The sequence below is a fragment of the Lates calcarifer genome, linkage group LG17 (genome assembly GCF_001640805.2).
Source record: "Lates calcarifer isolate ASB-BC8 linkage group LG17, TLL_Latcal_v3, whole genome shotgun sequence".
In the NCBI taxonomy this organism is placed as follows: domain Eukaryota; kingdom Metazoa; phylum Chordata; class Actinopteri; family Centropomidae; genus Lates; species Lates calcarifer.
Window position 1 is genome coordinate 15,372,718 of NC_066849.1, and position 60,410 is coordinate 15,433,127.

General features: G+C 41.1%; 4 protein-coding genes across 5 annotated transcripts; 3 read left to right on the forward strand and 1 right to left on the reverse strand.

Moving 5' to 3' along the window:
- Positions 1-4,548: 4,548 nt before the first annotated feature.
- Positions 4,549-6,646, reverse strand: fam43a (family with sequence similarity 43 member A). Its single transcript, XM_018673124.2, has 2 exons — positions 6,539-6,646; positions 4,549-6,425 (listed from the first exon to the last, which is right to left on the reverse strand). Coding segments are annotated over exons 1-2 (1,071 nt in total). The 5' UTR covers positions 6,540-6,646; the 3' UTR covers positions 4,549-5,355.
- A 1,100-nt stretch (positions 6,647-7,746) lies between these two features.
- On the forward strand, positions 7,747-12,671 carry lsg1 (large 60S subunit nuclear export GTPase 1). Its single transcript, XM_018673123.2, has 14 exons — positions 7,747-8,104; positions 8,495-8,621; positions 8,860-8,980; positions 9,069-9,155; positions 9,281-9,367; positions 9,476-9,536; positions 9,780-9,956; positions 10,048-10,413; positions 10,517-10,618; positions 10,721-10,864; positions 11,149-11,272; positions 11,416-11,495; positions 11,753-11,926; positions 12,055-12,671. Exons 1-14 carry the CDS (start codon positions 8,006-8,008, stop codon positions 12,232-12,234), a joined length of 1,929 nt encoding a protein of 642 aa, XP_018528639.1. The 5' UTR covers positions 7,747-8,005; the 3' UTR covers positions 12,235-12,671.
- Positions 12,672-13,330: 659 nt separating this feature from the next.
- Positions 13,331-19,455, forward strand: tmem44 (transmembrane protein 44). Of its 2 annotated transcripts, none has more exons than XM_018672986.2 (10): positions 13,331-13,682; positions 13,763-13,889; positions 13,973-14,063; positions 14,305-14,462; positions 14,536-14,625; positions 14,741-14,911; positions 15,232-15,393; positions 15,689-15,757; positions 15,850-15,990; positions 19,082-19,455. In XM_018672986.2, the coding sequence occupies exons 1-10, from the start codon at positions 13,498-13,500 to the stop codon at positions 19,286-19,288; spliced, it is 1,401 nt and encodes a 466-aa protein (XP_018528502.1). In that variant the 5' UTR covers positions 13,331-13,497; the 3' UTR covers positions 19,289-19,455. The 2 variants fall into 2 exon arrangements, with proteins under 2 accessions (XP_018528502.1, XP_018528503.1); XM_018672987.2 differs by having other exon boundaries at positions 13,334-13,682; positions 14,539-14,625.
- Positions 19,456-21,532: 2,077 nt separating this feature from the next.
- On the forward strand, positions 21,533-57,537 carry atp13a3 (ATPase 13A3). Its single transcript, XM_051076977.1, is given in 35 exon segments — positions 21,533-21,761; positions 29,909-29,989; positions 34,201-34,287; positions 34,388-34,561; positions 36,267-36,500; positions 36,982-37,052; positions 37,330-37,413; positions 37,878-37,947; positions 38,921-39,055; positions 39,920-39,992; positions 40,823-40,954; positions 41,095-41,277; positions 41,596-41,753; positions 42,884-43,057; positions 43,059-43,073; positions 43,395-43,456; positions 43,643-43,793; positions 44,060-44,179; positions 44,549-44,566; positions 44,754-44,907; positions 45,175-45,295; positions 46,109-46,233; positions 47,133-47,293; positions 47,490-47,618; positions 47,767-47,846; positions 47,963-48,005; positions 48,119-48,228; positions 48,372-48,468; positions 48,568-48,640; positions 48,756-48,933; positions 49,114-49,292; positions 49,398-49,486; positions 49,691-49,771; positions 50,600-50,692; positions 52,019-57,537. Coding segments are annotated over 33 exon segments (3,813 nt in total). The 5' UTR covers positions 21,533-21,761; positions 29,909-29,989; positions 34,201-34,236; the 3' UTR covers positions 52,214-57,537.
- Positions 57,538-60,410: the final 2,873 nt, after the last annotated feature.

Here is a 60,410-nt window from a genome sequence, read left to right on the forward strand (position 1 = left end):
CACATCAAAGTTTACATTTTTCTCATGGAATATCTCAGCATCTATGGAATAGGTTTGCACAAATTGTTTGTACAGACATTCATGGTTCTTGGAGGACATACCCTAATGATTTTGGTGGTCCTCTGACTTTACCTCTGACGCCACCAGGTTGGCATATATGGTTTTGAGTGAGACAGATGGGCACAATGAAATTTAGTACCCACACAGGTGATCCCCTCAGGAATAATTGTTAGACCTTAGGTCATCCTTTGACTTTCCACTTTTCATCTGAGTCAAATTATTTCCCAGGACCCTCAGCTGTACTTTGTGCTTAGTGTTAAACTAAGTTGGTTAAGAAAATCCACACTACCTGCTAAACACGCATGTTAGCATTTAGCTCAAAGTGCCAGTATAGCATGGCTGCAGACTCTCAGTCTTGTTTTCCCCGTGGATTTATTTTTTCATCCAGAGGTTAATTTTACATTAGATAACCCATCCTGCCAGCCACCAGTGCATAAATCACTGGCATGTATCTAAATGTTTTACAGACACAGTTACTTTTGACGGATACATATTCTCAATAATTAATTAAATCATGACAGTCTTTTCCCATTGAGGTATCTGTTCTCCGCTTCCATCAGAGCAGCACCTTAGAGGACGCAGCACATGAAATGTTTTGTGAAACAGGCGAGCGTGAAAATTACTTGTACCTACACACAGAGTGCGCTTGCGTGTTTATACACACACACACACACACAACTCCTGGAGGACAGCTGTCAGACTCTCACTAATGAGAGTTGAGGCTGGCACCGTAATGGATTTCTTTCTCTCTCTCTGTGCCTGTCTCAGCCTCTCTCTCACACACAGCCATCATTCAGGTAATGTCATAGGTGGACTCTGACACTGTCTGCAAAGCACAGGGTCCAAACACATCATCTTCTTCTAATAAGGCCAACTAAGTTCACCATCCCTTTGCCTAGAAGGTCTGCTACAGCTCTAATCCTGTGTTGTGTGTAGAATGACCTTCAGCAATGGTTTCTGTAATTGAAGAGTGTGTTAATTACACACCTCCACCCTTCAAATAGCAGCGTTGCATCCATCTCCTCCTCACCTGCCCCCAGTTCTGAGGTACAGTCTACATACAGTATCTATTATGATCTGTGGGCATGTTGCAACATGTTACTCTGTGCTACTATTCTTAGAGAGTCGTTTATATGTTTCCACAGTCAAGAGAGCGTCACTGTCCCTGTGTGCTCTGGTTCAACCTCTCTGACATGTCCCGTGCAACTGGTGTAATCAGATCCAGGCGCACTAGCAAACGGTTCTGGTGCTTTCCCTGCTCTCCTCATGCATTATACACAAACAGATTTTGTAGCTCAGGATGAAGCTGTGCAGCTGCCTGGCACTGGCGACGATCTGGTACAGCGACTGCCCGCGGCGCCGTTCCACTAGTGGATAATTAGGAAACTCTGCTCTTCTGCTTCTGTGTCAGGCCGGTCTGGCCGTGACCACCGGGTTCAATTGTTGTTTATTTGAGCATTTTTAAGTCTACTTCAATCAGAGCAATTTGGTGAAGGGTTTTTATGTGTTTACAGGATGTCACTGCAGAGAGCAATGAGTGGCAAGTAACCAGGGAAAACCCTGTGATATACTTTCATGTATTTACTGCATATATACATACTATGTTACATTCTAAATCTACTCCACCACATTTCAGAGGAAAATATACTTCTTTTTTTTTTACTGAAACTGCACTTATTTGACAGCTATAGTCACTAGTTTATATGTAACAGATAAAGATATTTTATAATCTTTCTAAAAGTACAGCATATAAAGTGGTTTAAATTGCCTCCACGTTGATACATCAGCATTAATAAACCAATAATATAATAGTAGATACAATGATATAAGAGGTTTCCTTAAAATAAAAAAAGGTACTTTTACTACTGATACTTCAAGTGTCTTATACTGGTGGTGCTACGCTCACTTGAGGAAAGAATCTGAATACATTTTCGACCATATAAAATACATATAAAAGCACATTGTTGCTGTTACAGACCAGCTAACAACTATTTTGACGCATTTCGAATAATCGTTTTTGATCCATTTCAAAACAAAAACTACCAAACATTTCTGAGCTCCAGCTTCTCAGTATTAAAGATTTTCTGTTTTTCTTTGTCTTACGTGACAGTTAACTGAATATCTGTGATGGAGTTGCACTGTTGGTTGTACAAGAACAAGCAATGTGAAGACATCACTTTGGGTTCTAGGAAACAGCGTTGGGCATTTTTCACTATCTCCCAGTACTTTATTGACCTATATCAGGAGAATAACCAGGAGATTACTAAATAAGAAAACTCTTGTTTATTGCAGCCGCCTTAAACAGTGGCTTTGTTGTTTTTAGTATCTTTTATACAAATCAATCCAGTTGGTTTTTAAGTTTAAATATTTAAAAGTCCAACAGCAGCACACTTGGCCTCTGTGACTGACATGCAATTTTCTTCTTCCTGTTTCCCTGTGACCGACATATGCCTGACAGTAGGTTAAGCAAACATCTGAGTATTTGTTCAGGGGAAAAACTGAATGTGGCATGTGAATATTGAAAAGTCTCTTTTTTTTCATTTTTTCTTATCAGTCAGGAACTCTGTTCTCTCCCTTGGCAGCTTGAAACGTGTTCTACAGCCGCTTGTCGACAGCAAACACTTTCAAACCTTTAATTGTGTGAGTGGGCTGTCTGTGCATATGGCTGATATCCAGGCAACCCCGGGAGATTGAGAGACCTGGATTGCTTTTGCAGAGGTGGGACATGAGAGAGCCTGTATGAGAATGTAATGTAGGTCAGGGAGAAATATCCTCCGACTGTAAACGCGCAGGCAGCCGCACGAAGCAGGAACGGCAGATAAATGGCCTGTTGATCTGTCTTTATGTTTATGTGGTTGGACCACGGGCTGTCCGCTAATTACATTAAGCTGGGCACACGCTGATGATGTCATTCCGACCTCGAGGTACAAGCATGACTTCTGTGAGGCTGTGGCTGGTTTAGACTGGGGCATCAGACCACATGAGGAAGAAAATCTAAGTGAGTGGTGTGGTGCTATTTCAGCTCACATGCACAATTAACATATGACAACCACAGACAGTCTTGACTTGGAGTGTGTGTGTGTGCGTGTGTGTCTCCTGAAAGCACATTGCATCATAATGAATCGCTGTGAAGCTTTTCATAGGTCTCGCCAACCGCTGGCTGAAATATATTAACCTTCTGTCTCTGGATCTCATTCTAAATCCACGGCAGGAGTGGTTTTGTTTTTAGTGAATACCTCAGCATGGCCAGCGGGATTGTGCCAGCTGGTGAAACACAGTCTGTCCACATAACAATCCCCACATCCACCTCCTCTGGGCAGCAGTGAGCCTGTTTTCTCCCCCTCTTCATGCCTTATTCAGTCCTGTTAGTGTGCAGCATCAGTGCTGCTGGTGTCACTGAGAATCTTCTGGATGCTGTGTGTCGTGGACCCTGGCCCTCCCTGTGCCTTACGCACATCAGTGCATCAATATCTATGTGCTTGAGTAGATGCTGTTATATTTGTTACAGCCAAATGACTTGCAAGAACTGTGCAGTGTGTGCGTAGGCATGTTGCCGCGTGTGAAAAGGAAGTGACAGGTCTTCCAGTTTGAGATGAGCAGAGGGAGTGGTATCACTGCTTTGACAAGTCACATCCCTCGCTGACCACAGGTCGCATGTACTGACTCGGCATTAGAACTGAATGCGTCTCTTTCCCACAGTGGCTGTTGGCGTCAGATATTAAGCATGATGTAGTGACATTTAATATGAGGAACTAATCTAATCTTTTATTGGTGGCACTTCCATTTAGTAGTTGATTTTTTGGCGAACCTAGACACACACACACACACGTCACCAGGAAGTAGGTCAAATGCGAATGGAATTTACCTACTCTATCAAATGTATGCTTCTATGTGTGTAATAGGATACATACAGCATCACAGGATACAGATTTACAGTAAATGTCTTGACTCTTAATGTGTTCCCTGAAGCTTCTAACCAAAGTAGGATGGACGTAATAGCAAATAAAAAACAGAGTGTTGTTGAGCTCTGGTGTGTCTGCTGCCTTGTCATTAAAGGACCCATGTAATGTTCCAACAGCTTGCACTTGTGGTGACGTCTTTCTGTGTGGCCTGGCTTCCCTGAGGCCAGTCAGAATGAATGAGCCTTCAGTACCTTAACTGAATAACTTTTACAGCCTGTTCCCTGAAAGCAATTTAGCCAGAAATAAATACAAGAGTACAGATCCAGCCAAGACTATTATATAAAAAGCATATCACAAACAACAGCATAGATACACTGATGATAACACTGACAATACCGTTAGATCTACACAGATGAGAAATGTGGTGTCTTTGTGTTTTCAGCCTGTATGTGACTTTTAGCCAGCGGTGAAACTCTGACCTCGATTTGAGACTTTCAAGGTAAATCCCCGCTCATATTAAAGAGCACTGAAGGAAAACATGGCTTTCTTGTTTCCCAACACAAATCTGCACATAAACTTCAACCACTTTGTGTCATTTTCTTTTATTTTTATTGATAATTCTATGAGGTTCACATAACAAACCACATTTTTTATTCTTTAAAAAATAACATATTTATACTTAAAACATCTTACTTTACATCATAATACATAAAGGTGTTTTTTTCTTTTGCACAGCAAAGATATGACATTTATGTTTCAGACAACATACCAACTGACATATTATATACATGTAGTCAACATAATACTTGAATGAATTCCACAACAGTGCAAAAATAAAATAAATGAACAGGCTGTTACAAAAAGCGGCCCTGACAGGGAAATTAAGTTTAGACCCATTGAACCACTTTTAAACGTGCTTTAAAAACGGAATGGTTTTTTGTTTGTTTTCTTTTTGGATCATGATGATGTTGATTTTTCAACAGAAAAATGCCATTTTCACAAGGGAGAGAGAGAAAAAAAACGCTAGGCAAACAAGCTTGAGGCTGCAACAAATCCTCTTAAATAAAAGAGATGGAATTAGTGCCGTGCGTCCTGAGACTCACTGGGATTTTGTCGCTTCGACCAGTCATCTTTCAAACAGGCATGCACTTGTTTTTCCATGTATTTTTCTGTCTTCGCACAATCTTAAAATATCATTCAGTAGCCTAATTGTGTGTGATTGTCCCAGATCCTCAGAGGATCTTCTCTAGGTCCCTCTCAATTAGTCGTGGAGGCACAGATAAGACAAACACTCTCCAACACAAGGTTGACGACAAATTAAATGTTTTTTGTGGAGACATCTTGGCTCAACAAAACAAGGCGTCAGAGGAGCACAGAAAATGCCTAAAACGATTCAGGCAATTTCCTGCACCTTTACCTCCTCAAACCCATTAGTGAGCGGAGGGGGCTCCTGGTTGCTCTCTATGGAGGACTCGCTCCCTGTGCTCTCTCCAGAGAGGAGTCTGGTGACTCTGAGGTCAGCTTTCAGTGTCTGCACATCGTTCCCTATGCTCATCTCTCCCAAGTCATTAATAATCTGAGTCAACTCCTGTTTACCGTTGGCAACGCAATCATCGTCCGTGTCCAGAATGTCCTCACACTCAAAGTGCATCGCTTTTTCCTCCTCCTCCTCCCCGACGGAGTCCTCTGTGATGGAGCCCAGCTTGGGCGCGCTCCGGCTGCGCTCCACCGGGGGTTTGTAGTAACACTGTCCGTTCAGCAGCTTCCTGAGGGGGACCAGCGGGATCGTCTGTTCCCCTATGAGCTGCTGCTGCTGGTGCCTGGCATCGTCCCTCCTTTTTAGTCTTTTGAACTCTGCCAGGGCCGTGGCCGAAGTCTGGTACAGGAGCAGCGCCATGGCCTTTGCCTTCTCCGGCTTGGACACCAGCACTGCGTGGCAGCGCAGCATCACGGCCTTGTGCTTCATCTCGTGCCTGTAAATCCAAGCGAAAATCTTGGGTAGCCTCGGGTCCGCGACGCAGTAGGTTATCCGGTGCAGCAAATACAAGTGTCCTGGCCTTCTGGCCTTGTCGTCCACATGCACCATCCGGATGCCCTGCGCGCTGATGGTCAGCCTCATCTTGGTGCCGTTCTTGCCCATCTCGCTCTTGCCCCAGATCTTGCTCACCGCCACGTCCGTGCAGCCGTCCCCTTTGGACTGGATGGTGGTGGCGTTCCCCAGGTAGAGCACCGTGTACGTGGGGTCCTCGCTGCTGATCTTCACCTTTTTCCTCTTTGACTTGAACATGCTGCCCACCCTGTTGAGCGCGCTCTCGGGGCAGGACTTGGCGAAGGAGGTGAGCGCAGAGTAGTTTAGACTCACCGCATAGCCCTTCTGCTTGGACTGCTTGTCTTCCTCAATCAGGTCGAACTTATTCTTCTTCCAAGGCAGCATTTTATTGCTGTTTCCAGTCAACAGCAGCACTGAGAGAGAAAGAAAAAAAAACTTTGTATTACTTCTAAATCCTACAAGTGTTTAACACCTGTCAGGTCATTTATGAGCTACTCTACGAGAACTGAACGCAAAGACACCATACTTCATCTGTCCATCCTCTAAAGTGCTCTTGTCCATGGTGGTGTCTCCTGTCTTAAGTCACTGTAAAGCAGAGTACAGTCTGCTACTCTGTGTCGAGCCTCACGGCTTATATACAGGGAGAAACCATTTCAGCTCGACTGTAGGGGGAGGACTGAACCAAATAGCAATAGATAGATAAATAGTTTTATGTCGACTCCGTTCATTGATACAAAACTCTCAACTTTGTTTTTTTTTTGTTTGTTTGTTTGTTTGTTTTGTTTCCAAATACTATAATATTATAATATAGTTGAGAATAAGGATTTTGAAAAAGCTACCACAAGCACCAAGAGCGACTGTTTAGGTGTAGTTACATGCAACAATTACACTTAATAACATCAGTCACATGAGGCTTTTGGTAATGTTATTACATTTCATGTTGCTATAAAGAAAAAAAATGCAAAATAATTTTAAAAATACCGAAAACCAAAATTCATTCAGGGATATTAAAGTAATACTAGCTATATAAAATAAAACATGAAGTCTGTAATGTCATTATAAAATATTAACTGAACACATAGAAAGTTCGAATATATTTTTAGAACAAGTGATACACTGATGTTTTTTCAGCTTTCAATTTGTGGACATAGGGTTTCGCACTTTTTCAAAGTAGAATATGAGAAACACATTTTCCCTCTGACACATTTACTAAATATTTAATTTGAACCTGGGCATCAGTGCTCTCCTCCTCGTATGAAATCAACCATCTCTCATATCACACACGCAAAACTAACTAAGAAAAATATGGTATGATATGAAGTGTTATGAATTCACTACACGTATATTACAGAGAGGATGGTTTTTTTTAATACCAGGCCTGTGTTATTTCTTCAAAGTGGTTTGTGTAGACGTAAATGGGAGTCACAGTAATTCTGCTGCTTTATGCTGCCACCTTTTGGTTTACATTAGAAGTGCGTACATCAATTTTGTGCGTGTTTGTGTGGTGACGGGAGATGATTTTACTTATTACTTCACCCACTTACTTACAACACGAAGCCTTTAAAATGATGCACCATATTAATTAGGGTTGTCTTTATATTTATTTGTCAGTAAAAGTGACTTCTGTTAGGCACTAGGAACCATAATTGCCAATGTCCCATTATCTTCAGGGCATATTTAACAGCTGGACAAACAAGTGGACTGTACCATAGCTACGTTACTATAGGCGCTTACACAAAGCAGTTGTATGACGAGCTTCTTACGGAAATCACTCGGGTACGATTTGTGAAATAGTAACTGTTTGAAAGAAAGAAATATATTTCAAGAGGTTGAAGTAGATTCGTCACTCGATTGGTTTGACCCATTTCCGGTTCTTACGACAACAACGTAGTGCACATGGGGAGCAGTAGTTAGAGTTTGATACCCGCGTTTCCCCCGTTAACATTTAATAAACTGCTGTTTTGTGAGAGAATTTGACATTTTAGGAGTCAGTATGGGAAAGAAGAAGACAGGCGGCGGAGGCGGACTGGGCAGAGCGCTGATAAAAGAGAGACTCCAGGCAAGCCGAGGAAACAAGAGGGGCGACTCCTGGGTATGACTGCATCACCTAACTTTAATTAATCACGTTTGAATCAAGGAATAGATGTTAGTTATCTCGCTGTTCGTAATATATTATTAAGTGCCAAACAGTTGTGAACCTGCTTGAACTTCTTCACTACACTTTGTCGTCGGCAGAGCTGTCAATAAGTATGGTTCGCTGCTTGCACCAAACTCCCTTAAGGAAATGTCATTTTATAGCTGCTTTGTAAATATGAAAAGTGAAGCTAATAAGTGAGTACCTGCTCTTAATAAACAGGTTCCTAGGGTAAATTCGGCAGTTATCTGGTTGGATCCCATGGTTGTAGCAAGTCCTAATGACAGTTAATGTGTCTATTGTATGTGACTTTTCTGCACGGTAACTCCTTATTTGTCACATTTGCAGCTCCACACTAGTGAACTGAATGATGGCTATGACTGGGGAAGGCTGAACCTGCAGTCAGTGACAGAACAGAGTTCCATGGATGACTTTTTGGCCACTGCTGAATTGGCAGGAACAGAGTTTGTTGCGGGTAAGTCTTAAGTTGTGCCCAAAGACTGTAAAAAATTTTCACTTTACAAGCATTGCAAGGTGTACGCATCCGCCCAGTACGTGGTGCTCTGTGACACAGCTGAATGTAAACATGTCAAACTAGGTGCAGACCTCATCATAAATGTCTGTCAAATTTACACTGGCTGCTGCATTCACACAGTGTTTTCTACTGCACCTTTACCCTTTGATTCTACTACTTCCTTGGTTTGTTTTCTTAGAGAAACTCAACATAAAGTTTGTGCCAGCGGAAGCCAGAGCAGGCCTGTTAACCGCTGAGGAGAAGACCAGGCTGAAGAAGCTGCATGAAGATAACAAGCATTTCCTCAGAATTCCTCGACGGTAAGCCCAAGAGATCTAGGTAATTTAACTTCAAAACTGAAGTACATTTTGTCTTCATAAATGTTGTGACATCTCTCACTGTTTTAAGCCCCCACTGGGATGAAAGCACCAGTCCAGATGCACTTCAGCAGGCAGAGAAAGACAGCTTCTTGGAGTGGAGACGAGAGCTTGCACAGTGGGTATAATTCTTATATTCTTAAAATTGTTATCCAGCAGTTGCTGTTACGTGTTCATGGAATAGAAAGTTTTCACACAGAACATTTTCAGATATCTGATGTATGTTGTATGTCGTTTCCAAAGGCTGGAAGAAGAACAGAAGCTCATTCTCACCCCATTTGAGAGGAATCTTGAGTTCTGGAGACAGCTGTGGAGAGTGATTGAGAGGAGGTAGAGACAAAAGCACTGTACAGCTGCTGGTTTAACCCTGTTCTTAATGAGGAATATGTTCTCTTTATGTGATGCTCATGGCAAAACTGCTGTCATGTTTTCTTTCAGTGATGTGGTCGTTCAAATTGTTGATGCCAGAAATCCTTTGTTGTTCAGATGTCCCGACCTGGTGAGAACATTTAATTTTAACAGTGTCTGAGCTAATTTTACTCTCAGTCCTTTTGATGAATTCTCATTTCTTTTATGCCGTTAATTTTTCATAAAAGATGGTGTTATTTTTTGTTAGTTGCCATAATTAAATGTACATGTCAATATAATCCCTAAACTCCTGCCTATAACCAGCAGAAATACTGTATCTGGGCAATTTCACTTTCCATTTGGTTGTATAACTTGTTTCTTGTTGTGTTTGCAGGAGGTATACGTAAAGGAGGTGTCGGAAAATAAGGTCAACATGCTGTTAGTGAACAAGGCAGACCTGCTAACCAGGGAGCAGAGGCGACTCTGGGCCAGACATTTTGAGAAAGAGGGGCTGAGGGCAGTTTTCTGGTCTGCCCTGGCTGAGAGCAACAGGCTAGATGCAGAGGAAAAGGTGAGGGGATGAGCTGTTGAACGTGTAATATATTTACACTGCACTTTGTTGAGAGCAGATAATGACTCAAACATCTCCTCTCTTACCACAGGGCATGGAAGTGGAGGATCCAGAGTGTGGAGAGAGTGACCCAGAAGAGGATGGAAAGCCAGAAAATGAAGACTTGAGCCAAAAAGGGGCAGATGGAGAGGTGGAGGTGGAGGCAAGGGAGGAGGACGAAGAGGGAGAGGAGAGTGGTACAGAGGACGAGCAACAGGAAGAGATAACTGTAGATGAGGAAGAGTGGCACACCTGCTCAGAAGATGAGGATGTAGAAGAGGAGAGGACTGCAGGTTCATCCCGTGAATCCTCCCTCCACAACTCCAGCCGTCTGCTGCATAAAGACGAGCTGCTGGACATGTTTAGGGCTGTTCACAATGGGCCCACGTGTAAAGAAGGACAACTGACCGTGGGACTGGTGGGTAAAAGTTCTTACTCCAAATGGAGAAAAAACTCTCAAATAACCATGTTTACCAAAAATTCTATAACTGGTCCTTTTTCATCATGTATGAATCAAACAGGTCGGGTATCCTAACGTGGGGAAGAGTTCCACCATCAACACTATTCTAAGGAACAAGAAGGTGTCTGTTTCTGCCACTCCTGGACACACTAAGCACTTTCAGGTACAGGACTACTCTTAAATCCTTTCTATATGAATTCATATCTTGCGTAACATCCAACAGAAAGCCTAAGGTGTAACTGTTTTTTTTAAACATGTATTGCAGACCCTGTATGTGGAGCCAGGCCTGTGCCTCTGTGACTGCCCAGGTCTGGTCATGCCCTCTTTTGTCTCCACTAAAGCTGAGATGATCTGCTCTGGGATCCTGCCCATCGATCAGATGAGAGACCACGTACCTGCAGTCTCTTTTATATCCTTTATCTGCTTTTGGCACAGCACCTGCAGAATCCAACCAGATGGTTTATGGGGAATGTGGTCCTTAAACAACATGTAGATTGTTGTCTTGTATAGTAGGTAGTGACAGCAATCTTAAACTAACGCTAATCACAGCCAACTCACTGTCAAACTGTTTGAGTGAATGCAGAGTAATTCAGAGTAGTTCAGAGTAATGAATTCAGATTACCAAAATTCATTTTACAGTGGCATGAATTCCTTGGATGCTGGTCGTGGTTAAGTCTTTAACAGATTTGCCACGTATGTCAGACAATCCCTCGGCATGTGTTAGAAGGCACCTATGGCATCAACATCATCCGACCACGAGAAGATGAAGACCCTGACAGGCCCCCCACCTCTGAGGAGCTGCTAATGGCTTATGGATGTGAGACTACCAGACAGATTAATTAACAATAAACCAAAAAAATCTGCTCATATACATATAACAGAGATCCATCTGTGTAAAGCATTGTGTGCTTAGATAATGGTTCTATGAAGTTCCTTATCCTGTGTTCGTCTCTTTTCCAGACATGAGAGGTTTTATGACGTCACACGGCCAGCCTGATCAGCCCAGGTCAGCCCGGTACATCCTGAAGGATTATGTCAACGTAAGTTCCAGACCAGGATCTGGTTCAAAAAGTTTCAGTTGCAAATAGATTTTATTGTTGTTGAAGCTGGTGGACAGTGGGGACCTTTGTCCACACAGCTGCATGTTAGAGTAGCTGTTGTAAGAAATATTTTTTGTTTCAGATAATTGCCGACTGAGAATATTATGGCTATACCATCCATATATTAAAATATGTGCATCCTGAGTAGAACAGTGCCTCTCGAACACATCTTGCCTGACAATGTGGACTCCTTACAGGGCAAGCTTCTGTACTGCCATCCTCCTCCACATATTAATGCTGAAGACTTCCAGCCACAGCACAACAAGTTCCAGAGAAAAGACCCAGACAACTGTGACCTCTCCACAGCAAGAAACAATCAACAGAAAGTCAAGAGAATTGAAAATGTGGTTGACAAGAACTTCTTCCATCAGGTACAGTCCTCTTACGAGTAGGGAAAGTTCATTAAAAGCAATTATTCACTGTTGTAAAGTTGAACTTATGTATACGCATTCACTGTGAAAGTGTTGTTTGAGCATTGATGGGATCTCTCTGTCTTTAGGAGAATGTGCGGGCGCTCTCCAAGGGGGTTCAGTCTGTCATGGGCTACAAACCAGGCAGTGGACCTGTTGGCCCGGGTAAAGCTGAGTCAGAGATGGTGGCAGGCAAACCCTGGAAAAAACACGGGAACAGGAACAAGAAGGAGAAAGTACGCCGACTTAACAGACACCTGGATGCCTGACAGTGACTGACAGTCTGAGCACTTTCGATCACAGATCACTTCAGAAGGAATGGAAAAAATCCTAATGAACAGTTCACGTGATTCCAAGGGAATTGATGCTGAGCAGAATCTGTAGGTAGAGATTATGGCCCCTGAATCCTGTGGGTATGGAAAGGTTGGGTTGTTCTGCTCTGGTTTGAATCGTATTGGTGCAATGCATTCCACTGTTTGGATCACCAGTTGTACAGCAGATGTCACCACAGTGTTTGGAGAAGATGGGCTCACCATTCGGAAATTGCAAAACACATTTTCAGATTTTCTCCTGAGGCTGTTTTCACATCACAATGACTTCATCAACCAAATGATTTACTGTATGTTGGATACAGATTTTAACCACCTACAATTATGACTAATGTAATGAGGCTGGATTTGAGAATAAAATTAATGTTTTCACATTAGTTTGTTGCCTCTTTATCCCATTTCAATCAGGTTATCATTGATTAATGCTTCACTGTGCAATCATGGAAAGAAAAGCAATCTATATTTGCAAATACAAAATTCTTAAAGTCAAATCACATCAAATAATGATTCATTTACAAGGGCACATTCATTCACATGAGGGCTTGTTTCTTTAAAAAGCTGAATTTGCTGCAGTTTAGGAGTATATAAACCAGCTTTATATAGATTCCCTAGATGTTAAAAAAATAAGAGGTGTGATAGCCCTAAAACATCTAACTGGTTTCATCTGTCTGCTGTTGAATTTCATTCAGCTCTTTATGTTTGTGGGGAGCACACAAATAAGCATATTGAAAGTGAGAGAGGTGATTTATCATCAGAAATATAAGCCCAGTGATCACAGCCCAGCCAACAAGATAGGTCTGCTCCTGAGGGGAGGAAAGACTCCTACAATATCCCAAGGCAAAAATAAAGTGAAGCATTTAATAGGGGGAATGTATGGAGCCCAGCCCACTCAGAATGAACTGGATTAGTGCCTCATCAAGGCTGTGTAGAACCAACTGCAACCTGTGGTACTTAGTGGTATAGTAAGTCATTATTATGAGATAAAGCCTCCGTTTGTTTTGCTTCTGTGAGTGCTGTGCGACTCTGTCATTCCGTACTACAAGGTGCATCCCAGTTGAGCCCCTCCCTAATATTCGCAAGCTCTTGAGCGTCGTGCGTTTGACGCGCAAGTTTGCACGGCGGTTGCATGGCTGAACAGGTGCACGGATACGTTTCTTTTCCCCCCTCAGTAACGCGGAATGTAGACAGCATTGGTAAATAAATATGGGTGGACGCTTGCTGACCGCGGATGATCAAACCGGACGAGGCTTCAACACTTTCTTCTCTAATCTGCTCGCTTTTTGCGTGGATTTAGCCGCCACCTGTTTCTCCCGTGACGCAGACAAACTTTGCGTCCCCATCGGTCTCTGCTCTCTGTCTGCGCTGTTTTTACTCCTGTCGTGCCTCGTGTGAGTAGTTTTCCTTGCAGATTTTGCTCCGGTGATTTATTTAACAGCTGTAGCTTTAAACCTGTGTTACATTGTTTAAGGTTGATGTATCAGAGGTGCAAATTTCGTGGAGAAAACCCGGGACAAACCATCATTTTCTTCTACTGCTTCTTCGGCAACCTGTGCAGTACTGTTGGAGCCACTCTGTCCAGACAGCTGTACATTCAGGTAACATAACATGAAGATTTAATCATGGTACTCTTCTTTTATTTGCAGGCACAAACAACTTATTTCTGCTGTGTTCTCTGTAGATTTTAATGGGTGCTTCTGCTGCTGCTATGGATGCTGTCAGTTTTGTGTCCTGCTGCTTCCCAGCGTTCCTGTGCTGGAACTCACAGAGGGGTAAGCCATATCATAATGATGCTTAGTAAACCTTCTCACTCCCATACCTTCTGTCATTGTTCAGACAAAGTACAAAAAAGGCAGCACAGGTGTTTTTAGTCGTAGCATACAGCCGGCCAAACCCTTTAGGCAAAACAGTGAGGAGACTTATCAGCCGAGCTCCGCAGATAACCAAACAAGACAACTGTTAACTGTTTCCACCTGCAACCATCCCGTTCTCATGTGCAGTGTTCTCTCTCAGAAAGGAGGCTGAGGACAATGAGGAGGCGCAGGAGGCAGCACCTCCTCGCAGTGTGCGTACTGATGGTGGTTGCGGGAGGTTTTCTGAAGTCCACGGTCACCCACCACCCAGCAGAGAGGCATCTCAGTGGGAGGGGACTGCTGCATGTCACCCTCCAAGTAAGCACAGACCGACTCAAAGATTTGCATTTTTATAGTCGATTCAGAGTCAATATTCCTTCTGTTATTCTAGCAGGACAACACTGAAATCCTGGGCTACATCCTCGGCTTGATCTCTTTTGTCATTGCCTGTACCTCCAGGTTCCCTGCAGTCTGCAGAGCCGTAAGTGACAAAGAGCCACTCAACTTCATGTTCATGTTCTTACTGCTTTCCCAAAAGTGTTCCCAGAGATACATCTCTTTTAAGGGGATGACATTTACTTTTTTTCTGTCCTTAGTACAGAGGACAGATGTTGACCTGGGCCTACATGTTCTCAGGACTGCTGTGCTCACTGTCTGGTGCCCTCTACGCTGCTGCCATACTCCTCTACGACACTCGGTTTAGGTTTCTTCTGAAAGTCATGCCGTGGCTACTCTCAGCGATCTGCTGTGTCACTCTGGATCTTCTCGTATCCTTTTATAGCCCAGTGTGACTTTTAAAGTCCTCTAAACTAAGGCATTGTCAACATAACTGGAGATTGTTCTTGGTAGCATTTATAAGACAATACTGATTCATCTTATGAAAGATTTGACGTGTTCGTAACCCTCTCTGGAGCAGCAGCGATCATCGATGCTGTGACCGTAATAAAATTATCACCGACACATAAAATGCAACACAGAAACAAACACAGCATCATAGATTCCCATTAAAATCTGGGCTAGTGGGCAGTACCACTGGACTTAAATGATCCCAGGTTTGATCTGTTGACCTTTTACCCAACCTCATCAGATTCTAGTCCTCCACTGGTGCAAGAGAGGGACCGGGCAGCGCGCTATGAAGTTTTCTCCAGACACAGAGAGCCTTTTAGGAAGCTCAGGCATCCCCACTGAAGAGAAAGATGTTATGAAGAAACATAGAAAACACAAAGTTGACTCATCAGCAGAAACAAAAGTAAGATGTCCTTGTGCTTAATGTTGGCTCTTAGGAATGACGCAGGAATATTTTGTTACACCGACTGCATAGACAAGATTACTGCTTGCATTTCTCAGAGATCTTGATGCTCCATGAGATTTCCTGAATAAATGAAATACTAACAAACTGCATTTTATTTAACACTGACAATATAGGAATTTTGCTTACTGTGCTATTTCGTTCATTATATATATGTTTAGCCAAGTCATGTTTATCTCTGTCTAATGTCGTGGGTTGAGTTTGAACATGGTATTATTCAATCGTTTCTTCAAAGACAAAAAATGTCCAGAGGATGACTGAAATGGGCCGTTACATGGATGTCAATATACACCCTGCAAGAAAAGTAAGAATCTGTTGTTGCAGACTTTTCACAACAGTAAGTCGTTCTTGGAGTGCGATTTGTTTCTGGTGGAAACCACTGTGTTCTGTCTGCAGATATGCCTGAAGGAGGTGACTCTGTCCAAGGAGGCGGCGGAGGACCGTTCTCCCAACAAGACAGTGCGAGTGGTCAGAGTCGACAGTTTTTGCTTTTCAGATACATCCTGTGACTCTTCACCAGTCAGCTCTGATCTGGAGGTGGGTAGAACGAATTAAGTATCAGAGCTTACAGTACGCAGTACTTAACCTTGTTGGTGACGTGTAGGAGCAGTGTGACATATTCTTACAAAGCAGTGATGATTTAGCTTACCAGTCACAGGCAAATGTTTCAGGTTTCATACAGTAATAACAAACTGTGTTATATTAGCATATATAGGCCTTTTTAACTGAGTCACAGTAGGAAAAGCTCACTGCTAACAATCCAGTTAATGATGGATGAATTCTATTCAGCTGCTTCAGTTTCAGGGTACTTGTATTGCTCATGCTGGCTGACTGTTGCACTGTCATGACTTCCTGGGACACTTGAACGAAAAAGATCCATCATTAATGTTATTAGTAACACCTCTGCTTTTCCTACAATGACAACTCAAAATGGCTGCTGTGAAAAAGGGCCATTAACAACCCTTTAAAGCCCCCAGATTTAATGTTTATTCTGTGCTATGAACTTGTCAAATCTGAAAGTAATATTTTACCTTTATGTAATTTAAATCAGCAGTACTGATCACAGACCTCAAGTATTCACCTCTGTTTCTTTAGTGCCTTCAAATTGTAAAATAATAATAATACACACTGTAGTCTGCACTGGTTAGTCTCCAGTCAGTAACCATGTAATTAGGAAAATCATACTTGTGGATTTTGAAAGGAAACTGAAAGTGTTTGAACAGTGATCTCAGATGCAGTACTCGAGGTGTGTTTATTAAGCTATGACATGTACTTTTCAAAAAGTACCACTAGGTGGTGACAGCGTGTTGACATGATCGTTCATGCTCCACTGATGTGAGAGGTGTTTGACTGTTGTTAACTTGTGTCACATCACCTTGTGTGAACTGCTGTGGTGATGCGAGGCTGTTCGGTGTGTTGTTGTTTTATGTGTACTATGCACAACGCAGCACTGAAAGAGGTGAATGGTGAGATACACAGATATACTGTCTGATGAATGTTTGACAAACTGAGGACACTTGCTGTTTTTACTATATGACTGGGTTTCCCCTGAGTGTAATAAACTCTAATAAACTCAGAGGCTGGGCAGTGTCGCATAGCTAGATTTGGCTCTGTCCCTTCATGATGAGAACACACATCTGAGGTCAGCCAGTTGAAAGAGTAGTCGGGGACGGTGCCGACAAAAACTGTGCCTCCAGACTCTTGTTTCAGTGCCACTGCAATTTCTTATCTGATTCACTGCTTGTTCTGTCCATGTTTAAGCCAAAACCCACTACAGAAGAAGAAGTGATAGTGAGGACAGCGTGTGTGTTACTGCAAACCAGGCTCTGTTCTTTTCACATGTGATTCTCAGGGAAGTAAGTCAGACAGCAGTCAGAGGTTCTTGTAAGAAGAAGACAGTCAGCATGTTTTTATAAGATTGATGAGTCAAACTCTGTAGAGGGATGAGTGTGTGTGTGAGGGTTTTTTGCTTCGAAGTGTATGGAGAGGTCATTTGTGAGAAGCATGAGAAGCAGGGTTTGTACTTTAACTTTGTTCCGCAGTGTACAATTGCTCCCCAGAATTAAATATCGGCTTTCATAGCGAAGCTGGCGTTGACTATTCACATTTATATAATTTCCACTCCCCTGAAAGGCATAGTTTGAGTTTGCGAGGGGAGTGAAATTACAAGCTTTTTCCTCCTCGGGCCCTGAAGCTCACGGCCACAAAGAGAAACTCCCTCGCTGTGCTGCTGTAGAAAGCCAAGCTCTATGGTAGGATGTCATTTAACCAGAAACAAAGGCAAATGGTGCGAGCGCAAACAATTGCAACTTGATACCGTGCACCCAACAGGAAAAAGCAAATGACGTGAATGCCCATAGCGCAGTTACTGTGCTGCTGTGTGAAAACTCCTCTTTATCTTAATCTAATCTCAGCTCTCATTAGTTGGGGGATGCCCGTTATCCCCTCGATAACAACAGGAGCTTCCAAATATTCAGTATTGGGATGGCTCAGTTCAGTGTGCAACACTCATAAGACTGAATCTGCACACTCCTTACGATGGGTCATCTTGGTTGATCAGTACTGAACAGATCTCTAATCTGTAGTCTCTCTGAACAAAGACAACAGCAGTTAAAGTTACAGATTAGTCTTTCCCTGGTGGGCACTCTTGGTGGTTAGAATTAACAGAAGCTGTTTATTTAGTGATTTAACAGAAAGATTCTTTCCTTACAGGCTGGCTCTGTGTCTAATGTTTAATCCTTAAAACTGTCACTTTTTATTTGATTGCAACACTTTTCCTCCACATTAAACCCCCGAGGTTCCCCCAACTGTAAAATGCCTCGAAACAAGGAGGGGACAGAAAGGAAGAGATTACCGTGCTGGTGAACAATTTTTAGCAGTATTTACACAGAACATTAATTAAAATTTCTTTTTTCCCCCCAGCTTTTCATAATAACTCCATAATCGCTGATCACGATAAAACCACACAATAATTTTGGAGTATGCTGCCTGTCTAAACTGAGCAGTCGGAGCTCGCCGAGCTTAACCACAGCCTGAATTGTCTATTGTGCTCTGTGTTCCCTGCACGTTTCTGCTGAGTGCCGGTTATGCACCAGGGTGAGGCTGAGGTGGAGGTGAGGAAGAGGGAGAGGGGAGGGGGGACTGAAGGGGTACAGCGAGGGCTGGAATTGTTTGAGATTTGCCTTGTGGCCCAATTGTTCTGCTGTAAAGGATCTTTTGATTAAAGACCAAAAACCGGGGTTGGGCCTGTCTGCCTAGGAAGTAGTACAAAAATGGTTGCCTTGTCTATAGGGGGCCGGTGCTACCCCTACGCTATTTTGGGAAATGTTTATGGTCTCTTGTGTGATGGCTCCTGGCCTGGAATTTGACTGTGTGTGAACACTGCTAAACCCTTCATATTGTAGGTTTAGTTGATGTGCTCATACAAGGTTAGTCATTAGTAACAGGAATATAAGCTCCCAGTATCTGTAACAAAACAGGCAGCAAGGAAAGGGATCAGGGTCAGGGTATCAGAAAAAGAGATGACAAATATTCCTTTGTTTCAAAAACTTCATAAGTATGATGACACATAAATATGACTCTCAATCCTTTCCCATTATATTTATTTTGACCTGTCGGTATTTTCCAGTGGGATTTTGAAGAGGCAAATGGCCACTGGAGAGAACCAACAGCAAAACAACAGCAGGGGGATGAGTTCCCCCTCCAAGACTGGATCCCAGCAAACGCCAGACCCTTTAACATCTGCACCTGTGCCATGTCTGGACTCCCACAGAAAAAGAGTCTGTCTGTTAAAGAAGAGGGTCAGAGTGTCTCTGCTGTAAGCTTGGCAAAATGACAAACAACTGTCGTTTTCAGAGGTAGAGGTAGATACACGCTTGATCTTGTGCTTTCATTTGAGAGGCAATAAAATCTGCAAACGCTAGCCTGTTATCTGTCTTGTTGTAGTGTACTGCTTTACAGTTTGGCTAATGTGTGTGTGTAATAAACTGTGACATCAGCTGATCAGTGTTGGTAAAATTTGCAGGGTTTTGGGTGGTAACAGCGAAAGGTGCATTGTGCATTTTTGTCTCTAACTTGCGGCAGTTTGTCAGTACAGAGCAGCAAATACATTTACTGTCACAACTCCTGTCCCGACTGCGTTCATCAAGCCCGCTGAGAACGCTGAGATATGTTTGGAGGTTTACAGGAAAGACCTACCCTAATAAAACAATATTGCTCCCCTGCTGCCTTGCAAGGTTATTGGGTCATATCCTGTATTTTGCTTTGTCGACCTGGGTTATCAGGGCTGGACTGGGAAAAGGGGCCGACAGAGCAGATAAGCACCAGACTAGACGGCCAGAACTTTGTCCGTCCTCTCCATCATCCCTCAGACCTCTGTCCATCTGCCTGCTCCAGGGCTTTAAAGGATGATGCTTGAGCAACTAACTGGGGCATTTTTAACCAAGGGGACTTCCTAAGGCCTGATAACTGAACAATACACAGATTAGGGCAAAGTTATGAAGCACATTCTGCTCCTCCCTGTTACATTTCCTCAAGTGACATGTCTGTCTGAGACAAATGACTGGGAAACAACTTATGAAGTGTAACAAAGCGATTGCTGATACCAGCAGTAGCAATTAACATTACTCAACACCTTGTTTGTTGTTTAACATGACTCAGTAGGTCGGGTTAGGACATAATTCAATAAACTGTAAACCATATCATTCAGCCCTGTTGATATCTATTCATCTTAGTCATCTTTTATTCAAACAGTGCTTCATATATATATATATATATATATATATATATATATATATATATATATATATATATATACTTCTATACCATTTTTACTGCCTTTGGGATGTGATAAATGAGGCCACAGTGAAAGGACTCATACAGCTGCTGCTTATAAGCCAATCTACTGTTGCTAATGGATTGGTATTTATCCTATGTTTGTAGCTTGGAGAGGAGCCCTGAAATCTGAGAGATCTGAACAAGGTCAGTTGTTACACACACACACCGCCAGTTTAAACTCACCTTGTGCATTATTTTGTAACAGATTTATGTTTGGTTGTTGTTCACCTGAAAATAAAACCCAAGAACCAACTCATATCTCCATCTGCATTTCCTAATAGATCCAATAAACTAAAGACAAATGTTCTGTTTGTACTCCATTAATGCCATCTGAAGTTATGATAAATGCTGAGCTGGCGTTGGTCCATCTCTGGGCCTCATCCCGGTCCCTTTCTGAGACTGGGCGAAAGGAAAACAAACTGCGCGTCCCACATAAAAAGGTGGAATTCTGTTTGCAGAACCGATCACGAGCAAGGATTAGCACATCTGAAGCAGCAGTGGGGAACGAGCCTTTTTGTTTTTCTTGGCCCGTACGTCAGTGATCACTCCACTGCACTGGACATGGAAGACGGTGGATGATTTGAGCCTGTGGGACAGTTTGTTCACCTTGCAAGTTGGCCAGAAGTGGAGAGGGGAGGTTGTTCAGGAGAAACACAAAATCCTGAATTGGTGAGGAATAAATCAGAAACTGAATGATTAATGAATATCTTGTAGTTACTGAATAAAGGATTACATAAGAGATAATAGTGAGTTTCTTAAGAATAATGATTTGGCTCAAAGCTGACGCAAGAAGTTTACTGGTGCAAAGAAAAGAAAAGAAAAGAAAAAAGAAGAAAAAGAAATGCAAAATGTCCACAAAACTATGCAAAGTGTCTGCACACAGATGCAAAACAACCACAGAAACACAAAACAACAAAAAAAGATGTGTGTGTCCTTTTCAGTCTGGGTGTCTTGCTTTTATATTGAAGGTGTGCAGATGAGGTGTTTATGTGGAATGTATAGCATAAAGTAGCATAAAATAGAAATACTCAAGTTAGGTGCCTCAAAGTAATGGAGTAAATATGGGTAATTTCCACCATTGGTGAGCTGTTAGTAAGAGAGCATCATGACTATTACCTCACCATCCTGTGCCATTTCTGCAGTCTGAAATCTGTGACACGTGAGGCTGAACCAGCTCCCTTTTATAGCTGTAACGTACTCACTTTATGGTAATGGGCGGTATTCACCAGACTACATGTCACTTCCTGCCGTCAGACAGCCAGTTCAGGCCAGTTCACTACCGCTGTAGTACTCAGTCTGTCCCACTGAGCTGTCAACACACAGCAGCGCTGCGCTCTGCTTGTCTGCTGCGACAACATTTTTCTGTTAAACTTAGTCCGTTTTCCTCTTCGACGACGTTTTCCTTCAGATAACAGCTACTCTCTTCTAACTATGACTCGAAGGTGATCTTCAGAGTGTCCAGGTGGTTCTGGGTGAGTGTGCTCTCTCTGAATTATGTTTCCTTCATCGCTGTCATCATCACCCATGTGTCAGTTGCTACTAAGCGGGGCTAAAGCTAAAACGGTAATGTTAGCTTGTGTGTATGTGTGTATGAGTGTGTGTGTGTGTGTGTGTGTGCGAACAGCAGCCGTCCTCCTTCCTGCACTAAGGCAGAAAAACCGGTCAGGGCTGCGGTTGAAGCGCCGTTTCCCTCCAGTAGTGTCTGAAACAGAGAGCAAGACCAAGGGTGGGAGACACATGGACGTTGTTATTAAGCTAGTCTCTAAAGTAGCGGGCTAACAATGAAGCTTAGCTAACGTTAGCCAGCCAGCTAGCCAACATCCAGCGATGTCTTCCCGATGAAACGCTAACCTGGCTGGCTCGGGCTTGAAGACGTGATTCATTGTCAGCAATTGGGCATTTATCGGGATGCAGTTAGCGTTAGCTAGTGAAAGACAATACTATGTCTTGTTACAATTCAGTACAAAGCTATTAAAATGAAGGTTACACATTTCTCAGGTGCGATTTTGTGTTTGGTTTTTAAATGGTTTATTATACAAGTTTTCTTTTGCTGCGCTGCATTTTTATCAATGACCTGAGCTACTTTTCATACAGTGTTGGTTGTTATTGCAGTTTAAAAGCGCCACTGTAGAGGTGTGACCCCATTTGTCAACACACCTCCTTGGTCAACACACCACCACCAGCTTCATGAACACCTGCTACACCGTCTGGGACATGCTGGTTTTAATATTACACCTATTTAACACGGCTAGGTGTAAAACCTAACAAAACTAAATAGAATGAATCTCTATTGGACATCTCCCTTTAATGCAAATGTTAGTTTTTTCATCGAGAGTGAGCTTGAAAGTCTTTTTGGAGCTGGATTTGATGGATGGATTTTTCAGTCACGCAGCAATACCGATACAGTACCAATAATAAAAATTCACCATCTGTTGTCTTATGTGTCATACAGTAGGAAATGTTCTAAGCAAACATAACCAGGGGCTGAATTGTCTGAATTAAGTATACACTTAAAACACAAATTAATTGATTGTAGTATTTAGTAGCAAAACCATTTTGTTTCTGAAGAGTTCTCGGTCTTGCAGTCTTAAAGGTCCCAGATTTGAACACTTTCTCCCTTTCTTCTCTGCAAAACACCTCAGGCTCTGTCAAATTGCATGGGGACCATGAGTGAACAGTAATTTTCAAGTCTGGCCACAAATTCTCAATTTGATTGGGTCTGGATTCTGACTTTCCCACTATACTTTATTTCCGAGTCTCCCACAAGCCTGGCAGTCACTAGTGGAGATGCCATGTGAGTTATTTTCAACCATGGCTTTCTCATAGACAATTGACCATAAAATTGCGACTGGTGAAACACTTGGGGTAACAATTGTTGTAAATGCACAAAAAGTCTGATTCTTCACAGTGGCTCCTTAAGACGTGCCCAAGGCCTCTTGGTGGACTCTCTCATTAGTGGCCCTCTTCACAGACACTGTTCATTTTTCCTTTTCACTTTGTTATCTTTTGTTTTAGATTGACATTTAGTGTCTTGAATTATTTCTTTATATATCTTGTACTTCAAAAAAAATACCTTGTTACAGATTTTGTTTGGAATATTGCTTTGTCTTCCTGATGTGGATTTTGCCGTGTTATGTAGATTTTGTTCCTTTTTAACTTTATTCAACAGTTGACATCATTGTAGTTTGTCACATCAAAGCGCATTGCACCTTTTTTTTTTTTTTTTTTTTTTTTTTTTTTGAATGCCTATGTACTATATTTGCGGTAATTTAGATCAATTTGTGGAGATTTATTTTCACTCAGATGTTAAAGACCCTTGAGCTGGAGTGGCTATGCTCGCATTGCTTGTGGCTGCACGCTGTCAGTGCGGATATTGTTAATTGAGACTGCTGGCTGCTATTTATTTATTTGTGCCACGGCATGGCTGGCATACCCAGACCACAAAAGGTTTCTGTAAACAAAGGCTGAGAAAGGGGTTGGAGGCTTTATAGCCAGTACAGATCGATTTTAAAAATATCCCAATTGAGTTCAAGTTTATTTGTGTAGCGCGAATTCAGATTGCACAGAGCAGCACAGGAGAAACTTATTCATTGTCTATTTCCTTTTCTGTTTATATATTAACAGAGAGAGCGGGTTGGTTGACGCAAGTATATTCTGTGGTGCCACAGTGTGGCTCATGAGATAATTAGTTTGTGTAGCTTTGATGAGAAAGTGACCTTTGATTTGAGAGGAATACTAGCCCCACACACACAGACACACAGACTCACAGACTCACAGACACACAGACACACAGACACACACTGTGTTGTTATTGGTCTTTCAGTCCAGATGAAGAAAAGCCTCTCACTCATACACATAACCTGTGCAGCCTTTGACCATCCAATGTAGGATTCAGAGGTGATATGCAGTCCTATCTCTGTTAATTTGTACAAAAGAAAGGGAAGAGTAGGAACTAAACCACTGCCTGAATAAAATCTCTCTATGCTGAATTTTTGATATATTAATCATTAATTCTCTGGGAATAGGAGTCATTTTTAAGCATGATTTAGCAACATTTATGATAAACTCAAACTGTGCATGCACAGCAATCAGTGAGATGACTAATACCAGTGTTGTACTTAATGCATCTGTGAGTACTCTGTGTCCACATGGACCTGTCTGCGCAGGATGCACACACCAACTGTGCTTCCATCTTCCACGCAGACTAGAGAGAGTATAAAAAGAATAAGTATTAATAACAGGAAATACAACTGCATGTCTTGAGCCATGAAGCGTTTGCAGAAACAAAACCTAATCTGCACATTTTTTGAAGCGAAGCATGGTTTTTAGTTGAACATGTGTTTTTGGTTGGTGTGGCAGTAGAGAGAGAGAAATTAATATGCTGCTTAGTTTGAGTATCTCCTTGTTCTGTGGTAATAAAGTCCAATAAGGCCTGTCCCAGGACCAGTTAGCAAAGATAAAACGTTTGAATTTATGCGTTAGTTGTGCTTCATACTTGTCTTAGGACTAGGTTAGAAAATTAGACTGAGGTAAACTACTGGATGAGTTTCAAAATGATTTAAAAGAGAAAAACGTGCCGTTTCTGGTATCATGTGAGTATCCTTGAGAGACAAGTTTAACTTGCTTAAACTATGTCACGCATCTGTGTTCACACAGATTCCTGGATCCAAGGCATTGACCAATTGAACTTGCCCTTTTTACCTTTCAACTCCGTCTTCTCTGGGAGAGAACTTGAGGTCTTGTCCAAACTGGAGATTTGGAAGCGGTTTAGTCTCAGTTTAAGAAGTGAGGCGCCAATGTTCCACGGACCTTTTAGCCAGTACCTCAAGACTTTTCACAGGTGAGCTGTAAAACAGCAGGCTGTGATGGAAGGCCTGCCAGTGTTGATTCAGAGCGGAGATGAGAAATATCCTAACATGGTAAAAGTCCTCTCCGCAGCCCCGCACTGTTTGGTGTGGGAACGTGACAGAGAAACAGATCTTTCTAGTGCCGATGTAGCGGTTTGCCTCCAACAAGACCAGGACAAGCCAGCGGCCTGCATCAGTGGAAGCGAGAACACTTTCATTGAAAATAGAAACAACTGTGAAATTTAACATAGTAATGAAAACCTGAGAGCACAGTTGTGCAATTACATAAATACAGTGAGCACTGCAGATGGCCTGAGTTCATTGCAGATCCAAAGTCCATTCTGATTTTAAATTCTAGTTCTAGATCAGGACTATCCAGGAATCCAAATACTTTTTCATTTCGTAATTGATGTTACTTTTAAGATCTTGTATAGTTTGGCCCTGAAAATTTTAACTTTTAATCCCATACATAACCACACGCAATCTATGGTCCTTGGGTAAGAGCATCTTGATTGCTTTCCTTCTACAACCTAAGAACGCTAACTTTTGTTTGTCGGGTGCTGTTGGGACATGTATGGCAGATCATCATTTGTAGTTTTTGTGTTGTGTCCCACACTTCTGGCCAGCAGCTGTTCAGATGATTCAATTAAATTGCTGTCACTGAAAGCCTTGTACAGAGCTCTGGATAGCCCCTCTAAAATGCTCCTCCTGATGTTGATCATGGAGCAGCTCAAGAGATAAGATGCTATTAAAGCAGCCATTTTTACATCCCTTTCATACACCTCGTAAACTGCCAAACAGATGACCACAGTACAGAAGCCGTTGATCATCTAATGCTCTGGCATTACAACACTGGCACAGCCTCACACTTCTTGCATCCTGAGTCACACACTTGGTTGTGGTTCTAAACTTGATGAGATGCTGTGTGGTTAGAAACAGCAGCTGAAAATGTGACTCTTATTCTCTGTGAACATACAAAACTCTGATGCACCAGAACAAAAAGTGAAAAAAAGTGTGCTTTTAAGAGGAGTAGGAGACATGGAAGACTTTCATTTGCTCTCTTAGCTTGTAGCGTGATATCACTGTAATGTTTGCCAAACACTCGCAGCCCAAAAATACTCCCCCTCTGACTCCATCTCAGATCTGTGTGGGGATAGATGGGGAACATGAATTATCTCAGGGGCATGTTTTATTGAAACTGTCCAGTGAAGACACTGTTTGAGTAATATTTCTTTCTTTCACCAATTTCTCAAGTGGGAATTGTAAGATTGTAACATTTCAGCTGATTTACATCATGTGTGATTCATCTTGGTGCACCCAAACAACTTTTTTCTCTCATGAAATAAAGAAGCCTTGAATAATTCAATAGCCTGTTACATCCATGTAGGAATATCATTTCTCACCCAGGATCATTATGTACCAATAAGCTGCTCTATGAAGTAAAAACGTGTTTTAATCTCTTGCACAGTGGTATCAGCAGATTTTCGTAGACTGTCAAGCAATGCCACTGTTAATCCAAGAGCATGTGGTGTGACTTAAAACTCACCACACTTTTGATCTGTAGGATTATTTTTTTCCAGGCCTTTCCCTTCATTTTTCTTCTCATAGGTTTCTGACAGGATCAGAGACCACATACAGCCCCTGTAGTGCTCTTATTGTCCTCCTCCACTCCCTGATCTCATCCATGTTAACTTTCCTTTTCCCCTCTCATAGATCATACTTGGCTTTAACATCAACAATTCTTCTCACTTAGTTGTGATGTAAAACCTGCATTTGTCCTCTGAAAACATACAGTGCGAGCAGCTGGGATATATTTGAGGCCAGAGTTTTGGACAATGTCTTTGAGTTGTGGATGTTTGCTGTATCTAAAGGTGAGTTTGACTCTGCGATTCATATTTTAATTAGCTTGAATGGAGTTTGAAGTTTGAGAAGAATCAAACTCTTTTCAGTTAGTGTATCTGCCCTGTTAGCTTTTTGTGTAGAAACCAAAAACATCTCCAAATGAATGATGAAACTGGAAGTGATTCTGTGCTTGCTTGCCTTGCTACATCTGCTCTGAATGTAAAATAAGTTGTTGTTTATACATATGTACTCTCCTTAGTCAGGTTGTTAAGAGAAAATTGTTCAGTAATTTTATGTTGTCAAATGGTGGTGTGCTCTCGAAGCTGGCTGAGGAAGAGTTTTTAGTTGTTCAGACAGCAGAGGAAGGGCAGGTAGTCGTAGACACTTTTAGTAAGGCCAGTGGCCACAGTGATAAACAGCTTGATTAGTCCATGATGGGGAACAAAGCTTGGCTATAATACCCCATGAGTAGGAGGGGAAGTGATAAAGAAAGCACATTGAGTGCAGAGCATGATGGCAACAAAACACTTTTTCCTCCAAATGCTTCCATGAATTATAGACGTCTGTCATTGGGTCATGGCTCATTGTTCACTTTTTCCTTTTTGTCTGTGTGTCAAAGAACGGGACAGAAAGGGAAAGGAGAATATGTCTAGTCTTAGCTTTCTTCGAGTTACTTATTTGTAAACGTTTGCTTTGCTTTTGCTTTCTGCAGCAAATGGCTCAGCCTCTCTCGGAAGTGATGTTAACTTTGCACAGATGATATGTAGCAAATGATTACATTAGTTCATCCCCATGCCATGCAAGCACAAGACTTGAAGCATAACTGTAAGGTTATGCTACTTTTGACACATGAGGCCTGGCAGGGGGGCCTTTAAGACCAAACTTGACTTACTGTCACTAGAGACACAACATGACATTTGTCTCACACGCAGCTGAAATTAAGTTAAGCAATCAGTGAGTTGATCAACAAAAAATTATTTCTTCTTTTTTTTCCATGCAACATTATCAAACACTTTCTGGATCCAGCTTGTCAGGTGTGACAAGCTTTTCTTTGTCTTATGTAACCATAAACTATACAGGCCACAGCATACAGAATATAAGAACATCATACATACAAACTAAATAAGCAATAAAAGTATTTTATTTTATTTTGTTAGTAGTATTTTTCAGTGTTTTCTAACAAAATAATTTACTGATTAATAAAGAAAAAAATCAGCTGATCAAACATTAAAGAAAATCAATAGTTAGTTGTACCCCAAGGCCCACAGTTGTACCAACTTTGCTTCTGCAAATCACACATAAATATTTGATAAAAGACCATTGGCAAATGTTAATCAATGTATTGCTGATAGTAGGTTGAAAGCAGTTGATGAATTGGAGAGTTAGCGAGCTCACAGCACTGTCAAATAAATTACTAATTAATTGTGTCTTTTGATAATTACTGTACATGACAATATCTGCTGCCATATGGCTGTGTAAAAACTGTGCTTTATCACAGAGCCAGATCTGCTTTTGGACTAATAACGATCCATGTTTCTGTGTTGTGGTTAAGTACACGAATACTCATTATTTTCTTACATGTTATAATTTCATTCCAGGAGCACCAGTGATTGTTGTGTTTAAACTTAAAAAAAAAAAAACAGCTGCTTCATGACCCATTCCCAAGCCAGCATTGCTTATTAATACAATAGCAGACTAATCAAATGCGAGACAACAATGTGGCTTTAGGCAGGGCTGGAGGAATCTATAAATATCTCTGAAGTCATGCTCACTCCTAGAGCCCCCAAACCATGGTCCTCTATATTCCACTGGTTTCTTCTGTCATCCTCCCATTCACAACAGGAGACAAGACTCGTGGTGTTGTTTTTTTCCCTTTCTGTTTCTGGTGGGGAAAAAGGGGTGGATTTATTACATTGTGTCATCATCATTGGCACAGGATGGGAACACCAAGCCTCATGAGTGGATGGGGGTCAGGAGGAATCACCTGACAGTTCTCTCATATGCTGCTGCTATTACAGCATGACGTTACGGTTACTTGCTCAAGGCATTGCTTCTCATTTTGACACCTACAGTACCCAGGTTCTCTAGTCACTGTGGGAAGTAATTACTGGGAATGAAGTATAAAAAAGAAACGGGGTCGGCGCCGGGGCAGGATTAGCGACAACAGAAGCTGGCGGAAACAGGAATCTGAACTTTGGATGATAGGATTTCGCGTATCCTCTAGTGTGGTTTAGTCCATAAAATTCTGTCCTAAAAAAAGTCTGCATTAATGTGGGCATGGTTTCAGTATTTGTACTCTATTGTGGGGGATGCTGACTCTTATTTACATCAGACAGTTTCTGTTTCATTTGTCAACTTTTTAAAAATTTCACAATGTTGTAGTCAGCAGCGGCAACCAGACCAGATTCAGATTCAGACTTTACTGTCCTCAAGAGGAAATTTTGTTTTCACAGTCTATATGCACATTAAACAAATAACATTCATCACAGAAAAACACAACCAATTTATAGAGACAAAAACACCACAAGAAACACACACTGCTACCAAATGAAATGATCGACAGTGGTCTAAATCTGTGTGTGGTCTTCCTCAGTTTATAGTTGTTGGTCTTTCAGAGAGAAGTCCAAAGTATATTTCCATTATTTCATTGAATGATGAATATACTCTCTAAAAATGTACATTAGTTAACACCTTGGCATGTGCTTTCATAACACGTGTTTGGTTTAAAAAATTCCTTTGCTGAGACTCAATACATATTTACCATTACTGTTTTTCCCTCTGGATGATATGTTACTGTTTTGTGAAAGTAACTCTCCCAGTTAACCTCCAGTTTATCATTGTCAGTTTATTGGAAAGATCTGCAAAAGCCATTTGAAAAACTTTGTAATGTGCACTTCTTGTAATTGCTTGTTTGGTTTTTTTTCCTTCAGGGTTCCAGGTTGGTGTGGTGAGAGAGCAAGCTAACTACGGGGAGGAGGACCGCCTGGGGCATCGTGTCCCTGGCTCTCAAGGTAACTAGAAACCTTTATCTGTGGGACACCCATGACGATGTCCAGAAGCTTCTCCGGTGTCTAAGTCTGCTACGGCTGAACAATTAATCAAAAAATATTATGGAAATCACAAAATGGCTAATTACGTTTTTCCCTCAAAAGTGTTCACGGACTTATTCTTTTATAGTGATCTGGTAGTTCTTAAGTTCAGTGTAACCGGATCACCATCGTAAGCCACATCATCCACAGAAATCTGTCAAATGGCCAGACACCCAGGCGTTTCTTAGTATCTCCATATACAATGAATACATGCTGAATTTGTGATGGTCCCTCTTCCCTGCTTTTGCACAAGTTTGCCAGAATGAAAGTATGACTTAATTTGTCTCCAACCCTGGTTAACATGTAACATATTTACTTGTGCCATAAACAGGGTTAACATGTCTGGCCTTTCAGCTACCAAGCTTTAACTTTGGCCTGTTGTCTGTTTGGACCCTGTAATTATGGAAGCTTTTATGTTTTCTGAGGTTACACCCTGCTGTTATCTGAGCAGATGATTCCAGGTTTCAAAAACCACATAAGCTGGATACTTTTCAACTTTTTGTTTTTTTTAATTGGTGTTATCTCTGAGTCACTATACCAGCAGCAATTTTGTGAAAGAGTGTATCCACGAAGCCCTGGAGTCGGCATTTCCAGTCATTGCAGAGATTGGGGAGGGAATGTTCTTGTTGCACTGCACCCACTGCCTAGCGCCGGCCAGGGGGCTGCTATTGTAAAATACTAGGAAGGGCTTGGTCCTAAGCAAAATATCCCGCTGTATGCCAGAGAAAAGGTCCAACCGGGTGCAGCTGGCAGATAAGATCAGACTGTTGGGGACAGTGATACAGGATCAGTGGGTGTTTTAGGGTGGTGGGAGCAGTAGCAGGGTGGCCCTATGAGCACAGTGCCCTGTCACACCATGCCAGTGCTCCTCTGCATTATCTGGGGTCAGAGTGCTCTAACTCTTCCTGTGTTTGTGTCACTTCATGTGGTTTTTGTGCCACCCCCCAACCCCCACCCCTTCCTTTTTATACCCTTCTCTGTTGATGTAAGAACATGCTCTGTCAAAGACATCTCTGAATCACAATTTATGGTCTTTCATGCCAAAGGCACAGTCATGACACTGCACAGAAGAAACCCATTGCTTTCAGTGGAGATTGTGGCTGCATGAGGGAAAGTGCTACTCACTGCCTTAACTTTTGTGTCTAGTTTTGTGGCTGAAGTTTAAAGTCAACTTTCACCCCAACATATGCTTATCTGTAAAATGACATAGCATTCAGGCAAACAGACAACATGTATCAAGTGTGGCTGTAATTAGTCTAAATGGAAGGATGTGAATTCCAGGTGAAAAAATGTGTGTTGATTTGATTATGTATTCAATTTTGAATTAATATTAGCAGCTTGTAGTTGAATGAATGGTTTTGTTTTCACATGACTTGTATGAAGTTTAACATCTGAAAGCTTGCACATTATTTTTTACATTAATATATTTATATATGAACAGATTACCTAATGCAGTATGCTTTTTGGCACTAGACTACCTTGTACAAGCTAGGCATTTTGTTTTTTAATGGAAAAGTCTGTACTCTCTTCTTCTTTTACCTTCAATCTCTGCTGGTCTTATTCTTTTTCACCCAAATTTAGCTTCCTTAGGTACGATGTGTGCCTCTGTTGGTGTAAGTGTTGTGGACAGCATAGGAGATACTGATCAGTTCTCCAGTACTTTTTAGCTAGATTTCTGAGGATGTACAGGATGTAACTTGAACTCAGCAGGACTCACACTGCAGTGTACAGCAGAAACACAGTGTCTGTACTAACATGCCAGCCTCCACTGTTAGAAAACACAGACATGCAGTGGCTAGTTTTGCCCTGCCTTCGGCTGGATGTGGATTCAAGCAAATCCAACATGTAAACAAAGAAGCCAGACACGATGATTTCCATCTCTAATTTGTCACTTCCTACATGCCTTTTGTAGCATGATTGGAATTTACAGGATAAAGCTCCTCCACCAATGTTTCAGCCTGTGCCCTTAATCTCCCTCAAAGCTGGGTTGGCATCTTAGCAGAGCATGATGGGATGTCACTAGGTCCCCCAATGAAATCCTGAGTGTACCTCATTGCCTTATTGATTACGATCTCCTGACCTTGAAGCCAGTAGCCTAATTAACTTCTTCTTTTTTTATACTGCTTACTCACAGTTTCAGTCTTCACACACAGTCTGATTCACTTTTCCTCTCTAACTCAATAAAAAAATGGCACAGTAACCTGACTGGAGTTTGGTTTTGCTTTTAGCCTCACAGACAGATTGTCTGCTGCCAAACTAGCATTTCTAAGGGCGTGTTCATGTTTGACCCAGATGCCCCTCTCTGTCAATATCAGTGCAGAATTCAGATACACGCTCGCACACAGTGACAGTGTGCCTTCCTTGGCAGCTGGCTAGTCCTCTGGGACAACTGAGAAGAGGAAGGAGGGATGAGCTTCATATTGGGTAACACACACATCTGATGACTCAGTTGGTCTGTGTGTGGGTGTGTTGACACACTTAAGAGATAATCTCAGGTGTTCTGAGATCAAGCAGCTGTCTGAGAAGAGCTGTGCATTCTTACAGTTTGAGGGTATCTATGTGCTTCAGTGAACTGCTGACCTCTGTTAACTTTCCTGTACTTTGTAACCACAGACGGTTTTATCTTCCTTCGACAGTTCAAGAGTTCATACTGGGTTAGAAAGATTTTATGAGAGTTAAGAAAAACACAGTGATGCTCCCTCACACTGTTCCCTCACTGTTGTCCATGTGCTGTTGAACATTTGCTGTGTGTAGTAGAAATTTTCAACTTGTTATTCACATAAAGTGAAAAAGTTTAATATCTCAGAGAGTGATAAGTGAATTTGCTTTGCTGCATAAGTCACCCACAGTTTCTAATAATGGTAAACTGCCCAAAGACTGATGTAAGGTAGCATTTCAGCCAATGTTTTTATCAAGAGTAGAGGCATATAGATGACTCTGTCTTAACAAGATGTTTGAACAGGATGTGTCTGTTTTGAAACAAATGGTAGGAATGTGGGAAGGAGACCACAGATTCTGTCACAGGATTTTGCTCATCACTAACAGCATTTTAGTTATTGAGCTGACTTAATATCACTTGATTTCTTTACCACATCTGTTTGTTATTGTAATGATTATATTCTTATATTCTTAGTTACTGTACGCTACTGCCAAACCACTTCAAATGAATGAAGAAAAACTTAAATTTTTCTTATGAATTGAGAGAGTTGGAAGGCAAATTTTCACACTGTCTTCATTTTTGCTGTACTGACAATATATTGAATCACGGTGCCACTGTAGCATGTCAGATCAGTCCATGGTGTTTGAGAGTCATTAACAACCTTTTTCACACTTGTTTCCTCAATTTGTTTCCAAGTCTGTCACAGGGTCCTGCTTTCACTTTCTCTCCATAGCACTAAAGTTTTACCAGTGTACTAGCCCAAACATTTCAAAATTATATTTTGCTCTTCTCCATAGCCAAGACATATGTTTTAAGTCTATTCACTTATTTGCATAAAATGATGACCTGAGGTGAGACACTACCTGTGCACCTATTTCAGAGGAAGTTCTTTATTCATTTAAAATAATGCAGTAGCACATTTCAGGTAATTTCAGTGTTAAACAGCAAATAATGTGTTGGAGTGGGACCAAGGCCAGTTAATCAGATTTGGAAGTTTACCAGTCCAACCCAAGTTGCTCCTTTGGTTCTGCACCACCACCGTACCACTAGATTTTGATAGCAGATTAAGTGGTAACTAGCTGCACAGTAATGGTTTCCAATCCCTTCTGGTTTATAAACCCCAACTATTAAGTGATGTGGAGTGAATGCATGATTTTGCAACCATAGAAATACAGGAAATAAAACAAACAAAGCAAACAGTGAATGATGATCTGGGTTTTCCCCTTTTCAGGCTTTTTTTTTTTCATCACAACAAAATGGAGGAACCCTACAAAAATGTGACGATTGTGTTGATGACAAATACACAGCGTTTTCCACACAATACTCTTTTTGCATTATATTCCCTATAAAGCATCTTGTGATCATGCAGGGGGTGTCAACCCTCTGGTGTCGTGCCACTGTTTTGATAGGCTGTTTGTGGCTGAAATGTTTTTCCACACTGCTCACCCTCACATTTTGTCTGTTGTGTTTGCAGCGACTAAGGAAGGGGCTTGACAAACAGTTCTGCAGCATGGAGAAGGAAGACCTGAAAGTCCTCAACAAGGGGGAAGAGGAGGAGATGGTAACCCTCCTCTTTTTTTCATTTTACATAAGTGCCGATGTGGGAATTCTTGCTTTCCGACTTATCAGACCGCATCATGTTTTTTTCATTCACCCTTTAGGAGCTGCAGGGCTACTGTCTATGTCGTTGGCGGCTGGCCCTGGTGGGCCTTGGGGTGCTGTGTACAGGGGGCTTCCTCCTCCTGCTGCTCTACTGGATGCCAGAGTGGTGCGTCAAATCCACTTGCACCCGTACCACAGCCCGTGATGCTGAAGTGGTGTTGCTGCGCTCCACAGTAGGTAGCATGTGAAACTGCAATGATTGATTGATTGACAGAAAATTAATCTGTAGCTACGTGGATAATTAGCTGATCGTCTCAGCCGTTTTCAGTCAAAAATACCCAATATTCTCTTGTTTCAGCTTCTCAAATGTCAGGTTTGATAACACAATCAAATTAAAGGTATCACTTTGAGACACTGTAAATGGTATTTTTCATCACAATTAGTGACATTTTATTGACTGAACAGTCGACAAAATAATTGGCACATTAATCAATAATGAAAATAATTGTCATTTGCAGCCTATTTAGCAAGTTAAGCTAAGCTTGCTAAAGAGCTAGCACGCCAAGCTTGCTAAAAAGAGTGAAGACAGGTGATGAATTAAGGAGATTTACTGTCCACTGGCCTATTTTGATCTTAGTAGTACACAACTCGACATCTACTAAGCGTAATTACATTTTTGCCTTTTACATTTAAAGAATCAAATTGAATTATACAGTTGCCATTTGACACAGATCCTAAAAGTCTGCGGTTTTTAAAAAACACTCCCAAGATTCTTTTTTTAACTGCAGGAGAGTCGAGTCCAAATGCTGTCAAACACAACTTGGCATATGGTTATATGTAGAAGATCTAAAACTCAGGCTCATGTGCTTTTAAAGCTGTGAGCAAATACAACTGGTGTATTGTTGCAGCACAGTAAATACATTGAGACTATCAGACAGTCACACCAGCAGGAATGCACAGATAACTTACCATGTGTCCAGCAGTGTCTTCATAACATTCATGCGTGTATGTTTGTCCACGTGTGCCTGCATTCCTTTCTCCCTGTGTTGGTCTGATGCTTGGGTACATGTCTGCATTTATCCTCGACCATGTGTGTTTGAATCTATGTGTATGAACTTTAAATGCCTTCATGAGGTTCTAACATTAGGAACCTTTTTCAGTGTAAACATTTTGCCCACTTTTGAGTGTTGTGTCAGTTGGCGATCAGGCACGTCTGACTGCGTCAAGATACAGGACAGGGAGAAGCCAGGAAATCAGATCTTTTGAAGTAAATGTTTTTTTTTTGGGCAGGAGTACTGGCCAAGTACAAAGGATATCTGCACTCAGAAAAAATAAACTTGTGACGACAGCCTGAGCACATAGCCAGTAACAGACTGAAGATCTTGAAGGATTGAATGAAGGGCAACTGGACTTGTAGATATTTGAAGACGTTTCACAAACTGAAGAAGCCTCTTGGATGAGAGCCAGCCAAGTTCAGTTGCCCTTGATTCAACCCTCTCTCTCCCTTTGCCAAGATTAAGATCAGCTCAAAGTGCACACCAGAGTTGAGTAATCAGTAAATGCAGCTCATTGCAAGCACTACTCAGCCAGCATCACAAACTCTTTACACACTATTCAACTTCTCACATTTCTCTTCTTTATCACAATAATAAAGCAAAAAGGAACTGTTTAGGATTTTAAATTTGACAGTGTTTTATGATGGAAATGTCAGTAAAAACCTCTCCTCTTGATAAAACACAGCTCCTAACATTATAAAGAGACTGTGAGATTTTAAAGGTTACATGATGATGCCAAGATTAACATAAAAAAAACAGCTGATGTGCATGTGTTTTAAGGTTAGTTAGTAATAGAGGCGAGGCTACGGGGTTAATGAATGTCCTCAGGATTAATCCTCAAAAGTTCCATAGTTTAGCTTTGTTCATTTATGTGTTTGACCAGGATGAGTTTCGGCGCTGGTTCCTGGCCAGGGTGCGAGTGATGCTGGCCCCGGGGAGCAACCCCTTCCACAGCCTGGACACCCAGACCACCTCCCCCTCCTCCCCTTCCTCTCCTTCCTGCCCCTTCTCCTCCCCAGTCTCCTCCCCTCTGGCCAACGGACACACCCCTCACCCCTCCGATGGCGGCCCCGCTCAGGAGCTCATCAGAAGATTTGCCGACTACCAGCCCACACAGGTAGTCACCCTTCTCCGTAATATACCGTATGTTTACACACACACACACACACACACACACACACACTGAACACAGCAAAGTTGATGGAAGGGTTTTCATGTTGAATTTTCCATATCTGTTATGATAGTGATATCACAAGTTGTTAAACATATATTACATAAAACAGAATGCTGTCTTGGCCCTTCTATTTTTGTCTAAGACACAGAGTCACATGCATTTATTCGTCTTGCTTTTCTTTTGACCACGTGCATTACAGAACCCCTTACCCAAACAATAAACTCAACTATACAAATACCATGTAATTTCCCCCTGAAAGCTTTAAATTGAATTGATTGAATGGGACTTCTGTATGTTGCACTTTGTCATACCAGCTTTCCCTTTAAACTTGCTATGAGGACAACTTTGCAGTAATGTTGACATGCATCAAATAAAAATCTAATAAAAGTCTTTGCCTCTTCTTTCTCTGTTATGTTTTCTTCAGATTCGCTATTTTACCTTCCATAGCACAAAGTATTATTGGAATGACGAGGTGCAGAACTTTGAGGTTTTAAAGTAAGTGTTTTTTTTATCTGCAGAAATTAGTGTTCAGACACTCTCACTGCAGAAGTCTCTTCTTTTACTGTAAGCTAAATTGGCTAATGGTTTTATGTGGTAGTATGTATATGGTACTACAGGAGTAATGCTATCAAAAATATGACAACAGAAAAATAAAGCAAGCAAAACAGGCACTTTCAATAACAGCTGTAGTAACTGTTAGACTTGCATTGCTGGAACTGTGAAGTGTAGTTAAAAGTGTTGTCTTGTGCTTTTACCTGCATTGCCCCTACAGCGGCCTGGAGGATCTGCAGATCAGCTGCTCCACCCTCCACTCGGAGCATAGTGCAGGCCTGACCAGGAACCAGCAGGAGTACAGGTAGCATCTTTTCTGTCTCAAGGATGGGTCACATACAACCTCAGGCAGCCAGATAGAAAGAGGATACTCAGCCCTATAGCTCTGATTATTCTGTTGTGTGAGTTACAGTAGCTGTAGATAATAAGCCCTCTGCCCTGACATCCTCTTTGATTTTGTAAGGCCAGATGTCAATGGAGGGGTTCCTTAGAAGAAGCCAGGGGGAGTCAGTGCTGACATGTTGCAAGGACATTTTCGACTGCACAGAGCCCCGGTGGTTTCACTGATTAAAAACCCTGCACCAAAAGGGGACAAACTAATCGGTGAAATCACCTGGTAATATTGTTTAGAATGAAAATTTGCATACACTTAAATGAATCTGTTTTCTTTTAGCTCTACTGGGTGTGTTCATGTGTGTGTTTGTGTTAAGATGTGACAGTCTGGTTCAGGACACTTGACTCATGAATGTCTCTCTTACCACTTGTCAGGAGACTGTTCTTCGGAGTGAATGAAATTGCAGTGAAAGTGCCTTCTGTTTTCAAGCTGCTTATCAAAGAGGTAGGGCCCAGTTTGCATTAACATAGGCAGCATTATCTTTAACTTAGTTTGAATTTTCCTTGCATGAAAGACGCCTTGTTAACTTGTGTGCTGAACAAAGGACATGTTTTCTTGCAGCTTTCAGAACTTCATGAATAGTACATCTTTGATTGTGTGCTGCCAATTTGTACTAGCCTGGAAAGAAATACTGATTATATGTGAAGAGTGATATCTTTGTCAAAATTTGCTGTCACTTTTGCCTGTTTCTTAGGTAAGTAGAGCTGAAATGATTAGCCACATATTGCAACAAAACAACAACAAAAATTGTTAAAATATTTTTTTAATCAACAAAACCAAAAAATTCACAGATTCTAGTTTCTCAAGTAAGAATTTCTGATAGTTTCCTCAGTATTAAACAGTAGTAAACTGAATATCTTTGGATTGTTGGTCTCAAACACAAGTATAATATTGTATCTTGAGATTTTTCTCCCTCAGGGATTGCTAGCAGGGTGCCTAGTGGCTGTCAGGACATTTTCAGACTGTTATTGTCTACAGTCCTGCAGAAACCAACATTGTGTCCTATAGAAATGTCTGAAGAAAGACAAATAAATATGTGCCTGTTTTTTCTGCAAGGCATTAGTCACTTGAACCACCAACCAGATCTGTATTAGCAATGCAAACAGCTATTCATCTGCTTGGTCTGCTTTAGGGAATCTCTGGTCCTCTGCACAGGGTGCTGAGACTCTGTCTTTATTATAACTCTGTTTACAAAGTTTCCATGACATTTTTGATTTGACTGTTTTCTAAGCTAGCAGATATGAGGAACTTTCCAGTTCTGTGCATATTTGTTAAGGGAAACAACTTGGGAACAACTTGGGATAATAGGATATGTTCACTAGTGGACATCTGTGTTTTTAACTCCATTGTAGTTTTGCCTTCATACTCTCACCTCTGCATTTGCCTCACTAATCTCTCCCTCTGTCTCCTCCTGCAGGTCCTCAACCCTTTCTACATCTTCCAGCTCTTCAGCGTGATCCTGTGGAGTGCCGATGAGTATTACTACTATGCTGTGGCCATTGTTTTCATGTCGGTCATATCCATAGCTACCTCTCTGTACACCATCAAAAAGGTGAGCACCACAACTTGCAGAGAATCTTTATTAATCCTGAATGATGTATCATACTGGAAGAGAGAGATCAGATCCATGTGCTGTTCCACATGTTCACGCAGAAGCTTAGAGCAGCAATGAGTCCCTCGTACTTCACAATTGGTGGCTGGATTATATTGGATAAATTTAGATTTTGTGAATCGCATTTTTGCAGATTTTTTTTCACTCGCCTTGAGAATTTATGGCCTGATTTCCAGAGGCAAATTCAGATATTTTTGTTGACACCCTGATCTTTCCTTTAGCACCAGTAGGTCAAAATGTCAGCTTCTTACACAAGAGGTTTCATCATCTAAATGTCAGTAAAACAGCCAATGAATGTGGTATAAGACAACATATGGCAAGTAGTATTATCTTACTAGACTCTGTGTGTCTTGTGGCTTTTCTCACATTCACATGTCAATAGTATATCTCACTGCCTAGTTTATCTTATATTGGCCTTCACAAAAGTGTAACTCTACTACACAAAACAATACATTAAGTACCAACCAGACTCATAGGAATGTGTATTATGTTACATATTACACCGCTTTAACTTCAGCTTAACTTCACTGCTGTGATGCTATAAAATTTGTGGTGTTACAGCATCAGCACAAGGCCAGGGCTAAACCATGTCTGACACACTCACCACCCCACTCGTGCCTAATCCAGGGTTTTCAGGCTAGCATTAAGACTCATCTGCACACGGTCTACTGCCCCCAGCTTCATAGCTCACAGTCTCAGACGAAAACACCCTTTGCAGTTACACAGGTGGTCATTTGAATCAAGAATCTCAAGTTATTCATCACTGTTTTCCTCTGTCCTCTGTGTTTTTTTTTTCTCCTCCAGCAATATGTCATGCTTCACGATATGGTGGCAGCTCACAGTATTGTCCGTGTGTCTGTATGCCGAGCCAACAACGGTTTGTTAGTTTTTATTTTTCTTTGTTTTTTGGTGTCTCCTTTTTTTCAGATTGCCTCTGTAGAGTAATTTGAATAGTAGCTCACAGCATGTATGATTCTATTCAGTTTCTGGCTTTTCTGAAGAGTCCTTTCCAAACCAAACCTGACAGTAGACGTTTTTCTGCTTCTGTGCTGGGCTAGACTCAATTACACAGTCACCCTGCTTTGGCTGTCCTCCAGATGGCTGCTAGGGTGGGACACTGCAGACATGGGGAGAAAGAGAGAGTGTGTGTGTGTATGTGAGACAGCGGGCATAGCATGTATATACATTTAAAACCTTCTTTAATGGTTCTGTACATGCTTTTATATGGATGTAAGCCTTTTAGAATGGCTGATAGTATCTGTAGAGGTGATACATTAGCATTTTCTTATCGGTTGTAGCCAATTAAAGTTAATTCCATGAGTTGGGCAGAGGACAAAATGTAACTTATATTTAGAATCAGGTGGAATCCTTGCTGTGGAGGTTTGTGCACCACTTATATTTTTGTTTATGCATCCATTTATTGCATTGGCCCCTGCTTTTGATGCCTCAGCTTTTCTCCCTGCTGCCTAGAGGGGCGTGAGTAATGAGATATGTGCTGAACAAGACTCTGGGGCTCTGACACAAAAAATATCTCCTTTCTCACCCTCCCACCCCCCAAATCCACCATCTGGTACTGTTGGCTCGTTTACACCCTCTTCACCTTTTCTCCACTCTCCTAATTTCCTCTCTTGCATTAACCACATTGCTCTCAACCCGTGTGTATTTAATACCCTCTCCACTCTTTCATTACATCCTCCTTCCTCGCAGATATCGAAGAGATTTTATCAACTGATCTGGTGCCAGGTGATGTGATGATCATCCCCAGCAACGGGACCATCATGCCATGTGACGCCGTGTTGGTCAGTGGCACCTGCATCGTCAACGAAAGCATGCTCACAGGTTAGAGAAGAAATGGGAACTTTTAAGTCTGATGACTTTGGAAAGAGTTAACAACCAACAACAGGGGACTGCAAACAGCAAAGTGCCTTCCCAGTACACCTGCCGGAAGCTGGTCTTAATATCATTCTACTTTGCATCAGGTGAGAGCGTTCCCGTGACGAAGACCAATCTCCCAAACCCGGTTCCAGGGGAGAGGGGGGAGGAGGCTGACAGTGCCTACAACACAGAGGACCATAAGAGACACACACTCTTCTGTGGCACCAATGTCATCCAGACCCGCTTCTACACAGGCGAACTGGTCAAGGCTGTGGTGGTCCGCACAGGTAGGTGTGTGAGACGTGTGATGTGCTATGATGATTGGATGATGTGTACATTTGTTGTAAATGTCCTGCTGTTGTAATTGCTGTGTATATAAAATGTGGTACTATAACAGTGAGATATTCAAGTGAGGTTTTGTATACTGAAGTTTTTCTGAGAGGTACAACTCACTTCTCCACTAAATTTGTGTTAAATCCACATTTGAGCCACTCTCAGAAGACATTTGTCACAGTTTAATCCGTGGACATCACAGTTCAGAGACCTGATTCCCATTCAAAAAGCAGGGTCACCGCTTTGAAACACGTGTCCCTTTCTTCACTCAGGTTTCAGCACAGCCAAAGGCCAGCTGGTGCGCTCCATCCTGTATCCCAAACCCACCGACTTCAAGCTGTACCGTGATGCCTACCTCTTCTTGCTGTGTCTGGTGGCTGTGGCTGGAATTGGCTTTGTCTACTCCATCGTCCTCAGCATCATGAACAATGTAATGTAGGAGGTGACGAGCAGATTAAACAAATGCAGTGTTTTGATTTTGAGGTACATGAGTTCAGCAAAGGAATTAAAAAAAAATCAGAGTGCACATGTAAGAAAACTGAATCTTATATTGTGCCATCAAACATTCTTTGACTCTGTCTTTCTGTTGATTTACAGTCATAAAAAATACATTTTCTTTGCAAGATACCATATTCTTATATATCATGGTAGTTTTATAAACGTTTTTAATGTGTTCTTTTTTTAAAGCACAAATTACCCTTTTCAGCAACGCCTTGCTCTCTACTCACAGACCAGGGAGCTGCCCAGGACAACAGTTTAATCTGCTTATCAATGACCAAGCTCCCTGTGGCTGCAGCTTCAACTGATTTGAGAAATTTTTGTCCAATAGAGGGCAGAATCACTCTAAACAAATTCACAATAACAGAGCCTTCATCGTTTTAGAGTGTTCTTTCTTGGTATGTCTAAATAGAAAAGTACAGTTAGCTCATGTGAGCTTGTGTGCTGATTTTCATTATTATTATTATTATTTTTATATCTGAATACAAAAAAAAACATTTTGGGTTTGTTCAGAAAGTTAAAGGATAATCAAAATTTCCTCTTTTAATTCCTACGGTGTTCAGTAGTATGAGAGCAGCATAGTTTTTGAGAGTCAGTCGCCCACTGAGGCCAGTAGAAAAGATAATCCCTTCCTTTGGTGCAACATTGTGCAAAACATCTCCCCTACAACACGTAACACTGTAACACATTCTCGGATGTCTGTGTGCTGCAGAACATGAACTGAGACACTAGACTGCAGTCTAGGATTTTGATGGGATTAGCACCAGATTTACAGGATCAGCCAATTTGGGTCATTTCTTTGGATTTGTTGTTAACATGAACAATCAGAGGAGAAATATCCCCTACACAAACTTTGTTGTCCCTCATTATCCAGGCCTAAACTGGGTCTCTGCAGCTCATGTTTAGAAATGCCACATATTTGATTTTAACAGCCCCTCTGACAAATCTGTGAGAGTGAACTGTGTATCCTGAATTCACTGAGATTTTTAGAGGTGATATTCAAAGACAATGATTATTGGACATGCAAAAGTCACAAAACTTTCTCCTTTTTGCCTTCCCTAGGTGCCAGCTAAGACCATCATCATTGAGTCCCTGGATATCATCACCATCACTGTGCCACCGGCGCTGCCAGCTGCCATGACAGCTGGCATTGTGTATGCCCAGCGACGCCTCAAACGGATCGGCATTTTCTGCATCAGCCCACAGAGGATCAATATCTGTGGACAAATCAATCTAGGTCTGCTTTGACAAGGTGAGCACTACAGGTTGTATGACTGCTGTGTTTTCTCAGTCACATGTTTCATTTAAAGGCCAGCAGGAAATTACGCACACAAAAATAAACAGAATGTATGGAAATACACAACACAGTGATATGAACAATAGCTGGAGTTAAAACATACTGAGTAACCAAGGACTTGGACTCATATTGTTGATGTTTTACATTTGGTTCGTTCCATATGAAGAAGTGATTGTTGATGTTACCCAAATGAATTCCACCTGCTACCTGGCTCTGTGGCAACACAGAGTGCATCTATTCACTTCAATTTAATTCTACTTTCTTTCTACTTTATAGACTGGAACTCTGACAGAAGATGGATTAGACCTGTGGGGAGTCCAGAGAGTTGAGAATGGCAGGTAAGCTGGTGTGCACATACTGTTTACATTTCAGGCTGTATTTATACATTTTAGACACATCATTATAATCCATTGATTTGGAAGCATTTTCACTCTCAACATGAGATATATCTTTCACATCATAAAAATATTGATTTGTCTGACTAAGAGTCATCGTCTCTCTACTTGCCTCTGCTGCCTGTCCAGTTTCCACCTGTCAGAGGAAAATGCCTACAAGGAGAATCTTGTCAAGTCCCAGTTTGTGGCTTGCATGGCCACCTGCCACTCTCTTACCAAAATAGAGGGCCAGCTGTCTGGAGACCCACTGGACCTCAAGATGTTTGAGGCTACAGGCTGGGTGAGTTGTTCTGTGCCTGTCCATAAGCTCAAAAGTTGGTGAGGGCAGGACAGTGGAAATGTGATGAGTCAGACCACTGTTAAAATGATATATGGTGCCACATGGAATCCATTTAATGTCTAGGCCATCTGTGTGAGCCAGAAATAAAGAGAGAATCTACATCTAAAAGATATTTATCATGAATATATTTACATGTTATTGTTATATCTGTTTGTTTCGTAGACATTTTTCTGATCCGTATTCTCTCTAAACCTTTGCCTGTTCAGATCCTGGAGGAGGCCACTGAGGAGGAAACATCTCTCCACAACCGTATCATGCCCACTGTAGTTCGACCCCCAAAGCAGCTCTTGCCCCCAGAACCTGCCGTATCACAAGAACAGGACATGGTACGTACAGCAACCCAGTTGTTCAACAGAACTCAAGTCTGGGAAATATCTAAAATCATACAAATCAGTTTTTATTATCCTAATGAAAGTGAAATATATACCAATTTAGTAATATAATTATATCATATTTTTTATAATTTATATTCTGACTAGTTTTATAGTCTGCTTAGTTCAAGTTGAGTTGAGCTTTCCTAAATCCACAGTATATTGGTTATTATGAAAACCATCACTGCAACATAAATAGCCACCATCAGCTATCATAGTATACAGTAACAACAGCAACACTGTTACTTTGAATGATTGGTTTATTTGTTTTTACATTATGTTTCCTCACCGACTCATCTCTCTCTGCTCTGTTTCTCTTTCTAGGAACTCTATGAAATCTCTGTAAGAAGTCTGCTTCCTTTTTTGAAGATCTAGTAATCAGATTCCTCTCTTATTTCCTTTAGGATAAACTACACAAATATGTCTTTAAGAACTAAAATTAAGCTAATCAAAAATGTCTTCATTATATCCTCCTTGACATAAATAATAGACTGTTAATTTTTCTCTGTGTGTGTGTGTGTCTTTGCAGTCAGCGTATGAGATAGGTATTGTGCGCCAGTTTCCTTTTTCCTCAGCTCTCCAGAGAATGAGTGTTGTAGCTCGTCTGCTGGGGGAGAAACGTATGGATGCCTACACGAAGGGGGCGCCAGAGGTGGTGGCTAGTCTCTGCAAGAAAGAGACAGGTGAGGTTGCAACCAGCACTGGAAAATGGTTCATATTTTATTTTAGACCTCTGGCCTGCCAAATCTGTAAGGGTTTAGCACATCAAATTAAAATCAGAACAATACCTGTAAATTTAGTGAAGAAAATAATTATCAATTAACTGAAAATCCGTTTACTCTTGTAGGAAGCCTCTCTACTCTGACATGAGCACAAAAGCCACAAAATGTTGCTGTGTCTAGTTTTCCTACTGTTTGTACCTCTCTGACTTTACTCATCTTTCTTTACAGTGCCCGAAAATTTTGCTGAGGTTTTGGAGGGCTACACCAAGCAGGGTTTCAGGGTCATTGCTCTGGCTCACCGTCGACTTGAATCCAAACTCACCTGGCACAAAGTCCAGAACATCAGCAGGTAACGTTTGTTGTTTATGTTGCATGTTCAACACTCTTACACCTGCCTTCCTCTAGTCTTTGGTATGCACATGCACAACATCATCAGAATGATGCGAAAACCATCCAGTGAGCGACAGTTCTGTGGACAGAAACACATCGTTGATGGAGACAGGTCAACTCAGTCAAGAACAGAAATCTGAGGCTAAGGTACAGTTATCAATCCAGGCTGCTGGTGGTGGTGCTGGTGTAGGGGAGTGTTTTCTTGACACACTTTACTTTCACTTAATACCAGTCAATCATCATTTGAATACCACAGCCTATTTGAGTATTGTTGCTGAACATGCACATCCCTTTATGGCCACAATTTACCACCTTCTAATGGCTACTTACAGGATTATAAAGCACCAAGTCATCTCAAACTGGTTTTGTGAACATGACAATTAGTTCAGTGTACTTTAGTAGCCTCCCCAGTCATTAGTATGCTCTGACAAATGTGCAGAAATAACGTGATGCAATCATGTTAACATGAACCAGAATATCATAGGAATGTTTTCAACATCTTGTGGAGTCCATGCCACAAAGAATTTAAGCTTTTTGGGAGTAAAAAGAAGCCCTACCCAGTATTAGTATTGTGTAATAAAGTGCTCAGTGAGTCAAAATAAGAAAACTTGATGAAGGGGGTCCCTTTGTCAAGCGAAATGCACACTCAAATTGTTGAAACGAGTAATTTATTTATTTATTTTATTTATTTATTTTATTGAATGCAACAGTATGTGAGTACTTTTTTTGTATTAAAAGTTTTTGGGACTTTGGTACATACTTTCCTTCCTAGGGATCACATAGAGACAAACATGGAGTTCCTGGGTCTGATCATCATGCAGAACAAGCTGAAGGCAGAAACTCCAGGGGTGCTGCTGGACCTCCACCAAGCCAACATCCGCACTGTCATGGTTACTGGTGAGAGCACCCACACTCACACCCACACATGCACACAGCCTCAAACTATTGACAGTACTTGCATCATTGTTGTGGTCATGACTGATAAATTAACCTTGCACCAATACACAGATGCATAAACTTAACTTAAAATACATATATACACACAGTCCTTACATGTCTTCCTGTAGCTGGTAAACCTGTTGAATTGCTGTCACAAAAGTGGCACAGGAAGTTTAAGTAATCTCCTGTGTTTTGGTACTCGGTAGATTTAGTCCCTCTGGTATTTACTCAGCTGTACCTGTAATCTCAACTAATAACATTTCTAGGCTGCTCAGTGTAACTGGCACAAACTGACTCCGATGTCCACCAGAGGATCTTTTTGTTGTTTGTTTTTCTTTACTTTATCGCCTTTGCTTTCACCTTCTCCTCTATCTACTGAAGGTTGCCACAGACAAAGGACATTAAAGCTGAAGATGAATTTTGAATTCATGCAATTTCAGACCCAGGCTTCCTCTCTCTAACATGTTTTTTGCAAAGTCATCCTACGCCATCAGTCCTCAAACCCATTTGGCAGAGTGTCCCCTTGTGGTTGTAAAGTGCTCCTGGACAATGGGCTTCTATTTCCATTCACCGTCCTGCCATCAGTCACAAGCAAACGCTCTGTTTGCAGGAGATGCAGACAACAGAGGGAGGAGCAGATTGGCTTAAAACACATGAAGAGCATGAAAAATGAATCGTGATCCACCCAGACACTGTATTAACAGTCTTACCCTGTCAGTCTATGCATAATTCAGTAGTCTGTTTTTACAGCATAGTTGATGGTTTGACCATAACATAATATAAGAATCTGTGTTGGGAAAACAAATCATTAAAGTGTAGAATTTTGTGGATAAATGTTTAATTGCTTCACATTCCAGGTGACAATATGCTGACAGCGATTTCGGTGGCTCGAGACTGTGGAATGATCCCTCCCCAGGATACGGTCATCATTGCTGATGCCCTCCCTCCCCATGATGGACAGGCCGCCAAGATCACCTGGAGATACGCTGACAAGCCGAGCAAGACATCTCGTTTGGAGGTGAGGCGGTGGGGTCTTACAGGCATATCCACTCGGGGAAAAGTCAAATTCCACACCACATATTTAGTGGGAAATATAATGTTTTTACATGTTGATAACAGTCTGTTCAACTCAATAGTAATTATCAAGGCTGTTTATATTTGTATCTTATTCTAATATTCTAATGTTTTGGCTCTAATCTGTACTTTATTTACAGGTAGTGAACATCAGCCTGGAGGATGTGTGCCATGTAGACGAGCCAAAAACACAAGAGCTCTACCACTTTGCTATGAATGGAAAATCGTTTGCTGTTATCGCCGAGCATTTCCCCGACATGCTTCAAAAGGTGCGATGTCTCTTAAATGTGAAATGACATCACTCTGACCTTTTCTCTAACTCCAGTGGGATGTTAAAGTCCTACTGTTCTTTGGGGACAACTATCTCTGTGATACCTAATATTTTTGCTATTATGATTGTGTCTCTCCGCCTTGTAGCTGGTGCTGCATGGGACAGTGTTTGCCAGAATGGCCCCAGACCAGAAAACCCAGCTTATTGAGGCACTGCAGGGCGTGGAGTGAGTATTAGGTCAAATGATGTAGCTATGAAATAGTACTTTGACAAGTCAAACGTTTATTAAAATGTGTAATTGACTATATGTGCTGCTTTCTGCCCTTTATCATTTGTTTACAGCTACTTTGTTGGGATGTGCGGAGATGGAGCAAATGATTGTGGGGTATGTACAGCCGCTTTACAAATGCAAATATTGGTGTGACTGTAACGAGTTGAAATGGACATAAACTGACTGCAGTATATACATAAGATATCCTTGTCTCTTCCGTCACCCAGGCTCTGAAGAGGGCTCATGGTGGCATCTCTCTCTCAGAACTCGAGGCCTCTGTAGCTTCCCCCTTCACCTCCAGGACCCCCAACATCTCCTGTGTCCCCAGCCTCATCAGGTTTTTCTTTCCTACTTTTTTTTTTGCATATTAGCATTTGTTTCTCTCATTTGGTGCAGTTTTTAAGTGTTTTGTTTTGAAATTACTTGTTGACTTGTGGAGTTATATGTTGGAGAGATGACTGTGGTTGATTGCTTTTACAGGGAGGGCCGCGCTGCTCTCATCACCTCCTTCTGTGTGTTCAAGTTCATGGCCCTCTACAGCATCATCCAGTACATCAGTGTCACTCTTCTCTACTCTGTACGTACTGCTGACTACACAATCAATCAGGAGCTGTGGAATTAATGAGAAATTCACAGGAGTCTCTGATCTGTGCTGTCTGTTGTCTTTGTTTCTTAGATCCTCAGTAACCTTGGAGACTTCCAGTTCCTCTTCATCGATATTGCCATCATCCTCCTTATTGTCTTTACCAGTAAGTAGAATAGGATTAACAATGACAAGGCAATATGTATGATATCATGGTTACATCTTCTACATGTATTTTTCTGTAATCCACATCCTTACTTCCTGTCCTGTCTCCTCTTCAGTGAGTTTGAACCCAGCGTGGAAGGAGCTCGTGTCACGTCGGCCGCCGTCAGGTCTGATCTCAGGGCCTCTGTTGTTCTCTGTGCTGACCCAGATCCTCATCTGCTTGGGCTTCCAGACCATCACATTCCTTTGGGTCCGACAGCAGCCCTGGTACACAGTCTGGACACCACTTACAGAGTGAGTACCTGCTGTCGTTACTAATGCACAGCAGCTTAACAAAAATCCTGCTTTTTAATGTGGAGGAGCCCAACTAAACAATCTTGTATATGTGTATGATTTTTTTCCCCCCACAGTAAAACAGAATTCCTGTATTTTGACTAAAATATTTGTCTTGAATCAAACTCTGTCCTCATGCAGCATCTGCAACCAGTCTGAACACATGAACATGTCCGACCTCAACGACACAGAAGTGGACGACCACAACATCCAAAACTTTGAGAACACCAGCCTCTTCTATGTCTCCTCCTTCCAGTATCTTATTGTTGCCATAGTTTTCTCAAAGGGCAAACCTTTCAGGCAGCCTAGCTACAAGAACTGTAAGAACTTTGCTTCATAACAAGAGTAAATCTAGTTACAAAGTTACTCTTTCTATATTGTAAATTTTATTTGTCTGTATTTGTGCTTGTGTGTGCTTTCCCCAGGGCCTTTTGTGCTGTCTGCCTTGAGTTTGTATTTTTTCCTGCTGTTCATCATGTTCCACCCTGTTGAAACTATTGATGAGTTTCTAGAGGTAAGAGGACATCAAACACAAGAAATCTACTCATTTACTGACCTCTGATGCAGACTGTAGCTTGTTTTATTTTGCTCTATCCTCTCTTAATATTTTGATATAATCCATCTATGATTACATTAAGATGTTGCCTTACTGAAGTGAGTCTTAAATGTCACTACAGTGATGGCAATCATTGGACTCTCTCTCTCTCTCTTTGCACAGATTGTTTGTGTCCCGTTTGAATGGAGGTTGAAACTTCTCCTCATCATCGTTGTCAATGCTGCTGTGTCAGTTGTGGTGGAGGTAAGACGCACACACTTATATACACACACATGGTGACGGTAGATGTTTTTCTCATGTTCAGTTTTTGTTTTTTCATGCAGTGTGCTCATCTTGTCTCACATAGCAGGATTGATCTTGTGTTGTGAGAAGAAATGTTTTAAAGTGAGAATGTTATTGTCTTCAAAAAGACAGACTGTGGTATCTGTAATTGTTAACACATGAAGTATGTGACTGTTTTTAACATTGTTTTGATGAACTGTGTGTATTTGTGAAGGCTTTTGAAATTCCTCAAAGCAGCATACGTTTGTCTTGTCTAATTCTTGGATAGGCCAGTGCTTTTTAAGAAAATAACACATTGCTGTACAACTGCATGACAATGGATAGTTTATGCTGGCCTGCCACACTTCAGTGGAGCAGTATCACTATGCCTCTGCCTTCCTTCTAGATGGCTGCCCTTGCAAACAAACACTGCTTAGCAGATACTCTTAGATGAACCTATTTCCTAAACCACCAGTGCAAATTCCTTTTTCACCTTTTTAAGTGAATTAAAGAAAATCATCTAAAATTATTTTGCAAAGAAATGTCAACAGAGTTTTCAGTATTTAGAGATTACAGTATCCATACACTCTCTTCTTACTAATTTTGTTTAATTATAACCTCACATAATGATTAACATACAACTTAATAGAAGAAAGAAATTGCCACACTTGATTACCTAAAGCTTCGATACTGTGTGGCTGTGCAAAAATGACTGAAGACCTCTGTGCAAAAAGCACAATTGCAGGAGCGATGTGAAATCAAATTAGCCTCTCTGTAATTCTTTCCCCTGCCCACTGCGCTATTCCATAGACCTTCATCCTTGACATCGTCTTATGGAAGCTTGTGTTCAGCCGAGACAAACAGGGCAGCTTTGGCGTCACTCCTGCCGCCCCGACACCACAGGTTGGGAAAATCAGACACCTTCTTCTCTAGCCCTTTCATTTTCCTCTTGTGTGGTGTTCCCTCTTTCTGTCCCCACCTCTCTCTCTAATGTTACAGAGCGCACCTTTCTATTATAACCTCTAACAGAGACATGCATGTGCGAGACATGAGTCTCATTCTGATCTGTCTTCTTCCTCTTGTGTCCCACTGATGGGCACTCTGTTCAGGGCTTGATAACAGTTACAGTTGTTCTCCAAACCTCTGTTGGGGGATAAGCTCCATAACAGCTTTTAAGGACAATTAGTTTATTTTACAACCTCGCTGTTAAACACATTTACATTGAGATAAATGGATTTATGACTGGGAAGTCACTGGTTTATGGTAAATTTAAAGTTGTCATTCAGAATGGGGATTAGACAGGAAGCAATCTGAAGCACGAGAGAGCAGATGGAGGAGCTAGTGCACCATTTCTTCAGACCAGCTGGAAAAAATATAAGAAGCAGAAGGAAACCTCCAGGCAGTCCAGGCATGATAGTATTTAAAGCAGCTTCAACCTTTTATCTGTGAAATAAACCCTTAAAGTGGTGACATATACTACAATGGATTATGATTATAGAATTTGCAAAGCACAGATTTAGTTTCTATATGTACCTCTATACAATCAATTTTAACCAGTGATATGATGATGTTGATTGCTCAAACCATTTCAAAGCCTTGGATATCTCCTCTCATTGTTTCCTTAAACGTATGATTGCTTGCCACCCCCCTTTTCTCCCCATCTACTGCGCCTCCACCTCCAGCCACTTTACAAGCTCTACTAAGCTTTATTTGCTGCACTTATCACTTAGTTTCCTTGTTGGATAACTATGTCAGTTGACAACTGTCAGTGGTACAGTACAGTATTTTTTAAATGTCTGTTTCAATATAAAGTTAAGTCATTTATTTATTCTTTTTAATTTGTGAAGATCTGTTGTTGAATCCTTTGTTTGATCTTTGACTCCATGAGCTTGTTTTTTAAAGGAGATGGCTCAGTCTTTAAGCTGTTTACTGCCACCTCCTTCAAACGATTATCATGCTGAATTTTGTTTTGAATGACTTGCATGCACGCACACTTGCTGCAGTTTACCAGTGTAAAAAAAATATGCCTGCGTATCACGCCAGTGGCTCCTCTCCAGTCATATATTTTGCATGCAACAGTTCTATAGCAGCATGCCACTGTCTGGTTCGTCAGTAAGTGTTTTAGAAAAGTACGACACCAGTTGATGGAACCTTTCGTCCCTCCCTTTCCTTCTCTCTGGTATTTTTATTTTATTTATTTGTTTATTTTTTGGGCTGTGGTATTTTCAGGGGGTCATTGACCTGCGGGCGTACAAGTGTCTGTCCTGGCTGTGCTGCTCACGCAAGATGCCCAAGGCCCGCTATATGCATCTGGCCCAGGAGCTCAGTGTGGACCCCGACTGGCCTCCAAAGCCAACCACCACCACTGAAGCCAAACCCCGCCCGGAAAACGGTTCCACCTATCAAATCATGATCAACTCCTAGCACCCCCACAGCCTCTCCCAGTATCCAATCTACCCTTTCATATAACACATGCTCAGTGAACGCACGTTCAGCCTTTAAATAAAATTCTCACAGGATAATTGCTTGTCATCATCGTTCACACAGACTTGCGTCTAATACTGTAGTTCAGAGACTTCACTGCAGAAACTATAGGATTATACATAAGTACCAAATAAAGTTAAGTTTCAGTGTTCTAAGTACTCTCACTCTCGCTCTCTCCGGCTTGCACGCTCTCAGGTCTCTCTTGCTTATCTTTAAATGTCATGCAAACATCAAATTGAATTCTCATCCCTTATTGCAATGTCTGTTCACCAGAGCTGAGCAGCATTCAGCCCAGGTTGGGAGGAGGGTTGATAAGCCAGTTTGAATTAGCATGTTGACCTCTTAAGATCGAATGCCATGTTTTAATATCCCCAATATCCCAGAGCTAAAGCCTCACTCCTCTTTAGAGATGGCTTTAGATGAACGTCTGCTGTCAGAAGCCATCTCGTGTTAGGAGTTGTACTTCGGCCCTCCTAAGTACGACCCTCTCTGACTGAAATCAGTCATCAAAGAAAAGTGTCTGGAAGAAGCTGGGAGAGGTTCCACTTTAAAATGGAGCCATTCTGTTGAATGTAGTAATAGATACCTGTAGGTGGCTGCACTGACCAACTCTCTGATCTGATCATACAGTTTTTAAAAGCAGCAGTAAAGATGTCCACTGAGCAGCCATCACCTCACTTTTTTGATGTTCACACGGTGGGTAACTTCACAGGTGTAGCCTGTTGTGGGTGGTGCAGGCTCTGATTGCTACTATGTAGTGGTCTCTTATTAATGTCATTTTAATGAGCTAGCATAACCACCTGGTAGGCACTCATTAGAGAGCACAGATGTGATAACCAAAAATATTTAAAAGCTTACCGTGGATCCCCAGCAATGAATGAGATTACTCATTTGAGACCAGTATTCAAATACTCTTTCAAGCACACTGTGAGTTGTAAAAAATTGGGAATGATAAATGACTATAGTCTGTCTTGTTAAATTGCACAATCCAGGCAGAAGTTCAGATTCACATTTTGTAGTAAACACGCAAGCAACATATCGAATTGGCTGTCAAGCACTGATAATACAGATGTTGGATACTATAGTGAATGTAATGGGGCATGTCTAGAGTTCCTAAGATTTGGAAACTGCACAATAAGTTTGAAGATATTTTTAAGGATTTCATGGCTGAAGACACGTTTAAAGTATTTGCAGACCCGACCTGGTCCTGAAAATCATACTGTTGTTCCCAGAAACTGTCTTGTTGATATTATAAGAAGGCATGGTAGGGTTTAGAGGAAGTAGGTTTTTAAAATTGTAATATACATCACATAATGATGAAAGCCCTAGAATTTGAGGCCAAAATGTTCATGCACATCCAGAACATTATACTTCTAAAAAAGTAAAGGACTTAAAGAGAACAGTGAGGCAGACTGATACACACTCACCTCTCAGTCACAGGCTGGGACCTGTGGGAGGCTCTTCATCACAGATTACTGTTCTGTTTTTTTTTTGTTTTGTTTTTTTTTACAAAGATATTATTGCATAGAAAAAAAGCTAATTATGAAAAGAAAAAAGATATTTTCAGCTCAGCGTTTTAGTCATGCTAGCATAGTGAGCCCATTTGTCTGTTGGTCCAGACTGAAATATCTCAACAACTATAGGATGCATTGCCATGAACTATGGCACAGACATTCATTTCAGTTTTTTAGCTCCTGATTTTTCATTTCCTAACGGGATACCTCTGACAATAATGACTGAATTCTCATCAACCTCAGCTCTACTCTAATATTAAAGCCAACATAGCATGCTAACACACAAAATGTTTTTAATCCATTACAAAAAGTCGTTTACTGGTGTGTAATGAGCTTTGCACCCTCATGGGCTGTTTAGCGTGGCTACAAAACATTAACCTTATGTTTTTGCACATGTGAGCCATGTCCTGTCGGCTTCTAATGACATCAGACAGGAAACCGAAAGTATACCAAGACTTGCATGAAGCCAGCTCCCTATCGTCATGTTCTAGGGACTTGATGGTTGCAATACTAGAAATATTACTACAAATATACAGCATTACTGTAGAATTAAGAAACATTTACATCAACATGTCTGTATTAAAAAGATAAACCCGCACAAAAGAAGCAGCATGAATCTGACTGGTTACTGTGGACAGTTTATTACATGCATGAGACCATGTGCATCAAAGCATCCTACATCTACAAACTCGCATCAGATTGGCTACAGAAAGCCAGTAATTTCTTTCTTTCTTTTTTTTTAAACAAAATTTCTTCCCATGGAAGACTGATTAAAAGTTTGTTAGTAGATTAAGGTGAGGAACTGTGCTTCGCATCAGCCTGCTGCTTTTGGCACATTCAAGAGATCCACGCATCAGCACACCCTACATAGGATGGATGCAGATTACCATGTACAGTTATATTCATGTATTACACACAGGCTACCTGCATAGAGAGTTAAGGGCTATATTTTACGTTCACTGCTGCTTCTTCGACTTTTAAAGTGATTCTCTGCAAAATCTGTTCTTAAAGTATTCTTTATACATGCTCACCTCCAGTAGACTTTGACGGTTGTTGTAAAAGTTTCTTCCTCAGTAAAACTTTACCATGGAAAATTGGTAGAACTAGATTCCAGTAATGACATATTACTGAGCAAACAGATGAACAAAAGAGAAGCAGTTTACATTTTCTTACATTCTTAAATTTTTTAGTGATGAAAATTGGCACCATTTGAAATCAGTGTAACTGACTAAAGATGATCACATGCACAGTTAAAGAGACAACTACAAACTTCTTTACGTCACCAGAGATAATGTTTGATTGTTGAAATGCAGATTTAGGGTAGAGGATCACTTTAAAGGAAAAACCACCAATGCACGTGCAGCTGGTTCCCAATGTCAGTATAACTAATTGCAGCCTGCCTTTCATGAAATTATATGGTTTCATATTGATGACTTCAAACTGTGCGAATCAGTGGTTATGAGACATCATGTCTACAGAATGTCAAAGTAAATGTAATGTTACTCCTTCTCCATGGCAACATTAAGTAAATTATTTCTTTAAAAAATCTGGTAAAAGCGCTGTATTAACTGATATTTGTATGAAACATGATGTCGCCTTCAGCTTGTCCATTGATTATTAATGGTTTTATCCACATAGAAACACAATCACAGCAGATTTCCTTAACAATAACAAGAGTCTGAAGTTGCTCATTTGCTAAAAGCCATTGTCTATTGAGAAACCTGTAATAATATTCCAATTGCATATGTGATCCATACTGTTTTTATGACAAGCTCAAATGTGATGTGACCAGAGTTTTCATGCATACATTGTTGATTTGATGAGGAAAGTTAAAGTATTTTGTTAAAGTATTTTTGTCAGTGTGAGCAAAGAGGATGTATAGCAGATGAAACTGGTAAGAAATGCATAACATGGCTCATTGTTGTGCCAACCTGCAGAATTATTCTGATATTTTATCAAAAAAAAACAAAACAAAACAAAACACAAAAAAAAAAACGATCTGAGTTGAATTTAAACAATCTTGCTCATGTGCCTAAACATGGGCCACATGGGTTTCTATGTTTCTGAATATTTAGTGTTTTTTTTTCTTTTTATCTTTGCTTTCAGGGTTTAATTTTTGTTTCTCTAGATACCTACTGAGGCTAAAATTGAATGTTGTGTAAAGAACAAAATTTAACACAATGCAATACTGTGGTTATTGATTCTATTTTCCAAAGACTTTTCATGACATCTGTATTGGTTATTTGAAAAAAGAAGAAAAAAGCTTTTATTGTAGCCTGTATTCAGTTGTGTCAAATCTGATTTGTCTCTGCAGAAATGAACTTTAAACAGTGATAATAATATTAGAAGTTGAGAAGTTGGATTCTATCTGTATATATGAGATGTACATTTCTAGTGTGTGCATAAAAGTCAAAAGATTTAGTTATAAAAATGAAATGTATGGTTTTTGGATTATCAAAGGGCTGGTGTGTCTTTCTCTGCTATTTTTGGTACTGTGTTACAATCAGTTGTTTGTCATTTGATTTGTACTGTCTGTTGGATTTGTTTGTACTTTCACTTTTGTTGTGGAGTTGCATTAGCTTGGATCTTTCTTATTTCGGGCATGAATCCTATTTTGGGCATTTATTTCGCAATCTGAATCAGTCATTGTGAAGTATGATTGGGGCACTTGGATCAGTATTTGTTCTGTCTTGGGTAAACATGTTGCAGCAAATTTTGAACTTTAACCAACCTGAATGGAAAAAGCTGTCCTTGCAGGTTCCTGTATTTGACTCTACTTCTTTTCTCTTTCGTCTAAATGCTTTGTATAAAACCAAGGATCTGACACAAGAAGGGAAATAAACTAATGTTGTATATCTAGGACCTCCTCTCTGCAAATTCAGAATTTGGGCTACATCTGACAATCTTGTTACCTGTCTGATCATCCAGTGTACATATTTTACTTTTTTTCATCTAGAACTTTTTAAAAAGATCTTTTGCATCTGTGTAAAATGAACATGTAATTGGCAAAAAAGAATGTGCATTGCTGCTCAATATCAGCAGTCTGTTGTAGAGGTGATTGTATCGCTGCTAAAAGCAAAATGATTCAATCTCAGCTGTGTCATTACTGTGCATCTTGATACAGAAAATCCATTGATTTAATGATGTGCAGAGTGTAAATACGATTGCTTTTCTTCTAAGCAACAATTTTGCCTTTTATTGTGACACAACAATGTCAAAGCAATTGATTTTTAATGCTGAAACCTCTATGCTCTTATACAGGTACAACATATACCAACTGTTGACAGTTAGCATCGGCCTCTTCTTCTCATGTATTTTAAACAAACCATTGAATGGCATTTAGATTGAGTCAGCCACTGAGCATGTGAAGCCTCACGTGGATGTTGTTTCCTCAGGGAAATGTCTATTTGTAATGAATAGAGAAAATAATAAAAGTTGATACCCAATCTGAATGAAAATATATTGTTGGTAAAACTTTTTATTACAGTCCATCTGTATGTCGACTCTTTCAGTACAGTTTATCTGGTGTGATTTTTTTTTTTTTTTTTTTAATTTGCAGCTCCCTCACCTCAGCAAGAGGCTCACCTGGGGTATATGTATTTTTGTTATTGGCAGAGATGTACTTTTTTTTTTTTGAAAATTTTTGTACTTTATAATTTATTTTTTATTTATTTTCATTTCTTTTTCCCTGAGGATTGTATTTCAGATTTATCTTGATTTCTTTCTTTTCAATAAATGGTCTGAAAACAATCTGCTGTAAGTCGTCAAGTAATTTGTCTCCATTGTCATTGTCTAACACTGAAAGAACATATGTAGTGAATGGGTAGGATTTGTCAATATCTAGAGGAAGCTTAAAGAACAGTGTTCATATAGTTTACCTGAGAGCAGTACCTGCTAAATGTAAAGTGGTCAAAAAATATTTACTGGCTGGACAGGCATCAACAAAATGTAAATAACTGAGCAGCTCTTAATGAATTGTGGGATATGGAGAGCTACAGAGGTTACAGTGGTAGTGTCTGCCCAAATGAAGCACAATATACCTCATTTTGAATAGCCTTTGAAATTTGACCCTGGCAACTCATTTTTTTCTAGAAATGGGGACTTTGGACGGTCTAGCCCCTGAATTTAGACATTACAGCTTCAGTAGTTAGTGTTGGCACTCACCCTAAAGTGCATAAATGTAGCTTGCATAAGATCCTGTGTGCTGATGGCCTGGCTGGTTCTGTGTATATCAGAAAGAAGAAGTTACAAAATCAGATCTCCTGTAATTCTTTTGAAAAGGAGACCAAAGAGAAACAAAAATGTGATGAGTTTTTTGTCTGACATATAAAATCTTGCCTGTGCAAAAAGTAGTTACATCGGCATGGACAGCCTCAGCTACAGTCAAACAACGGTGGGCATTTCTGGGCAGCTGTCTGTCTGTTCTCCAATTAATCGCAATTGCACGTTGTCTTATACTGTTCTAAACTGCAGTGTTTATTATGCCCCTATTGCTGCTTTAAATGTCCTCTTGACAGGTAGCACTCAGGATGGTCTACTGTTTTGAGCGACTTCCTCATACACACTTCCCTTAAGTCTGCAAGCACATGGAAAGTGTGCATGGTTTATAAAACTTACATCTACACAATCTTATTAATCCCACATCTGTCAGAACTTTGAACCACTTCTCTGTCCTGAAGAGAGACCCTTTGGTAAAATCTAGTGTGTGTTAAGTAATTAACATATAGACAACCTTGGACAAGGTCATTTTATTTCTTCATGGAAGTACTGTAAGACTGCAGCCAACAATTGTACTCATTATCAGTACATTTGACAATTATTTTTCTAATAATTTGATTGATTCTGCTGTCAACACAATGTCAGAAAATAGTGGAGAAAAGCCAAACATCATCATCATGATTATTCTTACCACAGCAGCCATGTGTAATGGGGGCCCAGCAACACATTTTTGTAAAATTATAGGGGCTTTATCTGACCATTTGTGAAGGCCAGACATAAATTGTTCAGGTCTGTGAGGATTTAGTGCTCATGGCTGGTGATGGACCTTTAGGCTTGGGTGTTGAATGCCATTACAATTACAAGAGAGGCATAAATTAAGGAAGGGATGTTTAGACACTGCAAAAGAGAGCAAAACTCTGACAGTGACTGCACTGCCACATAGGAACTTTTCAGTGGTGCGTTTTTCTGTCAGTGCCGATTTGGAGATAGCACCGTTGACAGGAAGTGGACTGTCATTCTGGCTGTGTCCTTGTTAGCTAACGAGCTAGTTAGCTGCTGCCAGGCAAATGTGTACCATTTGGAAAGATGAATTAAACTGTGCCTAAAGAGTGGAATTGAAAAAGAATTGAGTTTACCCGCTGTTAATAACAGCACCATGTTGCGTGTCGGGAGTAAAGCCGCCTGGTAAGTTCGCATTTAATAAAGGTAGCGGTTATACATGCTAATTGTGTTAGCTGTGTAAGGAAAGCACAGATGTAGCCGGTCCATTTGACAGCCGAGGACAGGCAAGCTAGCTGTGCTCCTGTCGACTAAGACTTGAGTATAAAAAACGTTATGGCTAACTAGAAGCTAACTAGATGTGGATCCGTCCACACACGACCGCAGACATATTCATCATGAGCAGGAAAGCGGCCTTTCTTTCTGATGTAGATTTGGACGTTACCCAGTTAACCGGCTAGCCAGGCACCTAACCCAGGTGCCTGTCAAACTGAGTTGTTTGGTAGATTATTGTGATCTGGCCTGAAATGCTTTTTATTCGCTCCCTAACACTGTAGGCGTATCTAAATATATGATAGCAGTAGATGATGCGAGGTAAATTGTTCACTGTGTGTACCTCAATGCTCTTTGCTGATAAGCAACGTTTACAATAGTTTAAAATATGCACCATGTTCTCTCCTTGATTGCATTTTATTTCTTTTTTTGTGTTACGTTGTATCAACAGGAACACTTACTTAGCTGATAGCTTGCCAAAATATGGCTGACATGTACACTAGCTTCAGTAACTTAGTCACAGAGGCTGGTGTTTATGTCATGTATCAGCTCTCTGTGTTTTGTTGGCTGGTTCAATTCACCAGTTACAGTCACAGGCTGGAAATGAAAACAATTACAAAGTACAACATCAGTGAAGGCTGCTAGATGATTCTCTTTTGACTAAAATTAAAGTCCATATTACTGTTAGTCTGTACTTAAATCATTAGGGATTGAATTGGAGGAATGACCAGTAGCTCCCTCTGATTGTATTGAATAGGCACATGTGGATGATCTTATGTAATTTGTTGTCTGTCCTTTTCAGCATGGCCTGCAGGAACCTGGTCTCCACCAACATGGGGGTGAGATTTCGGGTACCGCTGCAGAAGCTGCACCCTCTGTCCCGTGCCATCCACCACCGCTATTCGGGAAACTCCAACCCTCAGCGGCCTCCGCATCGCACGGCAGCCCGCTACTTCACCTCCATGTCACGGCTGCCCATGCGGCCGCCCAAACCTCCCCCTGGGTCAGGGGGACGTAGCTACCAGCAGCAGCGCAACTTCTGGGTGGCCCGCCTTGCTGCTCGGCTGCTGAAGCTCCGGTACCTACTGCTGGGCACGGCAGTCGGAGGAGGGTACACCGCTAAAAAGGTTATT

Bases quoted from the DNA above. Each gene is read 5' to 3' on its own strand.
- tmem44 (XM_018672986.2), top strand. From the start codon at position 13,498: ATGGGTGGACGCTTGCTGACCGCGGATGATCAAACCGGACGAGGCTTC. The intron at 14,463-14,535 runs GTAAGCACAGAC...CTGTTATTCTAG, and splicing joins TGCTGCATGTCACCCTCCAA to CAGGACAACACTGAAATCCT. The intron at 14,626-14,740 runs GTAAGTGACAAA...TTCTGTCCTTAG, and splicing joins TCCCTGCAGTCTGCAGAGCC to TACAGAGGACAGATGTTGAC.
- lsg1 (XM_018673123.2), top strand. From the start codon at position 8,006: ATGGGAAAGAAGAAGACAGGCGGCGGAGGCGGACTGGGCAGAGCGCTG. The intron at 9,368-9,475 runs GTAGAGACAAAA...GTTTTCTTTCAG, and splicing joins TGGAGAGTGATTGAGAGGAG to TGATGTGGTCGTTCAAATTG. The intron at 11,273-11,415 runs GTGAGACTACCA...TCTCTTTTCCAG, and splicing joins GCTGCTAATGGCTTATGGAT to ACATGAGAGGTTTTATGACG.